We start from the raw sequence: 71,862 nt of genomic DNA, 5'->3' as shown, positions 1-71,862 counted from the left end.
GGACCCTGGGCATCTTTCTTTTGGTGTTTTTCAGAGTCAGTAGAAAGACCTCTTTAGTGTCCTACGTTTTCATAACTGTGACCTTAATTGCCTACCGTTTGTAAGCTGTTTGTGTCTTAACGACCGTTCCACAGGTGCATGTTCATTAATTGTTTATGGTTCATTGAAAAAGCATGGGAAACAGTGTTTAAGCCCTTTACAATGAAGATCTGTGAGGTTATTTGGATTTTTATGAATGATCTTTGAAATACTTTTTTTTCTGAGTTTACAAGTAGTGATGAAGTCAACCTCTCCTCCACTTTGAGCCAGGAGAGATTGACATGCATATGATTAATGTTAGCTCTCTGTGTACATCCAAGGGCCAACCTTATATGTGGCACCTGGCCACACGACTAGGGCCTGTAGGACCTGCCTTGTTGATAGTGCTGTTAAGAAGGCAGAGCAGTGCTTTATTATGGACAGACTTCTCCCCATTTTAGCTGCTGTTGTATCAATATGTTTTGACCATGACAGTTTACAATCCAGGGTTACTCCAAGCAGTTTAGTCACCGCAATTTGACCAATTTACACATTTATTTATGATTTGTCCCAAATAAAATGATTTCAGTTTTTGAAATATTTAGGACTAACTTTTTCCTTGCCATCCACTCTGAAATGAACTGCAGCTCTTTGTTAAGTGTTGCGGTCATTTCAGTCGCTGTAGTAGAATACATGTGTAGTGTTGAGTCATCCTCATACATAGACACAGTGGCTTTACTCAAAGCCCGTGGCATGTCATTAGTCAAGGTTGAAAAAGTAAGGGGCCTAGACAGCTGCCGGGGGGAATTCCTGATTCCACCTGGATTATGTTGGATAGGCTTCCATTAAAGAACACCCTCTGTGTTCTGTTAGACAGGAATCTAATCATCGCAGCGGTCTAAGGCACTGCATCTCAGTGCAAGAGGTGTCACTACAGTCCCTGGTTCGAATCCAGGCTGTATCACATCCGGCCATGATTGGGAGTCCCATAAGGCGGCGCACAATTGGCCCAGCGTCATCCAGGTTTGGCCGGGGTAGGCAGTCATTGTAAATAAGAATTTGTTCTTATTCCTTAGCACAACATTGGAATCACTACACAACTTATTGTATGACCTCTTATACACTATATTAGGCCCAGCCTTTGGAACTTTGGTTTTCCTACATATGGCTACTGTATTTTGGTCACTACATCCGGTGGATTTGTGTAGAGGGTAAATTATTATGTTTTGGTCTTCAAAGTATCACAACCTATTTCTGCATATTGATTATGAATTTGGACATTGAAAACTGGTGTTTTGACACTGTGTTGTAAATCCAAAAATATGACAACAGGAAGCGGCAACAGTATAATTTAAGTTATGTTTTATGAATATAAATGGTACATTTTACAGTTTATCGATCGCTTTGGCAAAAAAAAATTTTTTTTAAACAGTCTTAACATTTTCTATATTCTAAGTACAATTGTCACAACAGTTTTATGGGACATCACAACTCTATTGCACGTCTGCAAAATGTAGTAACTCACCCAAAACATTTAATTCATGCTTCAAAATCTAGTTATTTTTCAGTAAATTGGCCAATGCCACCAAAATGAAACAGTTTTTTTTGTCATGTCATTGTTTAGATGTTTTAGCTGTACTGGTCAAAATGTTTAGATGTGTATTCACCATGGCAGTCAACCCTGGAAATGTTTAGATGTTTTATTCACCATGGCAGTCAACTCTGGAAATGTTTAGATGTTTTTTCACCCTGGCAGTCAACCCTGGAAATGTTTAGATGTTTTTTTCACCATGGCAGTCAACCCTGGAAATGTTTTATATACACATTTCAGTTTTGTTCTACTTCTTTGTTGACACTGACTGCTTACGGTACTATACCAGAATGTCAGTTCCCTCTAGCTGAATGCTGTTGTGTATCACACGGAGCTTTTTAGATACCGATTTCAACAGTAGGTCAAAGTTTGCTGGGAAGAGTCAATATTGTAGTACACAGAAATAAAAAGAAAATGCACATTTGTATGTTTACAGTAAATATATTTTTGTAGCAATGTGTTTACATGTAAACCGAACGTTCACATTTGCATGTCCAGTTTTACATTTCTTACATGTAAAGTCATATAGTGAACAGAAAAATTTGCCACAAAATGACATCCATGCAAAATAAACTAAAAAGTTAAAAAAGCAACAATGAAAACCTGAGGTAGTTCTGTAAAAAAAAAAAAAAAACACTCCTCACAGTGTGTCACGCTACAAGTTCCCCTCTTCTTGGTGGACATCCTGTCGCTCTTGTTGGTCTGGACAGAGATTTTTGTCAACATCACGTCATATCTTGGCTAATAATAGAATCCAGTCCCCCTGGGCCCAGACGTCAATTCAACGTATATTCCACGTTGGTTCAATGTAATTTAATTGAAATGACATGGAAACAACGTTGTTCAACCAGTGATTGAAATAAGCTAGCAAGCTTACCTCAATTACCTCGTTAGACTCATGTATTGCCCTTGATCATGATTTTCAGTTCCATTACATTACACAGAAGAGAAATTGGACGAATGCGTCTTCTGAATGGGGAAGTATTGTTAATTAAGAGCCACAATGCTCGGTCTGAACATTAACAAGCATCGCTTGCGATTAGGGTTTGGAAACAGTAGGACCTTATCTTTCATATCTGCATCTTTTAAAAACATTTTTTTTTATTTTTACAAACGGTTCAATTGATACACACCTTAACATTTTGTTGTTGCAAATATATTTTCAGATTTTGGTTTGCGCAAATGTGTAACCTAGTTCTAACCCTTTCGCGACTGCTCTCCTCTCATGTCCTTTCCCAGCCGCCGTACTTTCTGCCCCGCCCCTTTGTTGCTTCTTCTCGAAAGCGTACAGGCCGCTCTTTGAAAAGCTAGTTAGATAGCTAACTAGAAGACTATTGAACACTTCGAAAGGGAAACATAAAACTTGAGCTGGTGAGTAAAGCATTAGATATCTACCAATGGTCATAACGGGTCGCCCAGACGTCGTTTAGGTTTGCATAACCACTAGCTAGCTATCTGCTCGTCAGACCAGCTGCTGTTTAGCTTGGTAGCTAGCTAGCTAATAGCTCCTACTAACCCATTTGAAGCTGTGCTCAAACTCAGTCGATACACAAATACAATTATTGTTTTCTGACTGGTAACTACATGCAGATCGATTTTAGCTGTATAGAATAGCTATGTTAGTTAGCTTGTTAGCTATGTTAGTTAGCTTGTTAGCTAGCGGAATTATGCTTCCAGGTTGGATCCTTCAAAATAAAAGCCGTCAGGAATATTTAAATTAATTAATGGTCACCTGATATTGTTCTATTTAGTAAAAACAAAATATTTAAAATGAATGATAGAAAATGTAACGATTTGACACACTTGACAGCAATGGAATCTGACTACATGTAGATATTGGATGGTACAGAGTGTTTTTGTATTACACCACATCCTCCTATCTACACAGGTGACCTCACAAGGAATTCCCCTCCTGCTCTGGTGGGAGGAAGAAGATCCAGTGTCATGACAACTCAGAACCTGGAATAACTTGTCTTGGTCGGAGACTCACAAAAGCAGCACTTCCTGAAACTCCCAGTGTGGGAAGAGAGATCTAGGAGACCTTTGAATACATATGAAAGGAAAGACACCTCACCCTATTTTTTTGGGGGGGCCAAGACACATTGTAACTCACCAGAATAGGATCATTTAAGAATCTTCTGGGACAAAATGGATCGAGAGAAGGGAATGTTGATGGATGAAATCGAAAAGGGTTTATGGAATTTAACCGAGGACAATCTGCGTTACCTTTGTGAACGTCATGGACACGGTGGGAAAGATGGCTTCGAAGTTAAAGGCATGGATCACCGCTCGTTGCGGCGTAAAATCCTGGAGGAAATGTGGGACAATACGGATTCAATGAAATCAGAGGAGCAGGGAATATCTTGGTTAGTCCAACTGAAAGAGGACATCAGGAGGATACAGGAGGAGGGTAGCAGTGCTGATGATGATGATGCCGTAGACTGTGACGAAGAATGGAACGGAGAGGGCGGGGTTCAGTTACCTAGCAATGGGTTGGAGGTGGAGCCCATGAGTTCCAGCCAATCTGATGATGATGGCGATTTAGACTGTGATGAAGAAAGGGACGAGGAGGTCAGGGATTGGATGGCTAGCGATGGGCTGGAGGTGGAGTTGTCTCCAGAGAGGCACACACCAGAGCAGAGAGTGAGAGAGGTGAGTACTTGATTTCCCAGTCTTACATTTTGTTTCGCAGGTCTTTCCTTGATTCCTCGACCTCCTTTTATAAAAAAAAAGATCTGATGTTCCTCCTCTTGGTCTTTCTCCACATCTGGGGTGTAATCATTATTCCAAACTGTTGTAAAAAGTTTTACAACGGGGGGGGGAAGTGTTTTATATAAGACAAAGTCGGGTAGGTCCCTCCCCGTTTTCATTCCGTTGACTTCTGTTTGTGTTCTTGTGAATACACCCCTGATGTTCCTCCTCTTGGCCTTTTCTCATGCAATGGATTTTGAGAAGTAGTTTGAATAATTGAGGAGAGACTTGGCGGGTAGGAGATGTTGTCCCAACCTGTTTCATTTGGTATTTTTACCGTTTCCAGGACAAGCCTCCCCGGCCCCCCGCCACCCTCTCGAAGTCCCCGGGTCGTGCGTCCCGCGGTAGCGCCCTACTGCGCTGTCTGAAGAAGAGGGTGTCTGTGCAGCTAGACGACAGCAAGACAACTCGCACAGGAGAGAAATCTCACCGCCCGTCTAGAGCTAAACGATGCAAGAAAACTCTCCCAGGAGACAGGCCTGGCTCCCATATCTGTGATCACTGTGGGAAGAATTTAGGAAGTCAAAAAAGCCTGAAAAGCCACATGCGCGTTCATACCGAAGACAAACCTCATGAGTGCTCCGAGTGTGGGGAGACGTTCCGTCTGTTAAGAAGCCTTAAAAAACATCAGAAACTTCACACTGGTGAGGTCAGAGGGACGAAGAAAGTCAAAGTCCCTCATCCGTGTCCTCACTGCGGGACGATGCTAGCTTCGAAGAAAGAATTAAAGGATCATCTGAGAATCCGACACACTGAGAAAACTCAGCTCTGCTCTGAATGTGGCAAGAGATTCTCTAGCACCTACGCCCTGAGGAAACACCAGAGACTACACACTGGGGAGCAGCTCCACCTCTGCCCTGACTGTGGGAAGACCTTCTATACTCAGGCACACTTGATATCTCACCAGAGGGTCCATGCTGAACACAGGGAAAGGCCGCATGTGTGTCCCGTCTGTGGGAGGGGCTTTACAGCAGCTTCGTCCTTGAAGTCACATCAGAGTATTCACACCGGAGAGAAACCTTACCTCTGCGCTGAATGCGGGAAGAGTTTCAGAACATTAGGACACTTCACAACACACCAGAAGCAGCATGTCGAAGCAAAGCCATCTTTCCCTTGCCCTGTTTGCAATCAGTGTCTCTCAACAAAGCGCAACCTGATATTTCACCAAAGAATGCACACAGGAGAGAAGCCTTACCACTGCTCTCAGTGTGACCGGCGCTTTGTTAATGAGCAGAAATTGAAAAGTCATCAGCGTGTACACACTGGAGAGAAGCCCTACCTTTGCTCCCAGTGTGGGAAAAGTTTCGCTCTTTCACAAAATCTTAAAAAGCATCTCAGGGTGCATTCAGGTGAGAGACGTTATAGATGTACCTATTGTGTAAAGAGTTTCATTTCTTCATCTGGTCTGAAATCACACCTGCAAACGCACACTGGAGTGAAACCCTGCCACTGCCCAGAATGTGGGAAAGGTTTCTCAGAGAAGAGAGCTCTGAAGAATCACATGCTCACACACGGGAGAGAAACCGCTCCAACGTTCCAATGTCTGTAAGAATGTAACTCAGCACCAGCAGATACACGCTGGGGTTGAAGAGCATAAATAACTGCCATTAGAATGAGTCGCTCTGGATAAGAGCGTCTGCTAAATTACTAAAACATTTTTAAATAAAACATAGATATTGTACACCGCTGCCTTCCCGACTCCCACGTGATAGTTCATTTCTGTCTTATTTTCTCTGAAAAGACTTTACCAAGAAACTACCATTAACTAGTTATTTTGTGTCTGGGTGTTCTGTTTATGAATTGTCTGCTTGCTTTGAACTGTTCTAGCTAGCCTGAATCCAGAACCTGTTTTGTGCTAATATGTGTGTGTATATATAAATGTATATATGACTCCCATTTTGGCATGTATTTAGCAGTGTATGGTGCAGTACCAATGTGGACACAAAAAGGACACCACCACGCCTGTTATTTTTGTTGTGAGGTTGCTTCACTTGTCTTCTACTATGGTTGGCTCGCGCTATGGCCGTTTTTAGAAGAAGTCTGCCAAGACAACTGTACAAATCTGAACGAAGCAACTAGATAAATACATTATGACATTTTAGTCCCGAGGTAACGAACACGCCCGCACTGATCTGCCTCGTATCTTTTGCATAGAGTTGATCAAAAGGACTCCGACTACAATGGGCTGTTATTATAATGTTCAAAAATAATACTGAAGTGAATTTATTTGTCAAAACAGGCTGATTTAAGCCTGGGGGGTGGGGGGGGTAAGCTGTCATTGTAAATAAGAATTTGTTTGTTAACTGACTTGCCTAGTTAAATAAAATATATACATTTATTTTTGGATGACATCCAAAAATATATTTATATATTTTATTTAACTAGGCAAGTCGTGGTGCTCCCTGTGCACATTGAGTGCGAGTGTGCATGTGAGTTGGCCCCCGTGAAAAGGATGCAACCCTATCTCCTACAGTGCGACAGGTAACCTAGCGGTCAAGAGCGGTTAACCGAAAGGTTACTGGTTCGAATCCCTGAGACGAATAGGTGAAAAATCTGCCCTTGAGCAAGGCACTTAACTCTAATGGCTCCTGTAAGTCGCTCTGGATAAGAGCGTCTGCTAAATGTTTTATATAGTGCAAACGTGAGTAGGTTACGTTGAAAACAGTTTTCCATTTTGGATGCGGTCTCCAGTTAATTTATAGGCCGAGGTTACGAATATAAAGTGTTCTCCCTCTCCTTTAGAAACATTTTTCTCAAAACTAAGGATACAAATCATGTTTTGTGTTATTTTACACACGCACATTCAAGTTTCTCTCTTTCATCGATGCTTTACTCCCCTCTTCTGAACCCTCGTCCAATGTGATCGACATGGTGCTGTAGCCTCATATTTCTGAACCCTCGTCCAATGTGATCGACATGGTGCTGTAGCCTCATATTTCTGAACCCTCGTCCAATGTGATCGACATGGTGCTGTAGCCTCATATTTCTGAACCCTCGTCCAATGTGATCGACATGGTGCTGTAGCCTCATATTTCTGAACCCTCGTCCAATGTGATCGACATGGTGCTGTAGCCTCATATTTCTGAACGGCTGGAATATATAAACTCTGTGGCGATTTGAAAGAATATTCCCAAAATATATATATATATATATGTATATGTATATGTGTATATATATATATATATATATATGTATATGTATATGTGAAGGCTTTACTGTCTGTTGTGACGGATATTGCCTTGAATAAGACGCAGTTTACACGCTGCGTGGAGCAAAAAAACGATCAGCCAGAGTTACTGAACACTAAATGCTTCCTCCATTAGCTAGCTACTGGCAACATTATATTATCGCAATAAATTAGTTTGTATTATTATTATTATTATTAATAATAATATCCATTAATTACATGGCAGTTCAGAAGAAGTCTGAAGAAGCAACGAGCCACATGTGTTTATATATTTATGTAAAGGTCTGGGCTCCTGTTCTTCTGAATGAGTGTCTCTCTATCCACTTCTTGTATAATGTGTCATTGCTTAAGAACTAATGAATGGTATTTTTAACAGACCCACGTTATGTTCCCCGGGCGCCGAACACGTCGATTTAAGGCAGGCTCCCCAGCACCTCTCCGATTCAGAGGAGTTGTTAAATGCATTTCAGTTGAGGGAATTTAGTTGTACAACTGTCTAGGTATTCCCCCTTTCCCCTGGACTCCCAGGAGTCATCTTTTAGTTCTACATCAATACATGCACAATTCATAATGTAGATTATAGTTGTACAACTGTCTAGGTATTCCCCCTTTCCCCTGGACTCCCAGGAGTCATCTTTTAGTTCTACATCAATACATGCACAATTCATAATGTAGATTATAGTTGTACAACTGTCTAGGTATTCCCCCTTTCCCCTGGACTCCCAGGAGTCATCTTTTAGTTCTACATCAATACATGCACAATTCATAATGTAGATTATAGTGTTCATAGTGTACTCTGTAGTTTTTTATTCTACATCAATACATGTTCATAATGTAGATTATAGTTTTTAGCTTACACAATGTCCATAGTGTACATACTGTCCCATGTGAATCAATACATGTGTACATCTTGTCCGTATATTCTGTTTGTTTTCTGTCTGTAGCCTATATTCTGTTTATTGTGTCAGCACCATATCACCGAGTCAAATTTCTGTACATGCAAATGCGTTTGGTGAATAAAGGTGATTCTCCGTTCCATCCGTTGACTGGAGGGGGAAGTTACAGATGTTGACACGTCTCACACAGTTGTTCATATAATGTTTCATTTTGATATGTTTTTTTTTTAATGTTTAAAAATTAAACGTGTTTTTCCAAATAATAAGTCATGTTTGTTCCTGCTTGGCCCCAGTGGTGAGACTGGTTGGGATGCTGAGTCATGAAGTTGAGCTCATTTTTCGGTCTTGTATCTATCTTGATTAATCCAGTGTTTCCCAACCAGATGTTGACCCCCAGTTGTTCACTACTCACAGCTGATTCCAATAATCAACTAATCATCGAGATGTGACCATTTGAATCCGCTGTGTCGTGTTCGGGCAAAAACCAAAACGTGGCAACCCTTGGGGTCCCGAGGACCGAGTTTGGGAAACGCTGACTTAATCCCGCGGAAACTAAAGCGGTTTGAAGTGGATAGAAAATGGGATGCATTCATTAGTTGCAGGTCATAGTAAACAGTTTTGCAAAATAAAATGTTATGCAATGAAAACTCGTTTCGTTTGGACAAATCCCGAGTAAATACACCCAATGGATTAATGTATAGATCATTTCATAAAACTACTTTCACGTTTGCTTTCATCGCCCCATTTGGTAAATTACTCAATCATAAACAATAAAAACTAGTGAAAATCACCAGTAAACTCACTGAACACTCCTCTTTCTCTCTGTGCTGTGTAGAATTGCTTGCTGTTTGGGATTTTAGGCTGTGGGTTTCTGTACAGCACTTTGAGAAATCAGCTGATGTAAGAAGGGCTAGAAACATACATTTGATTTGACATAGGCACGTGGGATAATACATGTACTCATTTGTTCGTGTACTGACTAAATGTTCTTCGAATTTAGCTATGACGCAATCTAGTGTCTCTATGTGCCCACAATGAGCGTAGCTGTATTACTGTTCTCGAGACTCTCTCCGCCTTCCGCCTTCCGCTCCTTCCTGCTCGCCCCGCCCCTTTGTTTTGTTCTCATCTGGAACGTGAACAGGCCGCTTGCGTTTGAACAGGTAGCTAGGAGACGACTGAAAACTAAGAAAAGATTATGTTTACAATCCAACCGGTGAGTAAATCATTAAGGTATCTACTAACGGCCAGAAGGGGGTCGTCCAAAAATGTGTAATTAGCAAGTTGTTAGGTTTACATAACCGCTCATTTAGCTGGATAGCTTCTCTTCAGACTAGCTGTTGATTTTTTTTTTTTAGCTTAGTAGCTAGCTAATTGCTCTTGTAAACAATGTTTTAAGCTGTAGTTCAAACTGAGTCGATATTCGAATAAAATGATTGTTTTCTGACTCGTAGTTACAGGCATATCGATTGTAGCTATATGAAATCATCAACGAGTTACCGTTGTATTTTCTGTTTGTATTAGCCATGTAGCTAACGTTAGCTGCTTCTTCTTCTTTAGGATTTGGTTGGCGAATCGCATCCAACTTTTAGGGGCGCACGGCGCCACCTACTGTACTGGTGTGTGAGGCCATTCGGCCTACGTACGTTAATTGATATGGTAATTCAAAATTAGGGTAAATGAAAATTGCCCTGCCAACTATTAGCCATCTATAAAGAAAACACCACCCCAATCCACTATTTAACCCTCTCCTAACTCTACTCCAGACCAATGGTCTGAGAGAACAGAACACTACCACTCAACACTCTCTGGTCTGAGAGAACAGAACACTACCACTCTCTGTTTCTCCACGCTCCACCAGGTCTGAGAGAACAGAACACTACCACTCTCTGTTTCTCCACGCTCCACCAGGTCTGAGAGAACAGAACACTACCACCAGGTTTTCTGCTCTCCACCAGGTCTGAGAGAACAGAACACTACCACTCAACACTCTCTGTTTTCTCCACCAGGTCTGCGTCGCACCAAACGGCGGCGGTTATAAACACTGGGAAACTTCAACTGATCCTCCTCGACACTTAATGCCAGCCCATGTATCACTCCTTTCAAAGATACCCTGCTCCATAGAGCAAAGCAAATCACATGTCCCTAATGGCGTGATCTGTAGCGCCCGCTCCCCCTGGACTGAAGAAACACAGTAAATCATCACTTATCCTAGTTACTCTCAGCACCTCTTCTCCACCCAACCTGACAGCACATATGGATCTGCCCCCCCCCCAAAAAATGCAAGGATCCATTTTTCTCCACAAATCTCACTCCCACTGGGCCAGAATCATCCCTTTTCATCCTCTTAACGAGGCCCGAACTCGGCTGTCCTCGCCACAGGATAGCTTGTCGTAGCTGTTGGATCCTTCCAAATGAAAACAAGTATATGGGTCGCTGCAGCCCAATATGGCGACCAGAGTATGGGACAGTGGGTGTGTGTCGGAAGGAGTGGGTGTGTCGGAAGGAGGGGCGTGTCGGATGGAAAGCGAATCAGCTAATTGGGTGGATTTGTTGCCACTCAAGAACGTTTTTGTGTGGCTGATTGGGCTGCACAGCGAATCGATAAGCCAGCGACCAGTGTTGTATCCGCCTGTCTGCTGACTTGAAGTGCTTCCTACTGGGTATCACAGCAACACCGGGACACAGTGCCCTTCACGCCCTCTTGAGGAGCACTACTGTCCAGTATCGGCCTGTCTGCCGACTTGAAGTGCTTCCTACTGGGTATCACAGCAACACCGGGACACAGTGCACTTCACACCCTCTTGAGGAGCACTAATGTCCAGTATCGGCCTGTCGGTCTGTCTGCTGACTTGAAGTGCTTCCTACTGGATATCACAGCAACACCGGGACACAGTGCCCTTCACACCCTCTTGAGGAGCACTAATGTCCAGTATCGGCCTGTCGGTCTGTCTGCCGACTTGAAGTGCTTCCTACTGGATATCACAGCAACACCGGGACACAGTGCCCTTCACGCCCTCTTGAGGAGCACTACTGTCCAGTATCGGCCTGTCTGCCGACTTGAAGTGCTTCCTACTGGATATCACAGCAACACCGGGACACAGTGCCCTTCACACCCTCTTGAGGAGCACTAATGTCCAGTATCGGCCTGTCTGTCTGCCTGCCGACTTGAAGTGCTTCCTACTGGGTATCACAGCAACACCGGGACACAGTGCCCTTCGCGCCCTCTTGAGGAGCACTACTGTCCAGTATCGGCCTGTCTGCCGACTTGAAGTGCTTCCTACTGGATATCACAGCAACACCGGGACACAGTGCCCTTCACACCCTCTTGAGGAGCACTACTGTCCAGTATCGGCCTGTCGGTCTGTCTGCCGACTTGAAGTGCTTCCTACTGGGTATCACAGCAACACCGGGACACAGTGCCCTTCACACCCTCTTGAGGAGCACTACTGTCCAGTATCGGCCTGTCGGTCTGTCTGCCGACTTGATGTGCCCCTACTGGGTATCACAGCAACACTGGGACACAGTGCCCTTCACACCCTCTTGAGGAGCACTACTGTCCAGTATCGGCCTGGGAAGTAGCTACCTAGTAGCCAATAGCAGGGTGACAGTCACAGTAAGCACACGCATACAACTCATGAAGCAACAGTACAATCAAAAATAAAGAATCGCCAGTTTTATAACTGAAAGTGTGTAATTATTTGTGTAAAACTAACAATGAAATACGACTGCCTCATCCTCTGGCTTCAGAACAGAAGTCCACCCCCACTCGCGGTATCTCAATGTACGGTCGCTGTGTTTTAAGAAACCGAAGGGGGAGAAAGGGGAGCGATTTCCACCCACCCCTTTCCACACGCCCACTACTTTCCTTTCGACACACCCACCCCTTTCTACACGCCCACTACTTTCCTTTTGACACACCCACTCATTATACACGCCCACTACTTTCCTTTCGACACACCCACTCATTATACACCCCCACTACTTTCCTTTTGACACGCCCACTCATTATACACACCCACTACTTTCCTTTCGACACGCCCACTACTTTCCTTTCGACACACCCACCCCTTTCTACACGCCCACTACTTTCCTTTGACACACCCACTCATTATACACGCCCACTACTTTCCTTTCGACACACCCACTCATTATACACGCCCACTACTTTCCTTTTGACACGCCCACTCATTATACACGCCCCCACTACTTTCCTTTCGACACGCCCACTCATTATACACGCCCACTACTTTCCTTTCGACACGCCCACTACTTTCCTTTCGACACACCCACTCCCCACTTATACACGCCCACTACTTTCCTTTCGACACACCCACTCATTATACACGCCCACTACTTTCCTTTTGACACGCCCACTCATTACACACCCACTACTTTCCTTTTGACACGCCCACTACTTTTCCACGCCCACTACACACACCCACTACTTTCCTTTTGACACGCCCACTCATTATACACGCCCACTACTTTCCTTTTGACACGCCCACTCATTATCACCCCTACTTTCCTTTTGACACACCCACTCATTATACACGCCCACTACTTTCCTTTTGACACGCCCACTCATTACACACCCACTACTTTCCTTTTGACACGCCCACTCATTATACACGCCCACTACTTTCCTTTTGACACGCCCACTCATTATACACGCCCACTACTTTCCTTTCTGACACGCCCACTCATTATACACGCCCACTACTTTCCTTTTGACACGCCCACTCATTATACACGCCCACTACTTTCCTTTTGACACGCCCACTCATTATACACGCCCACTACTTTCCTTTCTACACGCCCACTACTTTCCTTTCGACACACCCACTCATTATACACGCCCACTACTTTCCTTTAAACTGATGGGCGAGTCACGACATACAGTACCAGTCAACAGTTTGGACACACCTACTCATTCCAGGGTTTTTCTTTATTTTACTTTTTTCTATGTTGTAGAATAACAGTGACGACATCAAAACTATGAAGTAACACATATGGAATCATGTAACCATAAAGTGTTAAACAAATCAAAATATATTTTATATTTGAGATTCTTCAAAGTAGCCACTTAACATTCTCTCAACCAACTTCATGAGGAATGCTTTTCCAACAGTCTAAAAGAAGTTATGCTGAGCACAAGTTGGCTGCTTTTCCTTCACTCTGCGGTCCAACTCATCCCAAACCATCTCAATTGGGTTGAGGTCAGGTGATTGTTTGTAAACAAAATAAATGTAAACAAACACTGTATAGTCTCAAAATATAGTTAAAACTGTGTAATTTAGATTTCATGGATGGTCAGTCCTTGCATCTATAGCTCTGTCAATGAATTTGAGAGTGGTTAGATTTCTCCTGCCCCATCCCACCGCTTTTTATCAAAACAGGGGCGGGGATGACGCTTCGTTATTGTTTTAACTGCTGATCGGTGCTTTAAGTAAAAAATGTAAGATTGACAATCTAATGTAGAAAATGTTTTGATTTGACAGATTCCGCAAAACTGAATGCCGCTACACCATCTACATAGATGGTCAAAACTGTTGTTTTTGTTCTCTCACCATGTTCTCCTGTTTCCACAGGTGACCTCACAAGGAGATTCCACAGGGGACCTCACAAGGAGATTCCACAGGTGACCTCACAAGGAGCTTCCACAGGGGAGGAGATTCCACAGGGGACCTCACAAGGAGATTCCACAGGGGACCTCACAAGGAGATTCCACAGGGGACCTCTCAAGGAGATTCCACAGGGGACCTCTCAAGGAGATTCCACAGGGACCTCACAAGGAGATTCCACAGGGGACCTCACAAGGAGATTCCACAGGGGACCTCTCAAGGAGATTCCACAGGGGACCTCACAAGGAGATTCCACAGGGGACCTCACAAGGAGATTCCACAGGGGACCTCACAAGGAGATTCCACTGCTCTGGTGACAGGAAGAAGATATGGTGTTATGACAACTCCAGATATGAGTTCTCTATTTTTTACTTAACCAACAATGCAGTTTTAAGAAAATGAGTGTCAAGGGCTTGTAAGTAAGCATTTCACTGTAAGGTTTACACATGTTGTAAGTAAGCATTTCACTGTAAGGTTTACACATGTTGTATTTGGCGCATGTGAAAAAAATAACATTTGATTTGACACAGGAGAGAGACACCTCACACTTGTTGCAGCTCCATTCAATAACCAGTTATTATTGCTCCTTTTACCAAGAAACATTCAAACTCTGCGGGGACAAAATGAATCGAGAGGAGGGAGTGTTGATGGATGAAATTGAAAAGAGTTTATGGAATTTGACTGAGGACAATTTACGTTACCTGTGTGAACATCATGGACATGATGGATCTGAACTTAAAGCAATGGATCACCGCTCGTTGCGGCGTAAAATCATGGAGGAAATGTGGGACAATACTGATTCAATTAAATTAAAGGAGCAGGGAACGTCTTGGTTACACCAACTGAAAGAGGACATCCGAAGGATACTGGAGGATGCTAGCAGTGCACCCTCGAGTCCCCTCCAGGCTGAGGATGCGAGCAGTGAACCCTCGAGTCCCCTCCAGGCTGAGGATGCGAGCAGTGAACCCTCGAGTCCCCTCCAGGCTGAGGATGCTAGCAGTGCCCCCTCGAGTCCCCTCCAGGCTGAGGATGCTGTAGACTGTGATGAAGAGTGGAGCGGAGAGGGAGGGGCTGGGTTACCTAGCGACGGGTTGGAGGCGGAGTCCATGAGTCCCAGACAATCCAACGACGCTGCAGACTGGTTTTACCAGCGACTGGAGGCGGGGTTTTATTATCCAGGGATTGGTTAAAGGGACTAGGAGTATTTATTATCCCAGAAGGGAGTATTTATTTATTATTCCAGTCAGAAAGTATTTATTATCCCAGAAAGGGAGTATTTATTTATTACTGGAGGCGGGGTTTTCTCCAGAAAGGCACACACTAGAGCAAAGAGTGAGAGGCATGAGTATTTATTATTCCAGTCGGAAAGGGAGTATTTAATGTCCCAGTCGGAAAGGGAGTATTTAATGTCCCAGTCGGAAAGGGAGTATTTATTATTCCAGTCGGAAAGGGAGTATTTATTGTCCCAGTCGGAAAGGGAGTATTTATTATTCCAGTCGGAAAGGGAGTATTTATTGTCCCAGTCGGAAAGGGAGTATTTATTATTCCAGTCGGAAAGGGAGTATTTATTGTCCCAGTCGGAAAGGGAGTATTTATTATTCCAGTCGGAAAGGGAGTATTTATTATTCCAGTCGGAAAGGGAGTATTTATTATTCCAGTCAAAAGGGAGTATTTATTTATCCCAGTCGGAAAGGGATTATTTATTATCCCAGTCGGAAAGGGAGTATTTATTGTCCCAGTCGGAAAGGGAGTATTTATTATTCCAGTCCCAGTCGGAAAGGGAGTATTTATTGTCCCAGTCGGAAAGGGAGTATTTATTTATTATCCCAGTCGGAAAGGGAGTATTTATTATCCCAGTCGGAAAGGGAGTATTTATTATCCCAGTAGGAAAGGGAGTATTTATTATCCCAGTATTTATTATCCCAGGGAAAGGGAGTATTTATTTATTATCCCAGTAGGAAAGGGAGTATTTATTATCCCAGTAGGAAAGGGAGTATTTATTGTCCCAGTAGGAAAGGGAGTATTAATATCCCAAAAGGAGTCAAAGTGTTTCTCAACAGTCCTTCATTGATTCCTCAACTTCCTTCTATAAAAGACATTGGAGGAGAACATCTGAGATTCCTCCTCTTGACCTTGATGAGGGGAATTTAAAGACTTCAGAATTAATTGACAGGTAGAGGAGCATTTCCCACCCTGATTAATTCCGCCTCTATTTTTGTGATTTACAGGACATGTCTCGCCCGTCCCCCTCCACTCTCCTGAAGACCCTGTGTCGTGCCTCTCCTGGTACCCCTTAATTTGGGGTCTGAAGAGGGTGTCTGTGCAGCTGATGGACTGCAGGAAAACACTAGGGCAGAAAACACACAAGAAAACCCACTCCTGTCCTCAGTGTGGGAAGAGTTTTGCCACAAAAGACATTCTGGAGCGACATCTGCTAACTCACACTGGAGAGAAACAGAAAAATATATGCGCTGAATGTGGAAAAGTATTCAGTACATTTTCCAGCCTTACCAGGCATCTGAAAACTCATACTGGAGAGAAATGTCATGTTTCTGAAACCACATGCTCTGAATGCGGAAAGACATTCAGTACACATTCCAGTCTTAGGAGACATCTGCTAACTCACACGGGAGAGAAACCGTACGTTTGTCCTCGTGGGAAGAATTTCAATGATCCAAGCAACTTAAAGAAACACATCTTTAGAACTCACTCAGGAGAACATTTTGAAGAGGAACCTTCCGAAAACAATGTTGGTTCCTCAGAACATGATGGGGCCGTGAAGAAACAAGTCCTTCATCCATGTGCTCACTGTGGTAAGAAGTTGTCAACCAAAACAAGACTAACGATTCACCTGAAGACCCACATTGGAGAGAAACCTCACGTCTGCCCCGACTGCGGGAAGAGCTTTGCTTTCCGTCCCTCCTTGACCAAACATCAGAAACTTAGTCATTCAGAGCACGGAGGAGTGAAACGGCACGAATGTTCAGTCTGTGGGAAAGTCTTTAATCAACCAGGAGCCTTGAGGTCCCATCAAAGAACCCACACTGGAGAGAAGCCCCACCTCTGCTCCGACTGTGGGAAGAGTTTCTGTTTTCGTTCGTCTCTGAGAAGACATCAGGTACTCCACGCAGGAGACAGTGCGAAGCCCCACGTGTGCTCTGTCTGTGGGAAAGGCTTCAGAGATTCTGGATACTTAAACAAACATCAATCCATCCATTCAGGAGAGAAACCTCACCTCTGCTCCAATTGCGGAAAAACTTTCACGTCCTTCCTTAGCTTAACAAATCATTCCAAATCACATCGTCTAGATGGAAACCAATTCCAATGCCCTGAATGTACGCGCCATTTCCCAACAAAGGAAAGGCTGACAAGCCACCGGAGGACGCATACTGGGAAAAACCGTTCTGCTGCTCCCAATGCCACAAGCGCTTCTCTCATTCAAATAGTTATCAAAGGCACCTTCGTATGCACTCCGGTGAAAAACCCTTTGTGTGTCCTCTCTGTGGGAAGCGATTTAATGACTCTTCGAACCTTAGAACACATGTTAGAAGACATAAAGGAGAAAAGGTAGGAAAGACACAGGTCTCTGAGCCATGCCCTCACTGTGGGAAGAGGCTGGCTTCTAAGGCAGGGTTAGAGACCCACCTGCGGATCCACACTGGAGAAAACCTCACCTCTGTGCCATCTGCGGCAAGCGATTTACCTTCCTCTCCGCCTTGAGAAGACATCAGAAAACGCAGCACAGAGAGCAAGTAGCGAAGCCGCACGTCTGTTCTGTCTGTGGGAAAGGCTTCGTGGAGTCTGGAGCGCTGAAGAAACATGTGGTGACCCATGAGGAGAAACAGCACCTTTGCTCCGATTGCGGGAAGAGTTTTAGGGTGCTTCAGGCCTTGTCGATTCATCAGAGAACCAAGCATCAGAAAACAAATGAGCAAGTAAGAGAAAACAATTCATACCTCTGTCTTACTTGCGGCCAGGAATTCAATTCGAAGCATAGATTGGTAATCCACGAGAGAAAGCACACAGGAGAGAAACCTTACCAATGCTCTCTGTGTGGCAGGTGCTTCGCTGATAAGACTAACATGAGACGTCACCAGACAGTGCACACAGGAGAGAAACCATTCCAATGCTCCGTCTGTGACATGAAGTTCTCTCAAGTCGCCTCTTTAATACGGCACCGGCTAATACACTCGGGTCACAAACCACACCACTGCACTTACTGTGACAAGAGTTTCTCTCAGTCGAACACGCTGAAAACGCACATACTAACCCACACCGGAGAGAAACCGTACCAGTGCCCCGACTGTGGGAAGGGTTTCACTGAAAAGAAAGCCATTAAGAAACACCAACACGACACACACGGGACAGGAGCACACAGCAACACACTGCTTTCTCATAGAGATTGAGTCAAGACCAGAACCCTCGGGCAAAGCCCTACCGATGTCCTGACTGAAGAAAATGTTTCTCGGCGAAAAGAGCTCTTGTGAAAAACCAGAAGGCACACCGGACAGCGCCCTTATTGTTTCATTTTGATCTGAAGGTTTGAGAATGTTTTATAATAAACCCTTTTTAAAATTGTTTTTTTCTCCATTTTGAGTCTGGTTTGGATACAGTCATGAATTTGAGCTCAGAACATTTTCTGGTCTTGAATGGTGATGTTTATTTCTGTATGTTTAGCTGTGTAGATTAATCCTCTGGAAGCTAAAGTGGTTTTATTTTCGTATGTTTAGCTGTATAGATTAATCCTCTGGAAGCTAAAGTGGTTTTATTCTCGTATGTTTAGCTGTATAGATTAATCCTCTGGAAGCTAAAGTGGTTTTATTCTCGTATGTTTAGCTGTATAGATTAATCCTCTGGAAGCTAAAGTGGTTTTATTCTCGTATGTTTAGCTGTATAGATTAATCCTCTGGAAGCTAAAGTGGTTTTATTCTCGTATGTTTAGCTGTATAGATTAATCCTCTGGAAGCTAAAGTGGTTTTATTCTCGTATGTTTAGCTGTGTAGATTAATCCTCTGGAAGCTAAAGTGGTTTTATTCTCATATGTTTAGCTGTATAGATTAACATCTGGAAGCTAAAGTGGTTTTATTCTCATATGTTTAGCTGTATATTAATCCTCTGGAAGCTAAAGTGGTTTTATTTTCTATGTTTAGCTGTATAGATTAATTCTGGAAGCTAAAGTGGTTTTATTTTCGGCTGTATGTTTAGCTGTATAGATTAATCCTCTGCTAAAGTGGTTTCAAGTGGATAGAAACATGGATTTATATATTGATATTTCAATAATACTATTGCATTAATTTGCTGGTTTTGGCAAATTGCTCAATCATAAACATTCTAAACAAACTAGTGAAAATCACCAGCAAATTGAACACTCCTTTCTGAGATGTATCATCATTACATGGGCTATTCCCCGAAGTGGATCAAACAGATCATTCATGTGTATTAACTCAAATCATCCTACTGAGTAATGTTACGTTTTATTTAGCCACGATGCAATGTAAACCGTGTCCATGTCCTCAATGAGGATATCTTCATTCGTTCTCTCATCTCTCACCTCTTTTAAATGTGATAGGAAAGCATCCAACAGGAAGATGTGATTACTGACAGGAAACAGAGACAATGGAGCATGTGTTGATACAGTGGTCAGTAGGAGAGAGACTGATACAGTGTGGTCAGTAGGAGAGAGACTGATACAGTGTGGTCAGTAGGAGAGAGACTGATACAGTGTGGTCAGTAGGAGAGAGACTGAGTGTGGTCAGTAGAGACTGATACAGTGTGGTCAGTAGGAGAGAGACTGATACACAGTGTGATACGTGTGGTCAGTAGGAGAGAGACTGATACGGTGTGGTCAGTAGGAGAGAGACTGAGGTGTGGCCAGTAGGAGAGAGACTGATACAGTGATAGTAGGAGAGAGACTGATACGGTGTGGTCAGTAGGAGAGAGACTGATACGGTGTGGTCAGTAGGAGAGAGACTGATACGGTGTGGTCAGTAGGAGAGAGACTGATACGTGTGGTCAGTAGGAGAGAGACTGATACAGTGTGGCCAGTAGGAGAGAGACTGATACGGTGTGGCCAGTAGGAGAGAGACTGATACGGTGTGGTCAGTAGAGAGACTGATACGGTGTGGTCAGTAGGAGAGAGACTGATACAGTGTGGCCAGTGGAGAGAGACTGATACAGTGTGGTCAGGGAGAGAGACTGATACGGTGTGGCCAGTAGGAGAGAGACTGATACGGTGTGGCCAGTAGGAGAGAGACTGATACGGTGTGGCCAGTAGGAGAGAGACTGATACAGTGTGGCCAGTAGGAGAGAGACTGATACGGTGTGGCCAGTAGGAGAGAGACTGATACAGGTGGCCAGTAGGAGAGAGACTGATACAGTGTGGCCAGTAGGAGAGAGACTGATACGGTGTGGTCAGTAGGAGAGAGACTGATACGGTGTGGTCAGTAGGAGAGAGACTGATACAGTGTGGTCAGTAGGAGAGAGACTGATACAGTGTGGTCAGTAGGAGAGAGACTGATACAGTGTGGTCAGTAGGAGAGAGACTGATACAGTGTGGTCAGTAGGAGAGAGACTGATACAGTGTGGTCAGTAGGAGAGAGACTGATACAGTGTGGTCAGTAGGAGAGAGTGTGGTCAGTAGGAGAGAGAGACTGATGCAGTGTGGTCAGTAGGAGAGAGACTGATACAGTGTGGTCAGTAGGAGAGAGACTGATGCAGTGTGGTCAGTAGGAGAGAGACTGATGCAGTGTGGTCAGTAGGAGAGAGACTGATGCAGTGTGGTCAGTAGGAGAGAGACTGATGCAGTGTGGTCAGTAGGAGAGAGACTGATGCAGTGTGGTCAGTAGGAGAGAGACTGATGCAGTGTGGTCAGTAGGAGAGAGACTGATGCAGTGTGGTCAGTAGGAGAGAGACTGATGCAGTGTCAGTAGGAGAGAGACTGATGCAGTAGGAGAGTGGAGAGAGACTGATGCAGTGTGGTCAGTAGGAGAGAGACTGATGCGTGTGGCCAGTAGGAGAGTGGAGAGAGACTGATGCAGTGTGGTCAGTAGGAGAGAGACTGATGCGGTGTGGCCAGTAGGAGAGTGGAGAGAGACTGATGCAGTGTGGTCAGTAGGAGAGAGACTGATACAGTGTGGCCAGTAATCAAATCTCCCAGATAACATTCCTTAATAATAAATAAAAAAATTGGGTGCCCCAGAGCGAGACATTTCACTGCCTAATATCTTCTGGGCAGGCAAGTGGGGAGGGGACAATAAGTCGACCAGAGCCAGCCAATAGCCATGAGCTCATGCCCACTTACACTGATAGGAACCTTGAATATTTTTATAATGGTAAACGGCCTGAATAAACTATCTGATTTATCCACCATCTTTGGAAGTACAAAAGATTGGAGACTGAATCTAACGATGTTCTGGGCCACTTGGATGGGGGTGGGGGCCACTTGGATGGGGGCCACTTGGATGGGGGTGGGAGCCACTTGGATGGAGGTGGGGGCCACTTGGATGGAGGGGGGGCCACGTGGATGGGGGTGGGGGCCACTTGGATGGAGGTGGTGGCCATGTGGATGGGGGTGGGGGCCACTTGGGTGGGGGCCACAAACAATCTGAACATCATAAAGGGTTCCAGAGTTGCTCAAGGGTCTGCATACCCTCATCCATACCCCCCTGCTGCAATTCTACACATTTTGACATGGGACAGAGAGAAGATTTTGCAATTTGATATCTAATTACATGGAATTCTACTCATTTTGCTATGGGACAGAGAAAGCCACTTGCCGTTTTACAGCAAATTTCCTTCTACACATTTTACCATAGGGTGGAGAGAAAGGTTTGCTGTTTTTAATATAATATTTGAGTGACTAACAAAATCAATGGGGGGCCCAGGGGTATGTAATTCACCCATGATTACAATAAGTTTAGATAGCTGGTTAGACTAATATACAGATCAAAAAAATGTCAGCTGACATGGGCTAATTGAGGGACTGACATAACGAGAGAAAAACTGCAGTTTATAAAATATCTATAACATATTGAAATGTCACCTTGTGTATTCTACTATCCTAACCCTCAACAGTAAGTTGATACCCCGACTGAGTCCCCCCCAAAAAAAAAAAAAAAAACTTAAACAAAAACATCTGTTTTGGAAATTGATGGGCCACCAGTTGCCCATCCCTGTTGTACATGAAAAGTGGAGTCAATCAGAGTGACCAGATGCAACCTGGACTCATGGGTAGACGTAACATAGTAAATGGAAACAGTCCAATTAGTATGATATGGTGCATATTAATTTGTGGATGTCCGTTATCCATTTCTTACGATATGTCACAAATTAAAATCCGTACGATATATTCCGAATGGAAATTAGTACAATAAGTTAAAAATGTTCATTTGCACGATATGGTATACATATACAAAATGTATGACACACTACGAATTCCAATTTCTTAACCTTTAACCTAACCCTTTAAGGTTAGGTAATGGTTAGCTAACATGCAAAGTTGCTAAAATGCTGAAGTTGTCTGTGATGAAATTCGAACACGCAGCCTTTGAGTTGCTAGATGTTTGCGTACATTTTTGCCTTAAGTATCCTGTCTTATGTAACATATCATACTCATTTGAGTGTCCCCGGATTTATGTTCACTATGTTACTTCTAATCTATGCGGCCAGGCTGACAAGAAGTGAGCTGGTTCTGATTCATTGTATTTCTGAAGAACAATATAATAATAATATAAATTCCACTAATCAAATCAAATTTATTTATATAGCCCTTCGTACATCAGCTGATATCTCAAAGTGCTGTACAGAAACCCAGCCTAAAACCCCAAACAGCAAGCAATGCAGGTGTAGAAGCACGGTGGCTAGGAAAAACTCCCTAGAAAGGCCAAAACCTAGGAAGAAACCTAGAGAGGAACCAGGCTATGTGGGGTGGCCAGTCCTCTTCTGGCTGTGCCGGGTGGGGATTATAACAGAACATGGCCAAGATGTTCAAATGTTCATAAATGACCAGCATGGTCGTATAATAATAAGGCAGGACAGTTGAAACTGGAGCAGCAGCACGGTCAGGTGGACTGGGGACAGCAAGGAGTCATCATGTCAGGTAGTCCTGGGTCTAGGACTCGCAACCATCTCAAATTCCAAAGTAACGTGCTTTGAACTTCAGAGTAGGTTCCCTGTTAAAGGAATCATCTCCGGGGTGTCTATGGCAGTTGAGAATGAATACCTCAAGTCATCTCCGGGGTGTCTATGGCAGTTGAGAATGAATACCTCAAGTCATCTCCGGGGTGTCAATGGCAGTTGAGAATGAATACCTCAAGTCATCTCAGGGGTGCCTATGGCAGTTGAGAATAAATACCTCAAGTCATCTCCGGGGTGTCTATGGCAGTTGAGAATGAATACCTCAAAATAATCTAAGGTGTGGTTGGTGCCCATTGCCTGAGGTGATTGTGAATGGAGGAAAAGGGAAGAAGAAAGTCTATGGTTCTATTGTTTTTTGATAAAGAGCATCTCCCTACATGTGAAGCTAAAATCCATTCACCTCCCTACATGTGAAGCTAGGCTAGGTAAGGTGCATTCACCTCCCTGATGTGATTAGGTGAATGGAGGCATTCACCTCCCTAATGGAAGAAGGTAAGAATTCAGTCTACATGGTTCTAGGTAAGGTATGCATTCACCTCCCTACATGTGAAGCTAGGTAAGGTATGCATTCACCTCCCTACATGTGAAGCTAGGTAAGGTATGCATTCACCTCCCTACATGTGAAGCTAGGTAAGGTATGCATTCACCTCCCTACATGTGAAGCTAGGTAAGGTATGCATTCACCTCCCATACATGTGAAGCTAGGCTAGGTAAGGTATGCATTCACCTCCCTACATGTGAAGCTAGGTAAGGTATGCATTCACCTCCCTACATGTGAAGCTAGGTAAGGTATGCATTCACCTCCTACATGTGAAGCTAGGTAAGGTATGCATTCACCTCCCTACATGTGAAGCTAGGCTAGGTAAGGTATGCATTCACCTCCCTACATGTGAAGCTAGGTAAGGTATGCATTCACCTCCCTACATGTGAAGCTAGGCTAGGTAGGTATGCATTCACCTCCCTACATGTGAAGCTAGGTAAGGTATGCATTCACCTCCCTACATGTCATTCACCTCCCTACATGTGAAGCTAAGCATTCACCTCCCTACATGTGAAGCTAGGCTAGGTAAGGTATGCATTCACCTCCCTACATGTGAAGCTAGGCTAGGTACGGTATGCATTCACCTCCCTACATGTGACGCTAGGTAAGGTATGCATTCACCTCCCTACATGTGAAGCTAGGCTAGGTAAGGTATCCATTCACCTCCCTACATGTGAAGCTAGGCTAGGTAAGGTATGCATTCACCTCCCTACATGTGAAGCTAGGCTAGGTAAGGTATGCATTCACCTCCCTACATGTGAAACTAGGCTAGGTAAGGTATGCATTCACCTCCCTACATGTGAAGCTAGGCTAGGTAAGGTATGCATTCACCTCCCTACATGTGAAGCTAGGCTAGGTAAGGTATGCATTCACCTCCCTACATGTGAAGCTAGGCTAGGTAAGGTATGCATTCACCTCCCTACATGTGAAGCTAGGCTAGGTAAGGTATGCATTCACCTCCCTACATGTGAAGCTAGGCTAGGTAAGGTATACATTGAGAATGTTTGTTGTCAGTCGAGAGAACCGGGGACGATGTGTGTGGAAAAAGGTGTATTTTATGCTCGTTGCCCCAGTAAATAATTGTACAGCACAAGAGTCGAAGGAGTCGAAGAAACTGGACATATTGTCGCTGCGGCAGAAAAGTTGCTGGGTTTGCAAGAGTTCATAGCTGAAGACCTAAAAATGCTACTGGCAGGTACTGAAGATTTTCCACCCTCCCAGGTTCCTGAGCCTCAGTAGGGATTGGCTTTGCTGTTTTTAACAGAATAAAATAGGATGTTTTTGTTCAGTTTTTTGTTGTTGCCGTTGGTAGTCTGTATGGATTTCTCCCCAACCCCCAACTCCCACAATGCTCCTGTTTTGTGAGATCTTTTTGTTTTCATCCCACACAGTAGGTGGTGGCGTGCCCCTCTGTTTGTTTGCGGACTGCCATAATACCATAGAAGAAGAACAGCTAGCTACAAGACAACAGCGTTAAAATCGAGCTGGTGAGTAAAGCATCTACCAATAAAAGGGTCATCCACATGATGTATTTGGTAGCTAGGTTTACATAACCGTTGACACAAGATGGCACCAACAGACATGGTCACCCTAGCTCATAGTTGGCTATTTTATTTATTTAACCAGGAAAAGCTATGAGCTTCTAACTTTGCAATATTTTTATTTTTTGTGTGTTATTTGTAACATTATTTGCTCAGAACATTTTTTTGTATTATTATCTACAGCCGAAAATAACTTTTGGATATTAGATGAGCATGAATTTGACTTCTTGACCTGGATTCTTTATTTGAACTTTCTGAGACAGGTAATTATTTTCATCCCGGGAGCTGCACTAAAACACTGACGCCAGAGAAGAAGGAGCCCTAGTCAGACACAGGTGGTGTGCATACCATCCACCGCTTCAGAGTACATTATTCGTTAACGTTCAGTCCCTGGACAATAAAGGAGACAAGCTCAGGGCGAGGATCTCCTTCCAGAGAGACATCAGGGACTGTAACATACTCTGTTTTACGGAATAGTGTCTCTCTCTGGATATATTGTCTCCCGTCCATTCAGCCCGTCCATCGCTCCGACAGGAAGAAAGAATTCCCCAGGAAAAATCTAATCACATTTAATTGGTCACATATTCAGCAGATGTTATTGTGGGTGTAGCGAAATGCTTGTATTCCTAGCTCCAACAGTGTAATAATATCTAACAGTAATACACATGAATCTAAAAGTAAAAGAGCAAGATGTATATGTGATGTATAGATATTATGGACAGTATGTGGAAAGAATATTTTGTATATCTGTAGAATTCGTAGGATAGAATACAGCATGTACATATGAAATGAGTGTTCTCTTATTAAAGTGAGGCGGAAGGGTTTGTTTCATGATTAACAACTCATGGTGTGATTGTGGTAATGTACAGCAACTCAATTGCTTCTGTTCTCCTGATCTGAAATACCTCACCATCACATACCGACTGCATCACTTCATGAAAATGGTTTTATTTGGTCATCGTCACTGCCGTGTATATCCCCGAGCCGAGCCGACGCCGCAACGACTCTCAAGGAACAACACTGGACTATTTGCAAACTGGAAACCGCGTATCCTGAGGCCGCATTCATTGTTGCTAGGGACCCTTTAACAGGCAGCTCAAACCTGCAGTTGAGATCATTTGAACAACACATTTTTTATGAAATTAAACATATGCATTTTGTTTGGCATATTTTATCATCTCAAACAAACGTTTGGCAACAGGCAGCTATTTTTTGTTTCAAACATGTTAAACATGCTTTTGGGACCCTTTAACAGGCAGCTCAAACCTGCAGTTGAGATCATTTGAACAACACATTTTTTATGAAATTAAACATATGCATTTTGTTTGGCATATTTTATCATCTCAAACAAACAATGCTATTTATCAGACTCACATATTTTATCATCTCAAACAAACAATGCTATTTATCAGACTCACATATTTTATCATCTCAAACAAACAATGCTATTTATCATCTCAAACAAACAATGCTATTTATCAGACTCACATATTTTATCATCCTGTTTCCATTGCTCATCCTTCAGATGCATCTACAACTTGATTGGAGTCCACCTGTGGTCACAAGGTGAATTGGGGAAGGGAACCAAAAAATGTCTGCAGCACTGAAGGTCCCCAAGAACACAGTGGCCTCCATCATTCTTAAATGGAAGAAGTTTGGAACCACCAAGACTCTTCCTAAAGCTGGCCGTCCAGCCAAACTGATAAATTGGGGGAGAAGGGCGTTGGTCAGGGAGGTGACAAAGGAACCTGATGGTCACTCTGACAGAGCTCCAGAGTTCCTCTGTGGAAGATGGGAGAAACTTTCAGAAGGATAACCATCTCTGCAGCACTCTGCTAAATCAGGCCTTTGTGGTGGAGTGGCCAGACAGAAGGGGCGGCAGGGTAGCCTAGTGGTTAGAGCGTTGGACTAGTAACCGGAAGGTTGCAAGTTCAAACCCCCGAGCTAACAAGGTACAAATCTGTCATTCTGCCCCTGAACAGGCAATTAACCCACTGTTCCTAGGCCGTCATTGAAAATAAGAATGTGTTCTTAACTGACTTGCCTAGTTAAATAAAGGTAAAAAAATAAAATTAAAATAAATTTTAAAAAAGCAGCTCCTCAGTAAAAAGGCACATGACAGGCAACGAGGTTCTCTTGTCTGATGAAACCAAGAATGAACTCTTTGGCTTAAATGCCAAGTATTACGTGAAGCATGAGGGTGGCAGCATCATGCTGTGGGCAAGTTTTTCAGCGGCAGGGACTGGTAGACTAGTCAGGCTCGAGGCAAAGTACAGAGAGATCCTTGATGAAAACCTGCTCCAGAGCACTCATGAGCTCAGACTGGGGCGAAGGTTCACCTTCCAACCGGACAACGACCCTGAGCACACAGCCAAGACAACGCAGGACTGGTCCTAGTACCCCTGGTTGAGAACCACTGCTCTCCTCTCATGTCATGTCCTTTCTCAGCCTCCGTACTTTGTTGTCCCCGCCCCCTTGGTTTCTTTTCTCCTGGAACGTGAACAGGGCGCGTTTGAAAAGCTAGTAACTAATAGCACACTGCTAAATACAGGGAAATATTTTTCCTTAAATCGAGCTGGTAAGTTAAGTATTAGGTATCTACCAACAGTCATAAAGGTCGTCTAAACGTTGTAATTAGTTGATAGGTTTGCTTAACCGTTAGCTTGGCTAGCTACCTGCTCTGTTTAGCTTGGTAGCTAGCTAGCTAATTGCTCCTGCTAACTCATTTGAAGCTGTGCTCAAATTGAGTCGATATAATAATACAAGTATTGTTTTCTGCTGACTGGTAGCTACATGCAGATCGATTGTAGCTGTGCATAATCAATTAGTTACTGTTGTACTTGATGTTCCTCTTTTCTTAGCCTGTTAGCTAGCGGAATAATGCTTCCGGGTTGGATCCTTCAAAATAAAATCCCTCATGGGAACATTGAAATGTCATTAAATCGGTAAATAAATGTGTCACTGATATTGTTCTATTAACTAAAGATACAAATTCATTATACAAAAGGTAAATATTTGACACACTTGACTAAAATAGAATCGAAATATACATGTAGATATTTAATAGTACAAACAGTTGTTTCACTCCATATCCTCCTATGTACACAGGTGACCATACAAGATCTGTTGTTATGAGACTCCAGTTCTAGAAGACTTGTGAATAAACACAGCCCTCTTGGCACACACTGATTGAATCGACGTTGTTTTCACATCATTTTAATTCAATTACTTTGAACCAACATGGAATAGACCTTGAATTGACGTCTGTGCCCAGCGGGAGGAGAGACACCTCAAACTTGTGACGGCTCCATTCAATAACTAGGTTTATTTATTATTGCTGTTTTTTTTTTTAACCAAGAAACATTCTAACTCGACAGACAATATGAGTCAAAAGAAGGGAACATTGATGGATGAAATCGAAAAGAGTTTATGGAATTTAACTGAGGACAATTTACGCTCCCTGTGTGAACGTCATGGCCAAGATGCATCCGAAGTTAAAGGAATCGATCACCGCTCGTTGCGGCGTAAAATCATGGAGGAAATGTGGGACAATACGGATTCAATGAAATCGGTGGAGCAGGGAACGTCTTGGTTAGTCCAACTGAAAGAGGACATCAGAAGGATGCTGGAGGATGCTAGTGGTGCACCCGTGAGTCCCAGCAAAGCCGATGAAGATGATGATCCTGTAGATTGCGATGAAGAATGGAATGGAGAGGGAGGGGCTGGGTTACCTAGCAACAGGTTGGAGGTGGAGCCCATGAGTCCCAGCCAATCTGATGATGATAATGACGCTGCAGACTGTGACGCAGGGGACACGGATTGGTTGCCTAGCAATGGGCTGGAGGCAGAGTCCACGAGTCCCAGCCAGTCCGGTGATTGTGATGCTGCAGACTGCGATGAAGAATTGGACAGGGAGGTCAGGGATGGGCTGGAGGTGGAGTTATCTCCAGAGAAGCATACACCAGAGCAGAAGGTGAATATTTATTTTCCCAGTCAGAAAGTGAGTATTTCTTTTTCACAGTCAGAAAGTGAGTATTTAGTTTGTTTCTCAATTGCTTTCATTGATTCCTCAACAACTTATGCAAGGCTTTGGGAGAATATTGGATGTTCTTCCTCTTAGACTTTCTCCTTTATTGAGAAGGAGGAGGTTGAGTAAATCGAGGAATTGAAAGACTTCAAAGTTCATTGACAGGCAGGAGAGGGTTTCCCATCCTGATTAATTAAGTCTCTTTTTTTCTGATTTCTAGGACAAGCGTCTCCCACCGAAGACCCTGTGTCGTGCCTCTCCCAGTACCGCCTTAATCTGGGGTCTGAAGAGGGTGTCTGTGCAGCTGATGGACTGCAGGAAAACACCAGGGCAGAAAACCTCCAAGAAAACCCACTCCTGTCCTCAGTGTGGGAAGAGTTTTGCCACAAAAGACATTCTGGAGCGACATCTGCTAACTCACACTGGAGAGAAACAGAAAAATATATGCGCTGAATGTGGAAAAGTATTCAGTACATTTTCCAGCCTTACCAGGCATCTGAAAACACATACTGGAGAGAAATGTCATGTTTCTGAAACCACATGCTCTGAATGCGGAAAGACATTCAGTACACATTCCAGTCTTAGGAGACATCTGCTAACTCACACTGGAGAGAAACCGTACGTTTGCCCTCGTTGTAAGAAAGGTTTCAATGATCCAGGAAACTTGAAGAAACACCTTAGGAGAGCTCACCCAGGAGAGAAGTTGGGTGTGGAGAGGCTCTACCGTGAACCGTGTCCTCACTGTGGGGAGAAGTTTCCCACAAAGAAGGCTTTGGAAGAGCACCTGGTAACCCACACAGGAGAGAAACCTCACCAGTGCTCTGACTGCGGGAAGGGTTTCAAGGAATTGTCTAGTCTTAAGAGGCATCTGAGAACTCATACTGGGGAGAAACCATACATTTGCCCTCGTTGTGGCAAGCCTTTTAATGATCCAGGAAACTTGAAGAAACACATAAAAAGAACTCACTCCAGAGAACATTCCAAAGAGAAACCTTCCGAAAACAATGTTGGTTCTTCAGAACAGGAGGAGACCGTAAAGAAGCCAGTCCTTCATCCATGTTCTCACTGTGGGAAGAAGTTGTCAACCAAGACAAGACTAAACATTCACCTGAAGACCCACACTGTAGAGAAACCTCACGTCTGCCCCGACTGCGGGAAGAGCTTTGCTTTCCGTCCCTCCTTGACCAAACATCAGAAACTTAGTCATTCAGAGCACGGAGGAGTGAAACGGCACGAATGTTCAGTCTGTGGGAAAGTCTTTAATCAACCAGGAGCCTTGAGGTCCCATCAAAGAACCCACACTGGAGAGAAACCTCACCTCTGTGCTGACTGTGGGAAGAGTTTCTCTTTCCAGTCATCTCTGAAAAGACATCAGGCACTTCACGCAGCAGGTAGTGCGAAGCCCCACATGTGCTCTGTCTGTGGGAAAGGCTTTAGAGATTCTGGATACTTAATAAAACATCAAGCCATCCATTCGGAAGAGAAACCTCACCTCTGTTCTGATTGTGGAAAGACTTTTGCATCCTTATTTACCTTAACGAATCATTCCAAATTGCATCGTTTAAACCGAGACCAATTCCAATGCCCTGAATGCAAGCGCCATTTCCCAACAAAGGAAAGGCTGACAAGCCACCAGAGAACGCATACCGGGGAGAAACCATTTCGCTGCTCCCAATGCCACAAACGCTTCTCTCACTCAAGTAGTTATCAAAGGCACCTTCGTATGCACACTGGGGAGAAACCCTTCATTTGCCCCCTTTGTGGGAAGCAATTTAACGACTCTTCGAATCTTAGAACACATGTTAGAAGACATAAAGGAGAGAAGGTAGGCAAGACACAGGTCTCTGAGCCATGCCCTCAATGTGGGAAGAGGCTGGCTTCTAAGGCAGGGTTAGAGACTCACCTGCGGACCCACACTGGAGAGAAACCTCACCTCTGCGCCGACTGCGGCAAGAGCTTCGGCTTCCACTCAGCTTTGAGAAGACATCAGAAAACGCAGCACGGAGAACAAGTAGCGAAGCCGCACGTCTGCTCTGTCTGTGGAAAAGGTTTCATGGAATCTGGAGCGCTGAAGAAACATGTGGTGACCCACGAGGAGAAACAGCACCTCTGCCCCGACTGCGGGAAGACCTTCAGGGTGGTTCAGGCCTTGTCAAATCATCAGAGAACCAAGCATCAAAAAACGAACAAGGAAGTAAGAGAGAAGAATCCGTTCCTGTGCCTTACTTGCGGCCAGGAATTCAATTCAAAGCATAGATTGGTAATCCACGAGCGAAAGCACACAGGAGAGAAGCCTTACCAATGCTCCCATTGCGACAAACGCTTCACTGAGAAGTCATACATGAAACGTCACCAGACGGTGCACACGGGAGATAAACCTTTCCAATGCTCCGTCTGCGACATGAAGTTTTCGCATGGTGCATCTTTAATACGGCACCGCCTAATACACTCAGGTGAGAAACCGTACCACTGCACTTACTGCGACAAGAGTTTCTCTCAGTCAAATACGCTGAAAACACACATACTAACGCACACCGGAGAGAAACCGTACCAGTGCCCCGACTGCGGGAAGCGTTTCACTGAAAAGAAAGCCATGAAGAAACACCAGCGCAACACACACGGAACAGAGACACACAGCAACACACACGGGTCAGGGGCACACAACTCTGCTTTCTCTTTGCCTGGTAAAAACAGAGATTGAGTCAAGACCGGAGCCCTCGAGCAAAGCCGTACCAATGCCCTGACTGTGGCAAGTGTTTCTCAGAGAAAAGAGCTCTTACGAAACACCAGACGACACACCGGAGAGACAGCGCCCCCTATTGGTCCGGTATACTGCAGCGATGGAGTCAAGACCCGCAACACTCTAATACTGACTCAGACTCTGACCAAGACCAAGACTGGACCTCTTTATAAAGACTCAGACCAAGACCTCTTTTTAAAGACTCAGACCAAGACTGGACCTCTTTATAAAGACTCAGACCAAGACCGGAGAGACTCAGACCTCTTTTTGAAGACTCAGACCAAGACTGGACCTCTTTATAAAGATTCAGACCAAGACCGGAGAGACTCAGACCAAGACTGGACCTTTTATAAAGACTCAGACCAAGACCGGAGAGACTCAGACCTCTTTTTAAAGACTGACCAAGACTGGACCTCTTTATAAAGATTCAGACCAAGACCGGAGAGACTCAGACCTCTTTATAAAGACTCAGACCAAGACCGGACCACTTTATAAAGACACAGACCAAGACTGGTCCTCTTTATAAAGACTCAGACCAAGGCAGGAGAGACTCAGACCTCGTTATAAAGACTCAGACCAAGACCAAGACTGGACCTCTTTATAAAGACTCAGACCAAGACTGGACCTCTTTATAAAGACACAGACCAAGACAGGAGAGACTCAGACCAAGACTGGACCTCTTTTGAGAGACTCAGACCTCTTTATAAAGACTCAGACAGGGCCTCAGTATTGACCCCCAGTCAGATGAGCCCAGGACCTCGTTTAAACAGGGCAGATAGGATTGTGTTGTCTTGTTTTGGCCAGCAGTTCTTCAGGCTTTTCCCCTTCTTCACACTATGTCAACCTTCAGTATGCGAATTCTGCTGAATTTTGTTTCAATTTTGCAATTTTGTTTCGTTGCATGTTGTATTGAGACTTTTCTCAATTATATAACATAATATATATATATTTTTTTTTTTAAAGAGTAATTGCACCAAGAGCATGAGAAGATCATTCTTTCAACCAAAGATCATTTGGTTGAAAACACCAAGATGATGAGATCAACACTCCATCTTCGGTATAAACAAGCTGAGGGATGGGAATGGGGGGAAAACAACCTCAAATTCATAGACATGGCAACAGAAAGCTGAGGGATGGGAATGGGGGGGAAAAACAACCTCAAATTAATAGACATGGCAACAGAAAGCTGAGGGATGGGAATGGGGGAAACCTCAAATTCATAGACATGGCAACAGAAAGCTGAGGGATGGGAATGGGGGAAAACAACCTCAAATTCATAGACATGGCAACAGAAAGCTGAGGGATGGGAATGGGGGAAAACAACCTCAAATTAATAGACATGGCAACAGAAAGCTGAGGGATGGGAATGGGGGAAAACAACCTCAAATTCATAGACATGGCAACAGAAAGCTGAGGGATGGGAATGGGGGAAACAACCTCAAATTCATAGACATGGCAACAGAAAGCTGAGGGATGGGAATGGGGGGGAAAACAACCTCAAATTCATAGACATGGCAACAGAAAGCTGCCCATAGCATTTTACACAGCTACCGTTTACAACCATTGGATTTAAAAATGGATTCATTTATTGATTGACTGTTCTTTGTCCTTCAAGATAACATTTCCACAACTCTTTAGTTACACACCAAGAAACAAGACAATTAGAAACAAGCGCCCATCCACCACACACATACCTAAGAGACTCAATGAACTTAAAGTATATTGACATGTTTCACAGTGGTGTATAGCAAATCACGTTTTTGTTTTACATTTTTAGGGCTCTATTTCGATCAGATCCAGTTTAGTGGTGTCGGAGGTAGAACTGCGTTAGAGCTGTCAAATCCATAAGCGTCTCCTGGCGTTATACCTCAAGCGGACATTGCAATCGGTTTTGCACAGTCACAGAAATCCCACGCAGCCCTTGTTCAGACGTTGGAGCACTGAAATGTGATGTGATCTACAGCCAGTTGAATGATTTTTAAATCCGAGTGTATTCTTTCTATGTATAGTCGACAGCTCCAACAGTTCCCTCTCAGAAGACACCAAAACATCTGCTATGTCGGTTGATGATCTCATTGAATCTAGGCCTAAGTGTATATACTTTGGCAGATGATATTGAAGAATGTTGTGTGTTTCAAAAGGCTGTTTTTGAGTCTTATGGAAAAACATCATGGAAACCGTGACAGTAAACCTGTTTGAACTGAATGCTGATGTTGTAGTTTTTGTCTTCAGTTATTTGACTGTCTGGTCAGTGGAAAGTTTTACAGCAGAGCCAGAGATGATCAATATGGACATCAGGACGACCTGGCATGGTGACTCCTTGCTGTCCCCAGTCCACCTGGCCGTGCTGCTGCTCCAGTTTAAACCGTTCTGCCTGTGATTATTATTTGTTATTATTAATAAAATAAATTATAAATTCTTAATATTACTTATTAACTGGCCACCCCTCAGCCTGGTTCCTCTCTAGGTTTTGGCCTTTCTAGGGAGTTTCTCCTAGCCACCTGTGCTGTTTGGGGTTTTAGGCTGGGTTTCTGTACAGCACTTTGAGATCAGCTTATGTACGAAGGGATATATAAATTTGATTTTAATTTGACATGAAGTGTATTCATTGGAGGTGCAGTTAGATAATTATATACACATGTCATTCAGACTAACACTGTCCAGATATAATTGCTCCTGGCGTTCTAGCCTGAAGTGCCAGGCAGTTGTATAATTATATACATGTCATTCAGACTAACACTGTCCAGATATAATTGCTCCTGGCTTTCTAGCCTGAAGTGCCAGGCAGTTGTAAAATTATATACATGTCATTCAGACTAACACTGTCCAGATATAATTGCTCCTGGTGTTCAAGCCTGAAGTGCCAGGCAGTTGTAAAATTATATACATGGTCATTCAGACTAACACTGTCCAGATATAATTGCTCCTGGTGTTCTAGCCTGAAGTGCCAGGCAGTTGGGCGCCTTCATTGGCAGCGACGTAAGAAACATTTAAATTGTGATCTGGTCTGCGCCATCATACCAATGACCAGGGTTGGCACTTCACAGGCAAACTGACAAGACATTTAGAAAAACATCTTCCACTTCTAGAAATTGAAGGATAAACTGACTGGAGCTCATTTCTAATAAAAAAACACATGATACCTTAAGGTTTGATTATAATTGTCAAGACGTAGGTGATGTGGATCTGTCTATACATGTTTGTGTTGGGGGAAAAAATATATACAAACTGAACAATAAGAAAACGCCTACACCGACAAGCTGAGACGTGACCGTGGATATAGAACAGTACTAAATAGATCCTACACCGACAGCTGAGATTTTCTGTATCCACGGCAAGGTTACATCTCAGCCTATTTAGTACGCTGTCGGATCTATTTAGTACTGTTCTGTATCCATGGCAGCGTTACATCTCAGCCATTTAGGTGTAGGATCTATTTAGTACTGAAACGTCGCCATGGATATAGAACACTACTAAATAGATGAAAAAAGGAAAAACACTGGATTACTAAGAAACGTTCTTTAATTGTTCCTGTTCATAAGGAAATATTTGTTGCGACATTTTTCATACAAAAACAGCGTATTCTTTAACGTTGACACGTTTTGCATTGATACAATATTTGACACAGTTGCAAGGGAGGACGTTTACAACGAGGGGAAAGTAAAGACCCCAAAAATAAAAGACATTTAAACGCCACAACAACAAAAAAGTCGTCCATACAAGTAATAATGCCACTAGACTGTCTGTTGTAGGGAAAAGACCAACCACGCCAAAAAAAAAACACACCTCTTGTTGTTTCACAAAATGGCTCTCTATTCCCTTTCAAGTACACTGCACTATACAGGGCCCTATTCCCTAGTACACTGCACTACACAGGGCCCTATTCCCTTTCTAGTACACTGCACAGGGCCCTATTCCCTTTCTAGTACACTGCACTACAGGGCCCTATTCCCTTTCTAGTACACTGCACTACACAGGAGCCATTTAGGACACACTATTAGAGAAGGTTCTAGCAGGATCTATAAAATTAGAGGGGAGGGGCTTTAACTTTATACACATTTTTTTTTTATTTTAAAAAGGAAGTTAAACTACATTTAAAATCCCACTACAGCACCAGGACAGTGTTACACTAGAATCAGTCAAGTGGCATTGGGGGTTTAAGAGACACTTAATGATGGTTCACGATGAACGGGTCACGGAGGCAACATTTTTTTTACAGTTAAAACTAAACCGGTTTGGCACCGGTAACAGACAGTGAGGGGGAAAGATTTCAGACTCGGTGACAGTAACTAGGAGGTCGTGGAACAACGAGCCTGGCCTGGTGTTCGAGATGATACAACGTAGAAAATACACACCACACCATGACACGATTCCCTCTTCTACAGAACAAAGAAGCGCATCAAATCTAGATAGTGTATTTCTAGATGAATATTCTATAACGTTGATCCTCATGGAACACAGACCCTGGCTGTGAACCAAATGGCCCCCATTCCCCTATATAGAGCACTAGTTTTGACCAGAGCGCTATTGACCCTGGTTAAGAGTAGTGGAACAGAGATCAGGCTGTGAACCAAATGGCCCCATTCCCCTATATAGAGCACTAGTTTTGACCAGAGCGCTATTGACCCTGCTTAAGAGTAGTGGAACAGAGATCAAGCTGCCATTTCAGAGCCTGGTGGGTTAGGCGAGTAGAGCCTGGGTGTGAGTTCTCTTTCTGTACTGAACAGCTGTCAGTAGCGCCACAACATGCAGAGTGGTAACTACCTAATCCATCACGATACAGGGGATTTATCAATCAATCAGAAATGAAAAACAGTGCGAGCAACAACAAAAAAAGCAGTGAAAAAAATATTTGGGACACAATAATCCACAGTGCACTAGTTTGAACCAGAGCTCTATTGGCCGTAGTTAAAAGTAGTGTACTATATACGGATTAGGGTGCCATTTGGGACAGTTTTTTTCTTTCCTAAAGAATATCCTGCTATACCACATGCTGAGGACTCCTATCATGATTTATGGCTTCGTTTCTCTCAGCCAGTCAGATAAGTGCAACTGGTTGAAACTTCAGGCCTCGTTCCAAACCCGGTCCTAGGGGTAGGAGTCAAGTGGCCAGGGGTAGGAAGTAGGAACCCAGGTGGTAAGGAGCCAGGATCTCGGGTTCCATCGCTACCAGACCTGAGGTACGTCGAACAGAGAAGACGTCGTCTCTGCACCTAGAGGGAGGGAAAGACGAGACACACAGAGACAGTTCCCAGTCAGTCAACCTGAGGAACACCACTGGTGTTTCGTTGTCCTGGTGATGATGCTGCGGACCACTGTTCCAATATAGAGAAGCAGAGAGCAAACACACAGCCAAGCTGTTACGTTCCAACTTATCAGGGTCTGGCACCAGAGGATGTTCCCTCCACAGATAAATTAGACTATTTAGTGATTTTTAAATACTTTAGACGGTTTGATTTCCTTCCAGATAAATCTAGACCGAAGTTCTTATTACTGGAGCCGAAAACAAGAGAGAATCTGGCCACACATTTTGAATTCACCAGCAGTAAAGGAACCTTGATATAACAGACACATCCTTTTTATTACCAGCAGGCTTGACTCCTGTAATGCTCTCCTGTCTGGTCGACCCAAGACAGACATTGATCAACTGCAAAACCATATCCAGAACACTGCAGCGTGGGTACTGAGGAGAACACACTTTACACCGGTTTAAAAAGGTCTCTGCACTGGCTGCGAGTTTATTCAAAATGTTCAGATTCTATTGATTTTTAAAATCAATCCATGATTTGTGCACCTCAATACAGGTCAGACATGGTTTTAAGTGATGTACCCACAGCAGGTCCCTCAGGTCCTCTGGCCTTTTAACTCTCCCAAAGCCTCAGACCAAGAGGCATGGAGAGGCAGCCTGTAGTAACTATACCCCAGCCTCTGGAATAACCTGCTAGAGAACCTGAGCCTCTGGGGACCAAAGAGGCAGCCTGTAGTAACTATACCCCAGCCTCTGGAATAACCTGCTAGAGAACCTGAGGGGGACCAAGAGGCAGCCTGTAGTAACTATACCCCAGCCTCTGGAATAACCTGCTAGAGAACCTGAGGGGGACCAAGAGGCAGCCTGTAGTAACTATACCCCAGCATCTGGAATAACCTGCTAGAGGACCTGAGGGGGACCAAGAGGCATGGAGAGGCAGCCTGTAGTAAATATACCCCAGCCTCTGGAATAACCTGCTAGAGGACCTGAGGGGGACCAAGAGGCATGGAGAGGCAGCCTGTAGTAAATATACCCCAGCCTCTGGAATAACCCCCTGAGCATCTGGAATCTGGAATAACCTGCTAGAGAACCTGAGGGGGACCAAGAGGCATGGAGAGGCAGCCTGTAGTAAATATACCCCAGCCTCTGGAATAACCTGCTAGAGAACCTGAGGGGGACCAAGAGGCAGCCTGTAGTAACTATACCCCAGCCTCTGGAATAACCTGCTAGAGAACCTGAGGGGGACCAAGAGGTAGCCTGTAGTAACTATACCCCAGCCTCTGGAATAACCTGCCTGAGGGGGACCAAGAGGCAGAACCTGAGGGGGACCAAGAGGCAGCCTGTAGTAACTATACCCCAGCCTCTGGAATAACCTGCTAGAGAACCTGAGGGGGGTACCAAGAGGCAGCCTGTAGTAACTATACCCCAGCATCTGGAATAACCTGCTAGAGGACCTGAGGGGGACGAAACTGGACATTTTTTTTTTTTTTTTTAAAACGACACATTTGTAGCTTTGCATTTCCTTAAGGTGCTTTTTAGTGGTTTGGTTGTTAGAACGTGGCTCTCACTCGTCTCACCATCAGTCTTCCTCATCCTGTTGTTCTTGACGCACAGCTCTTCTTGCTCTGAATGGTTGAAGGCTGCTGTTGCCATTAGAGCCCGACCCACGGATCACTAGAGACAACACAGACCAGTCTCCCGCCTCTTCCTGGATCACAGGACTCATGCTCGAGACGAATCAGACTCAGACCTACAGGAAACACAGGCAGACCAAATCACAGGCGTAACACCTTCAACGAACACCCAGGTAGTTTCTCCAAGTTTTAAGGCAGCACTGAAAGTACTGGAGTCAGACCCACACACCCCTCAACTGTACACATCTTTACCCGACCCACTGAGTTTTCAGCCAGCCTTCTGACGTCTTACTGTCCACTACTCCTGCATACACAGTCCCACAGATAGACCCACACACCCCTAGAGACAACACAGACCCACAGATCAGACCCACACACCCCTAGAGACAACACAGACCCACAGACCCCCTCAGACAGACCCACACACCCCAGAGACAACACAGACCCACAGATCAGACCCACACACCCTAGAGACAACACAGACCCACAGATCAGACCCACACACCCCTAGAGACAACACAGACCCACAGACCAGACCCACACACCCCTAGAGACAACACCCCTAGACCCACAGACAGACAGACCCACACCCCACACCCCTAGAGACAACACAGACCCACACAGACCAGAGACCCAGACCTACACCCCTAGAGACAGACACACCCACAGACCAGACCCACACCACCCCCTAGAGACAACACAGACCCACAGACCAGACCCACACACCCCTAGAGACAACACAGACCCACATCCACACCTACACACCCCTAGAGACACAGACCCACAGACCCGACCCACCCCCTAAAGACACCTACAGACAGACCACACAGACCCACAGATCAGACCCACACCTACCCTAGAGACAACACAGACCCACAGATCAGACCCAGATCCACACCCCTAGAGACAACACAGACCCACCCACACACATCCCTAGAGACAGACCCACAGACCCGACCCACACACCCCTAGAGACACAGACCACTAAACAGACCCACAGACCCACATCCAGAGACAACACAGACCCACAGATCAGCCACAGACCCCTAGAGAAAACACAGACCCACAGATCAGCTCTACACACACCCCTAGAGACAACACACAGACCCACAGATCAGACCACAGACACCCCTAGAGACAACACAGACCCACAGATCAGACCCACACACCCCTAGAGACACACAGACCCACAGATCAGACCCACACCACACCCCCCTAGAGACACCACAGACAGACCACACCACAGACCAGATCCACACCCCCTAGACACCAGACCACAGATCCACCCTACAGACACCACAGACCTAGAGAGAGACACCACAGACCAGACCACACCCCCTAGATACACCACAGACCAGATCCACACACCCCTAGAGACAACACCACAGACCAGACCCACACCCCCTAGAGACACCACAGACCAGATCCACACCCCCCTAGAGACACCACAGACCAGATCCACCCACCACCCCTAGAGACACCACAGACCAGATCCACACCCCCTAGAGACACCACAGACCAGATCCACACCCACACCACTAGAGACACCACAGACCAGATCCACCCACACCCTAGAGACACCACAGACCAGATCCACATCACCACAGACCAGATCCACACACCCCTAGAGACACACAGACCAGATCCACACCCCTAGAGACACCACAGACCAGATCCACACCCCCTAGAGACACACAGACACCACACACCCTAGACCACAGACAGATCCACACCCACCTAGAGACACCAGATCAGATCCACACCCCCTAGAGACACCACAGACAGATCAGACCACACAGACACCACAGACCAGATCCACACCCCCTAGAGACACCACAGAGACCACACAGACCACAGATCAGATCCACACCCCCTAGAGACAACACAGACCTACAGATCCACACACCCCTAGAGACACATCAGACCTACAGATCAGACCCACACCCCTAGAGACACCACAGACAGACCACACCCACCCCTACAGACCACATCAGACCTACAGATCCACACCCCCACCCCTAGAGACACCACAGACAGATCCACACCCCCTAGAGACACCACAGACCTACAGATCCACACCCCTAGAGACACCATCAGATCAGATCCACACCCCCTAGAGACACCACAGACAGACCACATCCACACCCACAGATAGACCCACACCTCACAGATCCCACACCCCACACACCTAGAGACAGATCCACACCCCCTAGAGACACCACAGACCACAGACCACACACCCCTAGAGACACCACAGACCACAGATCAGATCCACACCCCCCACAGATAGAGACACCAGAGACAGACCACAGTGTTTGCATTTAAACACCTGACAGACCACATCAGACCTACAGACCCACACCCCCTAGCAGGGGAGTGTGTGTGTGTGTGTGTGTGTGTGTGACCACATCAGTGTGTGTGTGTGTCCTTACTGGTCTAGCAGGGAGTGTGTGTGTAGTAACCTGTCTTCTAGAAGGTGTGCAGTGTGTGTCAAACCCTGCTGACAGGGGTGGTACAAATCTGTCCTTCTGTCTGTCTTCTGAACAGGCAGTTAACCCCCTTACTGTTGTCCTAGGTCAGACCAGTCCACAAAACTAGCAGGAATTTGTTCAACCTGACTGTCTGTCTGTTAAATAAAGGTGAAATAAAATAAAAACACCTACACACAGTCTCCACAGATCAGACCACACCAGTCCTAGAGACACCACAGACCCCTAGAGAGACAGACCCATCCACCCCTAGAGACACCAGACCTGTGATCCAAGACACAGTCTGTCTTCCACACCACCCTGTGTGTGTCAGACCACATCAGATCCACACCCCTAACAGACCCCTAGATCCACACACCCCCTAGAGACACCACAGACCTAGATCCACACCCCCCTAGAGACACCACAGACCAGACCCACACCCTAGAGACCTACAGACCAGATCCCCCCCCAGAGACCACCAGACCAGATCCACACCCCCTAGAGACACCACAGACCAGATCCACACCCCCCTAGAACCGGAAGGTCCGTGCAGGTCCAAACAGACCAGATCACATCCCCTGTGTCTGCCCCTGGAGACACCACAGACCAGATCCACCCACCCCCCTTTGTTCTAACTGGTCCAGACCAGACAGAGACATAAAATACAGACCAGATCCACACCCCCTAGAGACACCACAGACCAGATCCACACCCCTAGAGACACCACAGACCACAGATCAGATCCACACACCCCTAGAGACACCAGAGATCAGATCCACACACCCCTAGAGACACCACAGATCCACACACCCCCTAGAGACACCACAGACCAGATCCACACACCCTAGAGACACCACAGATCAGATCCACACCCCCTAGAGACACCACAGATCAGATCCACACCCCCTAGAGACAACACAGACCAGATCCACACCCCCTAGAGACAACACAGACCACAGATCAGATCCACACCCCCCTAGAGACAACAGACCAGACCACAGATCAGATCCACACCCCCTAGAGACAACACAGACCACAGATCAGATCCACACATTTAGAGACAACACAGACCACAGATCAGATCCACACACCCCTAGAGACAACATAGAGACCCACAGATAGATCCACACTGTCCCTAGAGACACCACAGATCAGATCCACACCCCCTAGAGACAGTGTGTGATCAGATCCTTACACCTGTCTTCTAGCAGGAGATCCACACTAGAGTCTTCTAGCAGGGAGTGTGTGATCAGATCCACACTAGAGACAACAGCAGGGGAGTGTGTGATCAGATCCACACCCCCTAGAGACAACTTCAGCAGATCAGATCCACACCCTAGAGACAACACAGACCACAGATCAGATCCACACCCTGTCTTCTACAGGACCACAGATCCACACTGTCTCTAGCAGGGGAGTGTGTGTGTCAGTCCACTGTCTGTCTTCTAGAGGGGAGTGTGTGTGTGTGTGTCCTTACTGTCTGTCTTCTAGCAGGGAGTGTGTGTGTGTGTCCTTACTGTCTGTCTTCTAGCAGGGAGTGTGTGTGTGTGTGGTGTCCTTACTGTCTGTCTTCTAGCAGGGAGTGTGTGTGTGTGTCCACACCCCCTGTCCTTACTGTCTGTCTTCTAGCAGGGGAGTGTGTGTGTGTGTGTGTCCTTACTGTCTGTCTTCTAGCAGGGGACCTTACTGTCTGTCTTCTAGCAGGGAGTGTGTGTGTGTGTGTGTCCTTACTGTCTGTCTTCTAGCAGGGGATGTGATCCTTACTGTCTGTCTTCTAGCAGGGGAGTGTGTGTGTGTGTCCTTACTGTCTGTCTTCTAGCAGGGGAGTGTGTGTGTGTGTGTGTGTGTCCTTACTGTCTGTCTTCTAGCAGGGGAGTGTGTGTGTGTGTGTCTGTCTTCTAGCAGGGGAGTGTGTGTGTGTGTGTGTGTCCTTACTGTCTGTCTTCTAGCAGGGGAGTGTGTGTGTGTGTGTTACTGTCTGTCTTCTAGCAGGTGTGTGTGTGTGTGTGTGTGTCCTTACTGTCTGTCTTCTAGCAGGGAGTGTGTGTGTGTGTGTGTCCTTACTGTCTGTCTTCTAGCAGGGAGTGTGTGTGTGTGTGTGTCCTTACTGTCTGTCTTCTAGCAGGGGAGTGTGTGTCCTTACTGTCTGTCTTCTAGCAGGAGAGTGTGTGTGTCCTTACTGTCTGTCTTCTAGCAGGGGAGTGTGTGTGTGTGTGTGTGTGTCCTTACTGTCTGTCTTCTAGCAGGGAGTGTGTGTGTGTGTGTGTGTGTGTCCTTACTGTCTGTCTTCTAGCAGGGGAGTGTGTGTGTCTGTCTTCTAGCAGGGGAGTGTGTCCTTACTGTCTGTCTTCTAGCAGGGGAGTGTGTGTGTGTGTGTGTGTCCTTACTGTCTGTCTTCTAGCAGGGAGTGTGTGTGTGTGTCCTTACTGTCTGTCTTCTAGCAGGGAGTGTGTGTGTGTGTGTGTCCTTACTGTCTGTCTTCTAGCAGGGAGAGTGTGTGTGTGTGTGTGTCCTTACTGTCTGTCTTCTAGCAGGGGAGTGTGTGTGTGTGTGTGTCCTTACTGTCTGTCTTCTAGCAGGAGAGTGTGTGTGTGTGTCCTTACTGTCTGTCTTCTAGCAGGGGAGTGTGTGTGTGTGTGTGTGTCCTTACTGTCTGTCTTCTAGCAGGGTGTGTCTGTCTGTCTTCTAGCAGGGAGTGTGTGTGTGTGTGTGTGTGTGTCCTTACTGTCTGTCTTCTAGCAGGGGAGTGTGTGTGTGTGTGTGTGTTACTGTCTGTCTTCTAGCAGGGGAGTGTGTGTGTGTGTGTCCTTACTGTCTGTCTTCTAGCAGGGGAGTGTGTGTGTGTCCTTACTGTCTGTCTTCTAGCAGGGGTGTGTGTGTGTGTCTTCTAGCAGGGGAGTGTGTGTGTGTGTCCTTACTGTCTGTCTTCTAGCAGGGTGTGTGTGTGTGTGTTACTGTCTGTCTTCTAGCAGGTGTGTGTGTGTGTGTGTGTGTGTGTCCTTACTGTCTGTCTTCTAGCAGGGGAGTGTGTGTGTGTGTCCTTACTGTCTGTCTTCTAGCAGGGGAGTGTGTGTGTGTGTGTGTGTGTGTGTGTGTGTGTCCTTACCGTCGGTCCTGATCTTCTTGCTGCCCGTGTCGGGGTGTGTGTGAGAGTGCGTGTAGCCACTCCATCCGTCAGCGTGTGATCTCTGAGCCTCTCCCTCCGTAGGCTGCTCCTCCTGGATCGGACTGACGCAGCGTTTCCCCAACGACGGCCTGACGCCCACAACACACGGACCGGCCGTCACATTTAAAACAACCTGCCTTAGAGACTCCATGGTGACCTTGTAGAACATCATTAACTTCTTTTAATAAGAGAACAGGGACATTTTAATGGACGAGACGCCTTTCAACAACCCTCTTCCATTAAAAGTCCATCGAATTAAGTGTGTGCGCGTGTGCGTGTGTGTGTGCGTAAGGCGTGTACCTGTTGTGACCGTAGCTGTAGCCAGTAGGACCAGCACCAACTGTAGAGGGGAGGTGTAGTGCGGTTTAACCCAGCCGTCCTCGTCCCAGGACTGGGTAGAATGGCCCTGGCTCTCCCTGACCTGCTGCCTGCCCTGGACATACTCTGCATACGTCTGGATACGGTAGCTCTCCGCATAGCGACTGGTGTTCATCGCTGGACACAGAGGGGGAATGGGAGTCGGGGTCAGAATTAATATAAACTGTGACTCATTTACATGTTCAGTTGTTTCCTAGGGAACGGGAGTTGGGGTCAGAATAAAGATGTAGAACATTGGAGGTGCTGCTGGCCCGGTACTCCCATCATGTGAGCTCCGCCCAAGTCCAGTACCGGTCTCTGGGTCAAACGTAGCGCACTATATAGGGAACAGGGCCGGTCTCTGGGTCAAACGTAGCGCACTATATAGGGAACAGGGCCGGTCTCTGGGTCAAACGTAGCGCACTATATAGGAACAGGGCCGGTCTCTGGGTCAAACGTAGCGCACTATATTAGGGAACAGGGCCGGTCTCTGGGTCAAACGTAGCGCACTATATTAGGGAACAGGGCCGGTCTCTGGGTCAAACGTAGCGCACTATATAGGGAACAGGGCCGGTCTCTGGGTCAAACGTAGCGCACTATATAGGGAACAGGGCCGGTCTCTGGGTCAAACGTAGCGCACTATATAGGGAACAGGGCCGGTCTCTGGGTCAAACGTAGCGCACTATATAAGGAACAGGGCCGGTCTCTGGGTCAAACGTAGCGCACTATATAGGGAACAGGGCCGGTCTCTGGGTCAAACGTAGCGCACTATATAGGGAACAGGGCCGGTCTCTGGGTCAAACGTAGCGCACTATATAGGGAACAGGGCCGGTCTCTGGGTCAAACGTAGCGCACTATATAGGGAACAGGGCCGGTCTCTGGGTCAAACGTAGCGCACTATATAAGGAACAGGGCCGGTCTCTGGGTCAAACGTAGCGCACTATATAAGGAACAGGGCCGGTCTCTGGGTCAAACGTAGCGCACTATATAGGGAACAGGGCCGGTCTCTGGGTCAAACGTAGCGCACTATATAGGGAACAGGGCCGGTCTCTGGGTCAAACGTAGCGCACTATATAAGGAACAGGGCCGGTCTCTGGGTCAAACGTAGCGCACTATATAGGAACAGGGCCGGTCTCTGGGTCAAACGTAGCGCACTATATAAGGAACAGGGCCGGTCTCTGGGTCAAACGTAGCGCACTATATAAGGAACAGGGCCGGTCTCTGGGTCAAACGTAGCGCACTATATAGGGAACAGGGCTGGTCTCTGGGTCAAACGTAGCGCAGGGAACAGGCTTATGGATAGGCCAGTACTCACCGATCTGTACCTGGTCCGTCTGACTCAGAGATACAAACGCTGACGTGTCATCAATCCACGACACCTGGATGTTACCTAGGAGACATGCGGGAAGACATGGGAATTAAAAAGGTGTCCTGGTGTGGTGGCCCAGTCGGCGGTAGTGGCCTGGCCCAGGCGGTAGTGACCTGGCCCAGGCGGTAGTGAGTCGGTATCAAATCAAATCAAATTTTATTTGTCACATACACATGGTTAGCAGATGTTAATGCGAGTGTAGCGAAATGCTTGTGCTTCTAGTTCCGACAATGCAGTAATAACGAACAAGTAATCTAACTAACGATTCCAAAAAACTACTGTCTTATACACAGTGTAAGGGGATAAAGAATATGTACATAAGGATATATGAATGAGTGATGGTACAGAGCAGCATAGGCAAGATACAGTAGATGATATCGAGTACAGTATATACATATGAGATAAGTATGTAAACCAAGTGGCATAGTTAAAGTGGCTAGTGATACATGTATTACATAAGGATGCAGTCGATGATATAGAGTACAGTATCAATGTATGCATATGAGATGAATAATGTAGGGTAAGTAACATTATATAAGGTAGCATTGTTTAAAGTGGCTAGTGATATATTTACATCATTTCCATCAATTCCCATGATTAAAGTGGCTGGAGTAGAGTCAGTGTCATTGACAGTGTGTTGGCAGTAGCCACTCAATGTTAGTGGTGGCTGTTTAACAGTCTGATGGCCTTCAGATAGAAGCTGTTTTTCAGTCTCTCGGTCCCAGCTTTGATGCACCTGTACTGACCTCGCCTTCTGGATGACAGCGGGGTGAACAGGCAGTGGCTCGGGTGGTTGATGTCCTTGATGATCTTTATGGCCTTCCTGTAGCATCGGGTGGTGTAGGTGTCCTGGAGGGCAGGTAGTTTGCCCCCGGTGATGCGTTGTGCAGACCTCACTACCCTCTGGAGAGCCTTACGGTTGAGGGCGGTGCAGTTGCCATACCAGGTGGTGATACAGCCCGCCAGGATGCTCTCGATTGTGCATCTGTAGAAGTTTGTGAGTGCTTTTGGTGACAAGCCGAATTTCTTCAGCCTCCTGAGGTTGAAGAGGCGCTGCTGCGCCTTCCTCACGATGCTGTCTGTGTGAGTGGACCAATTCAGTTTGTCTGTGATGTGTATGCCGAGGAACTTTAAACTTGCTACCCTCTCCACTACTGTTCCATCGATGTGGATGGGGGTGTTCCCTCTGCTGTTTCCTGAAGTCCACAATCATCTCCTTAGTTTTGTTGACGTTGAGTGTGAGGTTATTTTCCTGACACCACACTCCGAGGGCCCTCACCTCCTCCCTGTAGGCCGTCTCGTGTTGTTGGTAATCAAGCCTACCACTGTTGTGTCGTCCGCAAACTTGATGATTGAGTTGGAGGCGTGCATGGCCACGCAGTCGTGGGTGAACAGGGAGTACAGGAGAGGGCTCAGAACGCACCCTTGTGGGGCCCCAGTGTTGAGGATCAGCGGGGAGGAGATGTTGCCTACCCTCACCACCTGGGGGGCGGCCCGTCAGGAAGTCCAGTACCCAGTTGCACAGGGCGGGTCGAGACCCAGGGTCTCGAGCTTGATGACGAGCTTGGAGGGTACTATGGTGTTGAATGCCGAGCTGTAGTCGATGAACAGCATTCTCACATAGGTATTCCTCTTGTCCAGATGGGTTAGGGCAGTGTGCAGTGTGGTTGCGAGTGCATCGTCTGTGGACCTATTTGGGCGGTAAGCAAATTGGAGTGGGTCTAGGGTGTCAGGTGGGGTGGAGGTGATATGGTCCTTGACTAGTCTCTCAAAGCACTTCATGATGACGGATGTGAGTGCTACGGGCGGTAGTTGTTTAGCTCAGTTACCTTAGCTTTCTTGGGAACAGGAACAATGGTGGCCCTCTTGAAGCATGTGGGAACAGCAGACTGGTATAGGGATTGATTGAATATGTCCGTAAACACACCGGCCAGCTGGTCTGCGCATGCTCTGAGGGCGCGGCTGGGGATGCCGTCTGGGCCTGGCCCAGGCGGTAGTCAGTCGGTAGTGACCCGGCCCAGGCGGTAGTGACCCGGCCCAGGCGGTAGTGATATAGATCATCATCATATTATGTGGTGGGTCTTACCAAAGGCACTGAACAGCTGGTAGAGGTCACTGGTCTTCCACTCCTTAGGGAAGGCGGTAGTGACCTGGCCCAGGCGGTAGTGATATAGATCATCATATTATGTGGTGGGTCTTACCAAAGGCACTGAACAGCTGGTAGAGGTCACTGGTCTTCCACTCCTTAGGGAAGGTGACGTACAGAACATGATCCCTCTTGGGCTGGACTGCAGGGGGGAGAGAGAGACACAGAGGGGGAAGAGACAGAGGGGGGGGAAGAGACAGAGGGGGGAAGAGACAGAGGGGGAAGAGACAGAGGGGGGAAGAGACAGAGGGGGGAAGAGACAGAGGGGGGAAGAGACAGAGGGGGGAAGAGACAGAGGGGGGAAGAGACAGAGGGGGGAAAGAGACAGAGGGGGGAAGAGACAGAAGAGACAGAGGGGGGAAAGAGGGGGGAGCAGAGACAGAGGGGGAAGAGACAGAGGGGGGGAAGAGACAGAGGGGGGAAGAGACAGAGGGGGGAAGAGACAGAGGGGGGAAGAGACAGAGGGGGGAAGAGACAGAGGGGGGCAGAGGGGGAGATCCCATGAACTACTACTCATACTGGTTGTACAGTATATAGTATCCCATTGAACTACTAATACTACTGTGTTGTACAGTATCCCATTGAACTACTCATACTGTGTTGTACCCATTGAACTACTATACTACTGTGTTGTACAGTATCCCATTGAACTACTCATACTGTGTTGTACAGTATATAGTATCCCATTGAACTACTACTACTACTGTGTTGTACAGTATCCCATTGAACTACTCATACTACTGTGTTGTACAGTATCCCATTGAACTACTCATACTGTGTTGTACAGTATCCCATTGAACTACTCATACTGTGTTGTACAGTATCCCATTGAACTACTCATACTGTGTTGTACAGTATATAGTATCCCATTGAAATACTAACACTGTGTTGTACAGTATATAGTATCCCATGGAACTACTCATACTGTGTTGTACAGTATATAGTATCCCATGAACTACTACTCATACTGTGTTGTACAGTATATAGTATCCCATTGAACTACTAATACTACTGTGTTGTACAGTATCCCATTGAACTACTCATACTGTATTGTACAGTATCCCATTGAACTACTCATACTGTGTTGTACAGTATATAGTATCCCATTGAACTACTCATACTGTGTTGTACAGTATATAATATCCCATTGAAATACTAATACTGTGTTGTACAGTATATAATATCCCATTGAACTACTCACGGTCTGGTCCGCTGATGTTGAGGTAGGGAATATCTATGATCCTCATCAGGAACAGTCTGGCGGAAACACCAGACGTCAACGAAGCATTATAACGCTTCATACAGCTGACAGATGTGTTATAACTACACTAAGACATGCTGAGGTAAGGGATATACACACACACACACACACACACCCCCGTAGGAGAGGTAAAGAAACTGAAGGGGAGAGAACCGAGATCTTACTTGTTGACGAAGGGTTGGATGAGTTTCGATTGGGATGGGATGTGGGCTCTGGGGGAGTCAGGAAAGTACCTTGAGAAGGAAAGAGAAAGTTAAGATTGAGAAACAGCCATGATGACCATACGCATATCACAGCAGCTACTGCTATAGTCTACACGGCATCATAGAGATTCAAAGCTGTCCATGAAACTGTCCCCCATTCCGTTTTCACTAACGGTGTTACCACGGAGATGGCCTTCTTCAACTCCCCGCCTCCTCTCACGCCTCCTTTTGAAAAAGGTCAGAGGTAAAAATCGAGGAGAGGCAGCGATGAGGGAACGTGGATGGAAATTGAGTCCTCCAGTAGCACCACATGAGGCAAATGACGTTTACATGGGGTGGATCTCAAAAGAAAAATGTATAATGTGATGAAAACAAATTAAGTTGCGCAAGACTTTTTATAGATTAAAAACAATAAGTAGCATGTTGTTTTTAAGTGAGTACATGCTCGTCTCCTCCAACAACACCTGACTCAAAAGCTGTGGTGGCAGATCAACTCCTCCATGAAGGACTTAGGGTAGGATACACTTCACTATCCTCAATGAAAAGGTGGTTGACATCTGACATCAATTGACATCTTTGACCACAGGAGAGAACAAAGGACAGCAGACTTTTGGCCAGCGCCGTAGGGTTAGCGCCACAGGCCAGCAGTACACAGTGTAGCAGGCAGTACCCATAGCGGTACACAGTGTAGCAGGCAGTACCCATAGCGGTACACAGTGTAGCAGGCAGTACCCATAGCAGTACACAGTGTAGCAGGCAGTACCCATAGCAGTACACAGTGTAGCAGGCAGTACCCATAGCAGTACACAGTGTAGCAGGCAGTACCCATAGCAGTACACAGTGTAGCAGGCAGTACCCATAGCAGTACACAGTGTAGAAGGCAGTACCTAGGCAGTATACAGTGTAGAAGGCAGTACCTAGGTAGTATACAGTGTAGAAGGCAGTACCTAGGCAGTATACAGTGTAGAAGGCAGTACCTAGGCAGTATACAGTGTAGAAGGCAGTACCTAGGCAGTATACAGTGTAGAAGGCAGTACCTAGGCAGTACACAGTGTAGAAGGCAGTACCTAGGCAGTACACAGTGTAGAAGGCAGTACCTAGGTAGTATACAGTGTAGAAGGCAGTACCTAGGTAGTATACAGTGTAGAAGGCAGTACCTAGGTAGTATACAGTGTGATGAGAAGGCAGTACCTAGGTAGTTGGCCATGGAGATGAAGCAGAGACCAGTGATGAAGGCATCGTAGCCCGCCTGGTGGAGCTGTTCCTGGGCTGTAATCAGACACTACATTAGCCATGGGAACCCCTCCGCCAGTCACTGGGCCACGGAGGAACTGTAATCAGAAGCCATGGGATAAATCAGACACATTAACCATGGACGAGACCTGTCCTATTCTACTGTAATCAGACACTACATTAGCCATGGACGAGACCTGTCCTATTCTACTGTAATCAGACACATTACATTCCTATTCTACTGTAATCAGACACTATGGACGAGACCTGTCCTATTCTACTGTAATCAGACACATTAACCATGGACGAGACCTGTCCTATTCTACTGTAATCAGACACATTAGCCATGGACGAGACCTGTCCTATTCTACTGTAATCAGACACATTAACCATGGACGAGACCTGTCCTATTACTGTAATGTAATTAACCATGGACGAGACACATTCAACCATGGACGAGACCTGTCCTATTCTGGACTGTAATCAATCAGACACATTAACCATGGACGAGACCTGTCCTATTAATCTACTGTAATCAGACACTAATCAGACATTAGCCATGGACGAGACCTGTCCTATTCTACTGTAATCAGACACATTAACCATGGATGAGACCTGTCCTACTCTACTGTAATCAGACACTACATGGAGCCATGGATGGAGACCTGTCCTATTCTACTGTAATCAGACACTACATTAGCCATGGACGGAGACCTGTCCTATTCTACTGTAATCAGACACATTAGGACCATTCTACTGTAATCAGACACATTAACCATGGACGACCTGTCCTATTCTACTGTAATCAGACACATTAACCATGGACGAGACCTGTCCTATTCTACTGTAATCAGACACATTAGCCATGGACGAGACCTGTCCTATTCTACTGTAATCAGACACATTAACCATGGACGAGACCTGTCCTATTCTACTGTAATCAGACACATTAACCATGGACGAGACCTGTCCTATTCTACTGTAATCAGACACATTAACCATGGACGAGACCTGTCCTATTCTACTGTAATCAGACACATTAGCCATGGACGAGACCTGTCCTATTCTACTGTAATCAGACACATTAGCCATGGACGAGACCTGTCCTATTCTACTGTAATCAGACACATTAGCCATGGACGAGACCTGTCCTATTCTACTGTAATCAGACACTACATTAGCCATGGACGAGACCTGTCCTATTCTACTGTAATCAGACACATTAACCATTCTACTGGAATCAGAGACCTGTCCTATTCTACTGTAATCAGACACATTAACCATGGACGAGACCTGTCCTACTCTACTGTAATCAGACACATTAACCATGGACGAGACCTGTCCTATTCTACTGTAATCAGACACATTAACCATGGACGAGACCTGTCCTATTCTACTGTAATCAGACACATTAACCATGGACGAGACCTGTCCTATTCTACTGTAATCAGACACATTAGCCATGGACGAGACCTGTCCTATTCTACTGTAATCAGACACTACATTAGCCATGGACGAGACCTGTCCTATTCTACTGTAATCAGACACTACATTAGCCATGGACCTGTCCTATTCTACTGTAATCAGACCTGTCCTACGGATGAGACCTTCTACTGTAATCAGACACTACATTAGCCATGGATGAGACCACTGGACACTATTAGATGGACCCTGTCCTATTCTACTGTAATCAGACACTACATTAGCCATGGATGGAGACCTGTCCTATTCTACTGTAATCAGACACATTAGCCATGGACGAGACCTGTCCTACTCTACTGTAATCAGACACATTAACCATGGATGAGACCTGTCCTATTCTACTGTAATCAGACACTACATTAGCCATGGATGGAGACCTGTCCTATTCTACTGTAATCAGACACATTAGCCATGGACGAGACCTGTCCTACTCTACTGTAATCAGACACATTAACCATGGATGAGACCTGTCCTACTCTACTGTAATCAGACACTACATTAGCCATGGATGGAGACCTGTCCTATTCTACTGTAATCAGACACTACGTTAGCCATGGACGTTCCTAGTAATCAGACACTATGGACGGAGACCTGTCCTACTGTAATCAGACACTACGTTAGCCATGGACGAGACCTGTCCTATTCTGTAATCAGACACTATTAGCCATGGACGAGACCTGTCCTATTCTACTGTAATCAGACACTACGTTAGCCATGGACGAGACCTGTCCTATTCTACTGTAATCAGACACTACGTTAGCCATGGACGAGACCTGTCCTATTCTACTGTAATCAGACACTACGTTAGCCATGGACGAGACCTGTCCTATTCTACTGTAATCAGACACTACATTAGCCATGGACGAGACCTGTCCTATTCTACTGTAATCAGACACTACGTTAGCCATGGACGAGACCTGTCCTATTCTACTGTAATCAGACACTACGTTAGCCATGGACGAGACCTGTCCTATTCTACTGTAATCAGACACTACATTAGCCATGGACGAGACCTGTCCTATTCTACTGTAATCAGACACTACATTAGCCATGGGACGAGACCTGTCCTATTCTACTGTAATCAGACACTACATTAGCCATGGACGAGACCTGTCCTATTCTACTGTAATCAGACACTACATTAGCCATGGACGAGACCTGTCCTATTCTACTGTAATCAGACACTACATTAGCCATGGACGAGACCTGTCCTATTCTACTGTAATCAGACACTACATTAGCCATGGACGAGACCTGTCCTATTCTACTGTAATCAGACACATTAACCATGGACGAGACCTGTCCTATTCTACTGTAATCAGACACATTAACCATGGACGAGACCTGTCCTATTCTACTGTAATCAGACACATTAACCATGGACGAGACCTGTCCTATTCTACTGTAATCAGACACATTAGCCATGGACGAGACCTGTCCTATTCTACTGTAATCAGACACTACATTAGCCATGGACGAGACCTGTCCTATTCTACTGTAATCAGACACTACATTAGCCATGGATGAGACCTGTCCTATTCTACTGTAATCAGACACTACATTAGCCATGGATGAGACCTGTCCTATTCTACTGTAATCAGACACTACATTAGCCATGGATGGAGACCTGTCCTATTCTACTGTAATCAGACACTACATTAGCCATGGACGAGACCTGTCCTATTCTACTGTAATCAGACACTACATTAGCCATGGACGAGACCTGTCCTATTCTACTGTAATCAGACACTACATTAGCCATGGACGAGACCTGTCCTATTCTACTGTAATCAGACACTACATTAGCCATGGACGAGACCTGTCCTATTCTACTGTAATCAGACACATTAGCCATGGACGAGACCTGTCCTATTCTACTGTAATCGGACACATTAACCATGGACGAGACCTGTCCTATTCTACTGTAATCAGACACATTAACCATGGACGAGACCTGTCCTATTCTACTGTAATCAGACACTACATTAACCATGGACGAGACCTGTCCTATTCTACTGTAATCAGACACTACATTAGCCATGGACGAGACCTGTCCTATTCTACTGTAATCAGACACTACATTAGCCATGGACGAGACCTGTCCTATTCTACTGTAATCAGACACTACATTAGCCATGGACGAGACCTGTCCTATTCTACTGTAATCAGACACTACATTAGCCATGGACGAGACCTGTCCTATTCTACTGTAATCAGACACTACATTAGCCATGGACGAGACCTGTCCTACTCTACTGTAATCAGACACATTAACCATGGACGAGACCTGTCCTATTCTACTGTAATCAGACACTACATTAGCCATGGACGAGACCTGTCCTATTCTACTGTAATCAGACACTACATTAGCCATGGATGAGACCTGTCCTATTCTACTGTAATCAGACACTACATTAGCCATGGACGAAACCTGTCCTATTCTACTGACGTGCGTAGGTATAACGGAAGTACATGACGTAATGACGCCACGAAGAATACAGCACGACAGAAAAAGCAGAACAGTAAGTGCACACTTCCAACAACACAACAAGTTCAAGTCGAGCAGTCATTTGAAAGAGTAATTACATTTCAGCGAGACAACGCAAAAGGCGAAATCCATTAAAGCCAAGATAATGGGATTCATTATGCTACTTGCTATGGGCGTCACGACTGACATTTGGACCAGCGATGTCAGCCCCATGAGCATGCAGAGTCTGACAGCACAGCGGGGTCGACGAGGATTTCCTACTGAGGAAAGACGTATTGCTCAACAATGTGCTGGGTCTCATACTTGCCGCCATTTCAATGGCATTTGAGAACTTGTAAACATGAACACCCTCCTGGCTCCATTCAAACTACTGACTGGAGAAATAAGCTCATCACCTGTGTCTGCAGTAGACGTGATACCCTCCGTTATGGCATTGAAGCGCCTGCTCAACAAAACTGCCGACACAGACCGTGGGGTTAACTTGGAAAAGTACTTTAGGCAGTGAACAAGCGATTCGGTGGCATTCTCTCTGAGCCTCTTTACTGTGTCGCCACCATGCTCCATGCTAGGTACAAGACCCGCTACTTCTTTAACAGGCATTCTCTCTGAGCCTCTTTACTGTGTCACCACCATGCTCGATGCTAGGTACAAGGACCACTACTTCTTTAACAGGCATTCTCTCTGAGCCTCTTTACTGTGCCGCCACCATGCTCCATGCTAGGTACAAGACCCGCTACTTCTTTAACAGGCATTCTCTCTGAGCCTCTTTACTGTGTTGCCACCATGCTAGATGCTAGGTACAAGACCCGCTACTTCTTTAACAGGCATTCTCTCTGAGCCTCTTTACTGTGTTGCCACCATGCTAGATGCTAGGTACAAGACCCGCTACTTCTTTAACAGGCATTCTCTCTGAGCCTCTTTACTGTGCCGCCACCATGCTCCATGCTAGGTACAAGACCCGCTACTTTTTAACAGGCATTCTCTCTGAGCCTCTTTACTGTGTTGCCACCATGCTAGATGCTAGGTACAAGACCCGCTACTTCTTTAACAGGCATTCTCTCTGAGCCTCTTTACTGTGTCGCCACCATGCTAGATGCTAGGTACAAGACCCGCTACTTCTTTAACAGGCATTCTCTCTGAGCCTCTTTACTGTGTCGCCACCATGCTAGATGCTAACAAGACCCGCTACTTCTTTAACAGGCATTCTCTCTGAGCCTCTTTACTGTGTCGCCACCATGCTAGATGCTAGGTACAAGACCCGCTACTTCTTTAACAGGCATTCTCTCTGAGCCTCTTTACTGTGTCGCCACCATGCTAGATGCTAAGTACAAGACCCGCTACTTCTTTAACAGGCATTCTCTCTGAGCCTCTTTACTGTGTCGCCACCATGCTAGATGCTAGGTACTTCGATGCAGACAGGAAACAGGGTTTACGTGAAATGTTACATACACAGCTGGACACGATGGAAAGCTCTTGATTTCTTTTCGACTTGCGGTAACGCTCCGTGGTTCGACATCGATAGTTGTTTAGCAGTTCAAAAATGTCGGAAACATGAACTTACATGAGCGACTGCATGGTCAAGCAACTGTTTGTTACTCTTCCCCATTGATATCACTAGCCACTTTAAACAATGCTACCTTATATAATGTTACATACCCTACATTATTCATCTCATATGCATACGTTGATACTGTACTCTATATCATCGACTGCATCCTTATGTAATACATGTATCACTAGCCACTTTAACTATGCCACTTGGTTTACATACTTAACTCATATGTATATACTGTACTCGATATCATCTACTGTATCTTGCCTATGCTGCTCTGTACCATCACTCATTCATATATCCTTATGTACATATTCTTTATCCCCTTACACTGTGTATAAGACAGTAGTTTTTTTGGAATTGTTAGTTAGATTACTTGTTCGTTATTACTGCATTGTCGGAACTAGAAGCACAAGCATTTCGCTACCCTCGCATTAACATCTGCTAACCATGTGTATGTGACAAATAACATTTGATTTTATTTGATTTGATTTACATACAACATTATTTGTGGACATCAGACAGATGTTGCTGTCCGGTTTTGTGATGAAACAAAAAAGGTGTGTTTGAATTAATTCTGCCACCGTCTTGTCTCGGCCTATATAGTGTAACAGTATAACTTTAGACCGTCCCCTCGCGAACCAGGGACCCTCTGCACACATCAACAACAGCTACCCATCACTCCACAAAAGTCGCGGCCCTTGCAGAGCAAGGGGAACCACTACTTCAAGGTCTCAGAGCAAGTGACGTCAACGATTGAAACGCTATTTAGCGGAAACCACCGCTAACTAAGCTAGCCGTTTCACATCCGTTACAATAGCACGGTGGCGAGGCATATGAACTAACAGGTTATGGAGCAAACAAAGCCATTATCACGAGTCAGGGTTTTTCCCCCCCCATATGAGCTTGGCCTCATTTCTATTACACCATATTAGCGGTCATTCATATTCCATTCACCCTGTGCAATGTAACAGCAATAGGTCAAGGCTACGACATGATACTCAAAATTGTCCCTGTACCCATCATGATGTTGCTACAACCTAGCCTATGAATGAAAGTTTACAACGCAGGTGCAACACAGGTCGAGATAAACGTTTGAGGTGACCGTGACACATTCAATACCGCCTTGCACACTCGTGTCTGCATCTAAGCTGATATAGGGTGTAATCATTAGTCCAAGTTGCAAACGAGAGTTTCTATTGGACAGATTCAGGTATATTGTAACCCCGTTTTGTTCCATTTGCTTCAGTTTAAGAAAAGTTAAACAGAATCAGCTAAATGAATACACCCCTTATCACGTGTTTCATAGCAGTTTCATAGCAGCCACGTTGTTTTCCTTCTCACATCTATGCGCTCTCCTCCTCTCACCTTATCCCTTCGCTTGTGGACTTCAATGCACAACACATGCGCTGTGTGACCAGGCAACAACAAAAAACTTCCAAGCCATACCATATAACCGCTACACAAGGACTTCATTGTCGTCACCATATTACCTAAAGCAACGTCATAGTCAACACAGCCAATAGAACTAACGTGTTGGTAAACCCGCTACAATCATGCAGTAACGATAGTGTACAGCCAGTAAGCAGTTTAGCACTTACATTGGCAGGCCCCAGTGGCAAATAAATTAGTAAAACCAAAAGTTTACCTTGACTTGGAAGAGTTCCAGTGTTGTGTTGGAAAGTCCTAGCCAGCTAGCTAACATAGCATCCCTCTATTTGAGCAGTGTGTTTCAGTAGGCTAAAACTAGGTAACTGCATACGCTAGCAACGTGAGAAACTGAAAATAGTTAATCTCTAGCTTCTTTATTTTGGAAGAAATTACTTTGTTCAAAAATGTTCAACTATTACATTTCTCTCTGAGTCAACGGTTCACCGCAGTGCTAGCTAGCTGTAGCTTCTACTTTCAGTACTAGATTCTGACATTCTCTGATCCTTTGATTGGATGGACAACATGTCAGTTCAGTTCATACAAGAGCTCTGATTGGTTGGAGGACGTCCTCTGGAAGTTGTTATAATTACTGTGTAAGTCTATGGTAGGGGTGAGAACCATAAGCCAAAAACCATGAAGCAAACCGCGCACCCCCCCCAAACCGTGCACCCCCTGGGGTCCCGAGGATTGAGTTTGGGAAATGCTAACATGGGTTGGTTACATGTCTCATTATTTTCTGTCTCTGCTTCCCCATTGATTTTGTCCACACACTGCTACTGCTTGCGACGGCAAAATCGAATGACTATAAAACCTTAAGATTTTTGTTAGTATACGGTCCCATACAATAATCTGTACTCCTAAAAATAAAATAAAAAAAAAGACCCCTCTGCAGTCACTTCCCGACTTTGAATACCACTGCATCACAGTATCTACAGGTCCTATAGCTCAAACGGTTCAACCTCGGTTAAAATACCAAGTATAATTTCCTCTGTTCCGAGTACACCCGAAGTACTCCCTCTTGCATTTTAACAGTAAGCCTATGGTATTAGGAGTCTACTCAAGCACACCATGTGGATAGGTCTAGTACCGCCAGGGGCTCCTAGTACCCCTGGTTGAGAACCACTGCTGTAGAATCTTGTCCTCGACTATAGACAATATAAGGTTGATTAAGTTAGAATTTTTGTACACAAAATGTACCACCATTTCTATTATGTTCAAAGCTATATGATTTATTTCATGCGAAGTAGTTATGTTAGATTAGCTTCTGAAATAACTTCCTGTTCCTTAAACGTGGCGTAGTCGTCGTCATGTTCTCTTACCAACTTTAGGAGATTTGAAGGGCTCTCTTTCAGCTGTTTCTGCAGCTCTGCTAGAGACGTGATGTTGATCAACTCCTAGAAGGGATCAAAAAACAAAAGGCACAATGAATATTCTTCAGACTTCCACAGGGGTTTCATGACATCCTTTTTGTTGTTGTTGACTTATACCCATTTTTCTCCCCTTTTCCTCCCCTTTTTCTCCCCAATTTCGTGGTATCCAATTGTTTTTAGTAGCTACTATCTTGTCTCATCGCTACAACTCCCGTACGGGCTCGGGAGAGACGAAGGTTGAAAGTCATGCGTCCTCCGATACACAACCCAACCAAGCCGCACTGCTTCTTAACACATCCAACCCGGAAGCCAGCCCCACCAATGTGTCGGAGGAAACACCGTGCACCTGGCAACCTTGGTTAGCGCGCACTGTTCCCGGCCCGCCACAGGAGTCACTGGTGCGCGATGAGACAAGGATATCCCTACCGGCCAAACCCTCCCTAACCCGGACGACGCTAGGCCAATTGTGCGTCGCCCCACGGACCTCCCGGTCGCGGCCGGTTGCGACAGAGCCTGGGCGCGAACCCAGAGTCTCTGGTGGCACAGCGCTGAACCACTGCACCACCCGGGAGGCTATGACATCCTTTAACCAGACATCTAAATACCTGAAATAGTATTACCTTGAACGGTTGCGTAGTGGCCATGAGCTTGGTGTCCAACAGCCTGAGGAAACAGAGAAGATACTTGGTCCATTGGTTAGAGAGGAACATCTGTCTTTACCAACAGCACCAGATATACACACGCATTGAGGGGGAGGGGCAGCGCGTTGAGGGGGAGGGGCAGCGCGTTGAGGGGGAGGGGCAGCGCATTGAGGGGGAGGGGCACCAGGTCAGACGCAGAGCAGAGCTCCTGGGTGAAAAACGTGGTGGGTTAAGTGCCTTGCACAACGGCAGGAGATGGTACATGGGATCAGAGCAGCAGCCTTCCAGCTGCCAGTTCATTCCCATGTGTGTCGCCGGCTCTTCCAGCTGCTGGGCTACTGAGAGGTTTCTAGATTAACAGTGCACCAGATAAATAGACTGACTCCCAGAGAGGTTAGGTCAAAGCAGTGGTAAGCCTTGTCAGAGCCAGAACGGCTCATAGAGAAGTAGTAGCAGTATGTCCTTTACCCAGGGAAGACCCACCAAAACCCTGACACAGCAGAATGTATTTACCTGGGGAAGACCCACCAAAACCCTGACGCAGCAGAATGTATTTACCTGGGGAAGACACACTGAGTGACTTCTTTAAAGTCATTCAGGTCCTGTGGGGAAGAAAGAAAAAGACTGTCAAATAGAAAAGAAACAAGGTTCTTCTAAACCACTGTGTTTCCGACCTCATTCCGTCAGTAGAATATAACTGGTTATTCTTTAAAAGTGCTTTCCTCACCATCTTAAATAAGCATGCCCTGTTAAAAAAAATTTGAACCAGGAACAGATATAGTCCTTGGTTCACTCCAGACCTGACTGCCCTTGACCTGCACAAAAGCATCCTGTGGCGTACTGCATTAGCATCGAATAGACCCTGCGATATGCAACTTCTCAGGGAAGTTAGGAACCAATATACACAGGCAGTTTGAAAAAGCAAGCCTTCACTTTCCTAACAGAAATTTGCATCCTGCAACACAAACGCCAAAAAGTTCTGGGACACTAAAATCCATGGAGAATAAGAGCACCTCCTCCCAGCTGCCCACTGCACTGAGGCTAGAAAACATTGTCACCACCTATAAATCCGCAATAATTGAGGATTTCAATAAGCTTTTTCTACAGCTGGCCATGCTTTCCACCTGGCACTCCTACCCTGGTAAACAGCCCTCCACAGCAATTTTCCCAAGCCTCCCTATTTCTCCTTCACCCAAATAGCTGATGTTCTGAAAGAGCTGCAAAATCTGGACCCCTACAAATCAGCAGGACTGGAACATCTTTCTAAAATTACAGCCGAAATTGTTGCAACCCCTATTGCTAGCCTGTTCAACATCTCTTTCGTATTGTCTGAGATCCCCAAAGATTGAACAGCTGCCGCGGTAATCCCCTCTTCAAAAGGGGAGACACTCTAGACCCAAACTGCTACAGACCTATAGCTAATCTACCCTGCCTTTCTAAGGTCATCGAAAGCAAAGTTAACAAACAGCTCACCGACCATTTCGAATCCCACCGTAGCTTCTCCGCTATGCAATCTGGTTTCAGAGCTGGTCATGGGTGCACCTTAGCCACGCTCAAGGTCCTAAACGATATCATTGATAAGAGACATTACTGTGCAGCCGTATTCATCGATTTGGCCAAGGCTTTCACTGTCAATCACCAAATTCATCAACAGCCTTGGTTTCTCAAATGACTGCCTCGTCTGGTTCACCAACTACTTCTCAGACAGAGTACAGTTTGTCAAATCGGAGGGCCTGTTGTCCGGTCCTCTGGCAGTCTATGGGGGTGCCACAGGTTCAATTCTCGGGCCAACTCTTTTCTCTGTATACATCAATGATGTCGCTCTTGCTGCTGGTGATTCTCTGATCCACCTCTACGCAGACGATAGCATTCTGTATACTTCTAGCCCTTCTTTGGACACTTAAACCTCCAGACAAGCATCAATGCCATACAACTCTGCTTCCGTGGCCTCCAACTGCTCTTAAATGAAAGTAAAACTAAATGCATGTTCTTCAACCGATCGCTGCCAGCATCTGCCCGCCCATCCAGCATCACTACTCAGGGACCGTTCTGACATCTACAAATACCTAGGTGTCTGGTTAGACTGTAAACTCTCCTTCCAGACTCACAAAATTAAATCTAGAATCTGCTTCCTATTACGCAACAAAGCATCCTTCACTCATGCTGCCAAACATATCTTTGTAAAACGGACTATCCTACCAATCCTCAACTTCTCGCGATGTCACTTACAAAATAGCCTCCAACACGCTACTCAACAAATTGGATGCAGTCTATCACAGTGCCATCCGTTTTGTCACCAAAGCCCCATATTCTACCCACCACTGCGACCTGTATGCTCTCGTTGGCTGGCCCTCGCTTCATATTTATCGCCAAACCCACTGGCTCCACGTCATCTATAAGTTTTGCTAGGTAAAGCCCTGCCTTATCTCAGCTCACTGGTCACCATAGCAGCACACACCCGTAGCACGCGCTCCAGCAGGTATATTTCACGGTCACCGCAAATTCCTTGGGCCGCCTTTCCTTCCAGTTCTCTGCTGCCAATGACTGGAACGAATTGCAAAAATCGCTGAAGCTGGAGACTCATATCTCCCCTCACTAACTTTAAGCATCAGCTGTCAGAGCAGCTCACAGATCATTGCACCTGTACACAGACCATCTGTAAATAGCCCATCCAACTACCTCATCCCCATACTGTATTTATTTATTTTGCTCCTTCGCACCCCAGTATCTCTACTTGCACATTCATCTTCTGCACATCTATTCACTCCAGTGTTTAATTGCTAAATTGTCATTATTTCACCACTATGGCCTATTTATTGCCTACCACCCTTGACTTACCTCATTTGCACACTGTATATACACTTTTCTATTGTTTTATTGACTATGTTTGTTTATCCCATGTGTAACTGTGTTTGTGTCACACTGCTTTGTTTTATCTTGGCCAGATCACAGTTGTAAAATGAGAACTTGTTCTCAACTAGCCTACCTGGTTAAATAAAGGTGAAATTTAAAATTAAACCACTGTGTTCATATATAAATGGTGCGTGTTTTGTACCTCTGGCAGTACGCAGTAGAACTGATGGATGGTGTGCATGACGTCCAGCAGCATGTTGTGGCCAACCACCAACTTTCCCTGGGTTGGAGAGAGGGGGGAAAGAGTTGAGTCCCAACCTAAAGGTATAGCGCCCAAAGAGAGATAAAGGAGAACTCACGCAACTACAATATTCCTTATAGTTTCAGTGGTGGATTGCAAAGGCAGTTGGCATATACTGGTACATCGCAACATAACAAAAGATACAGGTTAAAACTAAAACAATTTGATACCAGGTTGTCAGGGTAACTCACAGATTTGGAGATGGCGTGTATGACCCTGGAGAATCCCACAGCGTCATTCAGCTCCTCCTGGAAGGATTGACGAGGGTCACGTTCAGTAGGAAACGTAGCAAAACATTGCAAAGAAACTACAAAGGAATGTCTCTTATTGGACAAGTAATCTCCCAGATTCAAAACGTTGCCACCTGATCGTGTTTCTTCAGGGGGTGAAGGTGTGGAACCTTTCAAGAAGAAATGTACTGTCTGCTTTTTAGATACAGTAGAAGAAAATTCAGCCGTGTCCTTCTGGAGTTACTGTGCTTAGACTGCTTCCATCTAGAACACCACAGGAAGGAATGTTCTGGAATGTTCTGGAATGTTTTTGCTTTTTTTATAGAAAAACGGTAGAAGGAACGCACCTGTTCTCTCCCTGTTTCTGCCGCTCCCTCCTCTTCCTCTCCTCGCCGTCCACCTTGCTGGGAATGTACCGCTCTGAAACCCCATTATATCATCACATAATACACCCGTCTATAAATGTACATCAACTCACGCCTACTGACCGGAGAGATCCCACAGCATCACTCCCACACCTACTTGGATCCCACAGCATCACTCACACCTACTTAGACTCCCACAGCATCACTCACACCTAAGACGATCCCACAGCATCACTCACACCTACTTGGCCGGAGACGATCCCACAGCATCACTCACACCTACTTGGCCGGAGACGATCCCACACATCCAGGCCGGAGACGATCCCACAGCATCACTAACTTGACCGGAGACGATCCTACATCACTCCACACCTACTTGACCGGAGACGATCCCACAGCATCACTCACACCTACTGACCGGAGACGATCCCACAGCATCACTCACACCTACTTGACCGGAGACGATCCCACAGCATCACTCACACCTACTTGACCGGAGACGATCCCACAGCATCACTCACACCTACTTGACCGGAGACGATCCCACAGCATCACTCACACCTACTGACCGGAGCCGATCCCACAGCATCACTCACACACCTACTGACCGGAGACGATCCCACAGCATCACTCACACCTACCGGAGACGATCCCACAGCATCACTCACACCTACTGACCGGAGACGATCCCACAGCATCACTCACACCTACTGACCGGAGACGATCCCACAGCATCACTCACACCTACTGACCGGAGCGATCCCACAGCATCACTCCCACCTACTGACCGGAGCCGATCCCACAGCATCACTCACACCTACTTGACCGGAGACGATCCCACAGCATCACTCACACCTACTTGACCGGAGACGATCCCACAGCATCACTCACACCTACTTGACCGGAGCCGATCCCACAGCATCACTCACACCTACTTGACCGGAGACGATCCCACAGCATCACTCACACCTACTGACCGGAGACGATCCCACAGCATCACTCACACCTACTTGACCGGAGACGATCCCACAGCATCACTCACACCTACTGACCCGATCCCACAGCATCACTCACACCTACTGACCGGACGATCCCACAGCATCACTCACACCTACTGACGCATCACTCACACCTACTGACTGGAGACAATCCCACAGCATCACTCACACACACATTACCTGAGGGGGGGGTCAGACTAGAAAGCTTAGACTAGAACACCGGCAGGGGGGGCAGACTGTGTTCTACTGACGTAGAAGATCCCTGAGTAACTCCCAGATTAGAAGATCCCTGACTCCAGATTACTACTAGAAGATCCCTGGTAAATCACCTCAACACCCTGAGTAACCTCCAGATTACTAACGGAAGATCCCTGAGTAACTCAGATTACTAAATCCGAGCCAGATTACTAACGGGGAGTAACTCTTACTAACGTCCCTGAGTAACTCCAGATTACTAGTAGAAGGTCACTACGTAGATTAGTAACTCATTACTAACGTAGAAGATCCTGAGTAACTCTGCCATTGGTATAAAGACAGTTAAAATGGAGCACTAAACTAAAGTTCAAACTGGTATCACTCATTACATCCTCTAGCTTAATGGATTTATTTAACTCGGCAAATCAGTTGAGAACTAATTCTTATTTCACAATGACGGCCTCCCCCTCCCCTAACCCGGTTGATGCTGGGCCAATTGTGCGCTGCCCTACAGGACTCTTGATCACAGCCTGTTGTGATACAGCCCAGGATCGAACCAGGGTCGGTAGTGACGTCTCTAGCACTTCAATGTAGTGCTTTAAATCGCTGCGCCATTCAGGGAGCCTTATTCCTAGTATATAAGGTCTTAATGATTAGTTCAATCAGGTGTGCTAGCGGTTTAGGCACTGCATCGAAAGTGCTAGAGGTGTCACTACAGACCCTGGTTCGATCCCGGGCTGTATCACAACCAGCCGTGATCATGAGTCTCGTAGGGCTCTGGAATAGATCAAATACATAGACTGACTGGCTGGGGGTCCCCCCGAGGAGAGGTTTGAGAACCTCTGATATAGCTGGCAGACTGACCTTCTCTGTCTCCAAGGTCTCCACATGAAGGCCCTTTGGGAACCTATAGGAGAGTAGATGAACATTATCCTTCTATAAAGATATGTCATCTCTGTACAATATACACACTCAGTACTAGAACTATATAAACATTTTATGATTAACATTAACTGTCACTAAGCAGCGTTAAAACTACAGATAAAAAAAAACAATTCATCTGTTTTAGAAATAGCAGAATGGTAACAATTCAAAAAGTGGATTTCATTCATCTCCCTGTGTTCTTGGGATGGAACACTGAATTATATCTGCAGAGTTCTAGAACATTGCTGCTCTAGAAGGACAGAACGTACGTACTTGGAGTTGAGAGTCTGGTAGATCAGCTTCCTCTGAAACCTGGAGTGGAGCAGAGAACAGAACAGGGGGAATGGAGGTTTTTAATTAACAAAACACTGGTAAATATTGCTGGGGGGGGGTCAGGAGAGCCATGTTAAAATGGTAAAGTCCTTGAGACTGAAATTAAATTGTTGTATAAATGCACATTTCTCTCTCGCACACACACACACACAAACAAACAAAACACACAGGTGTTTCTTTACCCAGTGCAGGGCTCCAGGTCCACAGTCTTCTCTGAGGTAGTGAACAGAGATTCCACCTTCTCTCTGCAAGGGACAAGAGGCAGGAGGAAGACTTAACAAAACGACAGGGATGCATTCTGGGCTGGAGCTGAATGGTCGTGTCTGGACTGTTACCATGGATTTCTGCTCCGCTAGACATAAATCAGTACCATGTGACTTCACCGTGGACCGTAGGACGGGTTCCGCTGAGGCTGTAACACCCGTTTGGAGGAGTTTAAACCATGCCTTATATGAAGGAGCAACTGGTGTCAGAGGGTGGCTAGGGAGGAAAGGGGCGGTAGGAGGAACTAGTGTCAGAGGGTGGCTAGGGGAGGGAAAGGGGCAGTAGGAGGAACTAGTGTCAGCGGGTGGCTAGGGAGGGAAAGGGCGGTAGGAGGAACTAGTGTCAGAGGGTGGCTAGGGAGGGAAAGGGGCAGTAGGAGGAACTAGTGTCAGAGGGTGGCTAGGGAGGGGAGGGGCTAGTGGCGGTAGGAGGAACTGGTGTCAGAAGGAGGGAAAGGGGCTAGTGGCGGCAGGAGGAACTGGTGTCAGAAGGAGGGAAAGGGGCAGATTTGGGACCAGGCTGTCATCTCTCTCACCACATGCAACTACAGTCTGAAGTTGTAACTAGAAATGGGAGTCAGGTTTAAACTTACACCACCCGTCCGATGTACTCCCTGTGCTCCTCGGGGGCTGCCAGGGCCTTTGTTTGGGTTGGGGAGATGTAGGAGGGGTTTCCTGATCCGTTACTCTGACTCCGCCTCTCCTCATACTGCTCCCGCAGCTGCACTTCCTCTTCCTGGTTCAGGTACGGGATCCCTACGGCAACCAGAAAAGGAAGCAGGGTTAGATGGTGGAGTGTTGGTTATTTTAAATCAATCACTTAGTCATCTTTATTGACCTAGTTGGAATTCCTAAAGCATCCAGAACAGGGAAGGGGGTTAGCTAGAGTAGCTTCAATCCATCAAATCGATTTATTGTCCTAGTTGGGATTTCTACGGCAACCAGACAGAATGTCACCTACCGTGACGGAACACTTTGTTGAAGTCAAAACCCTGACTGGCCAGGAAGTCTATGCTGGAACTCTGAAATAACAACAGACATATTTACCAAAGCACCACCAGGGGCAACATGGGTCCTATTCTCCAGGGATGGAAAGGAAGCAAACGGGCTGAAACGCGGTGTGACGACCTAAACATGTCAATCAAATCACATGTATTTACATAACGGGCTGAAACGGGAGTGACGACCTAAACATGTCCAATCAAATCACATGTATTTACATAATGGGCTGAAACGGGGAGTGACGACCTAAACCTGTCCAATCAAATCACATGTATTTACATAACGGGCTGAAACATGATTTGATTGGACAGGTTTAGGTCGTCCTCCCCATGTATTTACATAGCCCTTCTTACATCAGCTGATATCTCAAAGTGCTGTACAGAAACCCAGCCTTAAAAACCCCCAAACAGCAAGCGATGCAGGTTGTCAAGCACCAGTAAGAAATGCTTGTACCACCGGATAAAATAAGACAGACCAGCGGTTTTCTAACCTGGCAGATGAACTTGGTGTCTGGGGAGGTTCTGTTGAACGGCTTTGGGAATATATAAAAATTAAAAGTCTTGATGACGTACCTGTGGGGACAAGGACACCAGGAGAGAAAGAACAGCAGGTCAGCTAGGTTAAACATTCCTATAGCCTGCATAGAGATCACATCATTTAATATAGCTGACTTAGACTTTCTATTTAACACTATATCAGCTGGTCCCAGATCAGTATTTCAGACACACCCGTTTGTTATGACAGTGTAACAACACAGTAGAGAAGAGTTGGCTAAATCACTAACTGATCTGGGGTCAGGTCACGGTCCTATTGCGTCAAGCTTAAGAGGGCCGATATAGGATCAGGTCCATATGGCATCTCATTCAGAACAATCTGAAAGGCTAAACACTGATCCTAAAATCAGCACTCTGAGAAGCGTCATGTTACTCAGATGTAACTCAGTTCAAAACAGACTGCGTGTTAAATGTTAAATCGGAGAGAAAATCCCACTCACTTGGACTCTGCCTGGTCATATGTGAACGTACACAGTCCAAACTGAAACAGCAAGAAGTCCATGGAATGCTGGGTAGAGGGGGGGGGGCAGAGGTGGTGAGAGTCTCAAACGTGTACATTTAAAGCAGGACCGATAGCACATGGCCTTGTTGTGGCCCATACTTAGACTCCAGGAATCAAAGACACCCGAAAACCATGATCAAATTCAGCCATGATATAAAAAGTTATGCGAGCTACCTCGCTATATTAGTTATATACAGTGGGGAGTTTACATACACTTAGGTTGGAGTTATTAAATCTCATTTTTCAACCACTCCACACATTTCTTGATAAACTATAGTTTTGGCAAATAGGTTAGGACATCTACTTTGTGCATGACACAAGTAATTTTTCCAACAATTGTTTACAGACAGATTATTTGACTTGCTGTATCACAATCCCAGTGGGTCAGAGGTTTACATACACTAAGTTGACTGTGCCTTTAAACAGCTTGGAGAATTCCAGAAAATGTCATGGCTTTAGAAGCTTCTGATAGGCTAATTGACATTATTTTAGTCAATTGGAGGTGTACCTGTGGATGAATTTCAAGGCCTACCTTCAAACTCAGTGCCTCATTGCTTGACATCAAGGGAAAATCAAAAGAAATCAGCCAAGACCTCAGAAAAACAATTGTAGACCTCCACAAGTCTGGCTCATCCTTGGTAGCAATTTCCAAAAGCCTGAAGGTACCACGTTCATCTGTACAAACAATAGTACGCAAGTATAAACACCATGGGACCACACGGCTGTCAAGCCAGTCAGGAAGGAAACGCATTCTGTCTCCTAGAGATGAACGTACTTTGGTGCAAAAAGTGCAAATCAATCCCAGAACAACAGCAAAGGACCTTGTGAAGATGCTGGAGGAAACCGGTACAAAAGTATCTACATCCACAGTAAAACGAGTCCTATATCGACATAACCTGAAAGGCCGCTCAGCAAGGTAGAAGCCACTGCTCCAAAACCGCCATAAAAAGCCAGACTATGGTTTGCAACTGCACATGGGGACAAATATCGTAACTTTTTGGAGAAATTTCCTCTGGTCTGAATAAACAAAAAACAGAACTGTTTGGCCATAATGACCAACGTGATGTTTGGAGGAAAATGGGTGAGGCTAAGCAGCCAAAGAATACCATCCCAACCATGAAGCACGGAGGTGGCAGCATCATGTTGTGGGGTGCTTTGCTGCAGGACGGACTGGTGCACTTCACTAAATAGATGGCATCATAAAGGAAAAGTATGTGGATATATTTTAGCAACATCACAAGACCTCAGTCAGGAAGTTAAAGCTTGGTCACAAATGGGTCTTCCAAATGGACAGGACCCCAAGCATGTCCAAAGTTGTGGCCTAACAACAAAGTCAAAGTATTGAGTGGCCATCAAAATCCGGGAACATTTGTGGGGCAGAACTGAAAAAAAGCATTAAATGAGGCCTACAAACCTGACGCAGTTACACCTGCACTGTCAGGAGGAATGGGCCAAAATTCCCCCAACTTACTGTGGGAAGCTTGTGGAAGGCTACCCGAAACATTTGACCCAAGTTATCCAATTTAAAGGCAATGATACCAACTACTGATTGAGTGTAAGTAAACTTCTGACTTCAACTGTAGCGAATCACTCAGTGCCTGACCGACAGGACAGTTTTGACCAGGGCCATACATTTAGTGTTTATGTTTATGTTAGAGTTTTAATATCGTTCTCATTCTAAACATTCCGTTACATTGTTAAATATTCTCCATGTTAAACTAACGGGGAACCAACATGGCTGCCATAAAACGTTGTAGTGTCAAGTAAATGCAGCATAATGCAGGAAACCGCATTGCCTCCCCAACTCTAAACGCATGTCTCTCTTGACTGTTACCTTTTTAGCTTCATGTAGCGCTCCTCTGGCGTGTCCAACCCGTTAGTCAGTGCGCTGACGTTGGGCCCATCGCTAATACCTGAAACCGAAAAGAGTGTATTTTCTACTGTATTAACTAGAACATGAAGATGTCAAGAGTTCATAACCGACTGCGTGTGTGTGGCTTGTAGCAGCCACGGAAACGGGTTGGCCAGCGAGCTAGTTAAGATGTAACTCTACATGTTTGCCAGTTAAATAGCTAGCTAACAATGACTTACCTGAAAATTCCCCATCGATTGCGAGAAAGTCTGCTTCCTCTATTGCGCTGTACACAGTGCTTAAACTGTCTTTGAAATCTGTAATACAAAAACAACAGTCAGCGTTGGTGGTTTACTCAACACGCAAGCTAGCTAGTAATGCTAGTCAGCGGGTTAGCATTCACAACCTCGCGGAAATTAACGGAATCATGATTGTTGCGGTGAGAAACCACAGCTAAGTTTGTGTATCTAATAGCATATGACTATAATCTTGGTGTATATTATCTATAAGGGTGAATTACTTGTTCGTGTCACCTCCATCCCTACAGAAAGACAAAAAAAAAAAATACAATGTACCGAACCGCTGCTGTCACACAAGAGGATTTTAATCTGTCCAACACTTCCGGCGTAGTGACGTTTTTGACACGACGTCAATCAAAATATGGCTACGCCAAAATAAAAGCCGTACGATGCACGAATCACGATTACGCGCTTTCTAGCTCGAATGTACAGTGTGGGTTTATCAGTCGTGCCGTGAGCATAACTGAACATGTTATAATGGGTGTCCCCCCCCATTTTGAACAGCAATTTTAATGTGTCTTTTCACGCCATCAACGGTCACCCAATGCAAAAGCCATGTAAGACAGACTAAAATGAAGTTCCACATTTTTAGATAGGTGTCAAATAATGGTAGTATAGCAATCTTATCCGGATTAATGTGTGTTTATGTTAAAATGACTCATATGACTATTGTTATCTAACTGAAGCTAGAGTTTCACCTTTGTCATTATTGATCAATTAACAAATAATTACAAATCTAAGATTTTCTTACATTTCTGTCCTCACAAAATGTTGATGTAACACTACATACATACACTTTGCCTGTGATACTTGAACCCTTGGTTATACTAGGACCCTTGGTTATGCTAGGACCCTATGTTATGCATAAACCTTCTTACTCAAAGATCTACTCCAACAACACATTGCTGTCACCATTTTTATTAACTCTAGTTGGTGTTCAGCAATAAATTAAAAACATTCTTTGAAATATACACTACATGACTAAAACGACCCCTCCCCCCCTCGTTGCTATAACAACCTCCACTCTTCTGGGACGGCTTTGGAACATCGTTGCGGGGACTTGCTTCCATTCAGGCACGAACATTAGTGAG

General features: G+C 45.5%; 4 protein-coding genes and 2 long non-coding RNA genes across 7 annotated transcripts; 4 read left to right on the top strand and 2 right to left on the bottom strand.

Annotated features, from left to right (window-relative positions):
* Positions 1-2,827: 2,827 nt before the first annotated feature.
* LOC112237907 (gastrula zinc finger protein XlCGF26.1) lies at positions 2,828-8,356 on the top strand. Of its 2 annotated transcripts, XR_006082672.1 has the most exons (4): positions 2,828-2,980; positions 3,498-4,261; positions 4,647-8,047; positions 8,147-8,356. XR_006082672.1 is itself a non-coding variant. In XM_024406502.2 (3 exons), the coding sequence occupies exons 2-3, from the start codon at positions 3,758-3,760 to the stop codon at positions 5,907-5,909; spliced, it is 1,767 nt and encodes a 588-aa protein (XP_024262270.1). In that variant the 5' UTR covers positions 2,828-2,980; positions 3,498-3,757; the 3' UTR covers positions 5,910-8,356. The 2 variants fall into 2 exon arrangements, 1 of the variants encoding a protein (XP_024262270.1); XM_024406502.2 differs by having other exon boundaries at positions 4,647-8,356.
* An 8,003-nt stretch (positions 8,357-16,359) lies between these two features.
* LOC121845639 (zinc finger protein OZF-like) lies at positions 16,360-17,726 on the top strand. The gene has a single exon (XM_042317268.1). It carries the CDS (start codon positions 16,394-16,396, stop codon positions 17,633-17,635), a length of 1,242 nt encoding a protein of 413 aa, XP_042173202.1. The 5' UTR covers positions 16,360-16,393; the 3' UTR covers positions 17,636-17,726.
* Positions 17,727-24,256: 6,530 nt separating this feature from the next.
* LOC112237906 lies at positions 24,257-26,122 on the top strand. The gene is made up of 2 exons (XR_002951508.2): positions 24,257-25,227; positions 25,545-26,122. It is a non-coding gene; the product is annotated as an uncharacterized LOC112237906 (long non-coding RNA).
* Positions 26,123-27,756: 1,634 nt separating this feature from the next.
* Positions 27,757-32,009, top strand: LOC121845638 (zinc finger protein 585A-like). The gene is made up of 3 exons (XM_042317267.1): positions 27,757-27,859; positions 28,390-29,254; positions 29,529-32,009. The coding sequence occupies exons 2-3, from the start codon at positions 28,664-28,666 to the stop codon at positions 32,007-32,009; spliced, it is 3,072 nt and encodes a 1,023-aa protein (XP_042173201.1). The 5' UTR covers positions 27,757-27,859; positions 28,390-28,663.
* A 4,224-nt stretch (positions 32,010-36,233) lies between these two features.
* On the bottom strand, positions 36,234-38,911 carry LOC121845640. The gene is made up of 2 exons (XR_006082673.1): positions 38,874-38,911; positions 36,234-37,261 (listed from the first exon to the last, which is right to left on the bottom strand). It is a non-coding gene; the product is annotated as an uncharacterized LOC121845640 (long non-coding RNA).
* Positions 38,912-40,124: 1,213 nt separating this feature from the next.
* Positions 40,125-71,113, bottom strand: LOC112237911 (poly(A)-specific ribonuclease PARN). Its single transcript, XM_042317266.1, has 33 exons — positions 70,993-71,113; positions 70,712-70,789; positions 70,456-70,533; positions 68,559-68,628; positions 68,055-68,136; positions 67,524-67,584; positions 67,156-67,318; positions 66,482-66,544; positions 66,240-66,278; positions 65,903-65,949; positions 63,828-63,904; positions 63,446-63,499; positions 63,156-63,233; positions 60,659-60,702; positions 60,080-60,122; positions 59,409-59,483; positions 59,177-59,234; positions 51,095-51,172; positions 50,077-50,128; positions 49,865-49,933; positions 49,641-49,696; positions 48,495-48,581; positions 46,240-46,314; positions 44,878-45,062; positions 44,508-44,745; positions 42,597-42,737; positions 42,398-42,418; positions 42,072-42,154; positions 41,798-41,813; positions 41,094-41,172; positions 40,931-41,043; positions 40,419-40,501; positions 40,125-40,145 (listed from the first exon to the last, which is right to left on the bottom strand). Exons 1-33 carry the CDS (start codon positions 71,009-71,011, stop codon positions 40,125-40,127), a joined length of 2,526 nt encoding a protein of 841 aa, XP_042173200.1. The 5' UTR covers positions 71,012-71,113.
* Positions 71,114-71,862: the final 749 nt, after the last annotated feature.

Source organism: Oncorhynchus tshawytscha, unplaced genomic scaffold, assembly GCF_018296145.1.
Source record: "Oncorhynchus tshawytscha isolate Ot180627B unplaced genomic scaffold, Otsh_v2.0 Un_contig_7238_pilon_pilon, whole genome shotgun sequence".
Lineage (NCBI taxonomy): Eukaryota > Metazoa > Chordata > Actinopteri > Salmoniformes > Salmonidae > Oncorhynchus > Oncorhynchus tshawytscha.
This window is presented reverse-complemented; position numbering and strand designations above follow the sequence as displayed.

Bases quoted from the DNA above. Each gene is read 5' to 3' on its own strand.
- LOC112237911 (XM_042317266.1), bottom strand. The intron at 65,950-66,239 runs GTACGTACGTTC...ACTCTCCTATAG, and splicing joins TACCAGACTCTCAACTCCAA to GTTCCCAAAGGGCCTTCATG. The intron at 51,173-59,176 runs GTACTAGACCTA...GTCTGATTACAG, and splicing joins GGTACTAGGAGCCCCTGGCG to CCCAGGAACAGCTCCACCAG.
- LOC121845638 (XM_042317267.1), top strand. From the start codon at position 28,664: ATGAGTCAAAAGAAGGGAACATTGATGGATGAAATCGAAAAGAGTTTA. The intron at 29,255-29,528 runs GTGAATATTTAT...TCTGATTTCTAG, and splicing joins AGCATACACCAGAGCAGAAG to GACAAGCGTCTCCCACCGAA.
- LOC121845639 (XM_042317268.1), top strand. From the start codon at position 16,394: ATGGACTGCAGGAAAACACTAGGGCAGAAAACACACAAGAAAACCCAC.
- LOC112237907 (XM_024406502.2), top strand. From the start codon at position 3,758: ATGGATCGAGAGAAGGGAATGTTGATGGATGAAATCGAAAAGGGTTTA. The intron at 4,262-4,646 runs GTGAGTACTTGA...TACCGTTTCCAG, and splicing joins CAGAGCAGAGAGTGAGAGAG to GACAAGCCTCCCCGGCCCCC.